Source organism: Saccoglossus kowalevskii, chromosome 10 (assembly GCF_978046115.1).
Source record: "Saccoglossus kowalevskii chromosome 10, keSacKowa6.1, whole genome shotgun sequence".
In the NCBI taxonomy this organism is placed as follows: Eukaryota; Metazoa; Hemichordata; class Enteropneusta; family Harrimaniidae; genus Saccoglossus; species Saccoglossus kowalevskii.
In genome coordinates, this window is record NC_140650.1 from 37,709,821 (window position 1) to 37,781,909 (window position 72,089).

General features: G+C 36.4%; 1 long non-coding RNA gene across 1 annotated transcript; it reads right to left on the minus strand.

Annotated features, from left to right (window-relative positions):
- Window positions 1-5,794: 5,794 nt before the first annotated feature.
- Window positions 5,795-51,929, minus strand: LOC102803469 (uncharacterized). The gene is made up of 3 exons (XR_438542.3): window positions 51,665-51,929; window positions 44,631-44,810; window positions 5,795-6,177 (listed from the first exon to the last, which is right to left on the minus strand). It is a non-coding gene; the product is annotated as an uncharacterized LOC102803469 (long non-coding RNA).
- Window positions 51,930-72,089: the final 20,160 nt, after the last annotated feature.

A 72,089-nucleotide genomic window follows, 5' to 3' on the forward strand; every position in this document is an offset into this window, starting at 1 on the left:
CAATGCGAGATGGTAAGTGTGTGACATATTGCCCACCATTTTCTCTGTGCAAATACAAAGTTTCCGCCTGCACTCAGTGTCGGCCTTGCCAAAAAAAAAGTTTACAAAGAACCTTGAAGTGGGGAAACAATATTAGGGGACGGTGACAAACTATAAAAGCTATAAAAATACTGGGATAAAGCAAATTGTTTATTACCAGTGCACGCCCTCTGAAAGACATTGCAGGGGCAAAACGCCTAAAAAACGCCTAAAACTCAATTTTTTCAACTTTTTGCTTTAATTCAGTCCAGTGTTTGTCTATGACTGTCTTAGCCCGTACAGGTCCACTTAATACCCAGGAGAGAGCTGTTGATGTTTCGCCAGCTGACAACCCATATTCCCTCTGACTTTTGAAAGTTGATTTTGGAATTCAATGTACTCTCATATATTTCCAACCAAGTCTTGTTTGCGTGTAATGAATATTTATATGTCGTCAGCATATGCTGTCAGTTTGCTGTGTATTTCGTTACTCTGGTGGATTACAATACCTGTGATGTTTTATCCTGTCTGATTTTATGGAGTAACGGCTCTGTGGCAATGACATATAAGGTGTGGAGAGTGAGCATCCTTGACGAATGCCTCTACTAATGATATTCCAAAATGTTCGAAAAAAAATCCAGGAGTGTGCCCACAGGAAAAAAACTTTAACTGTTTTCGTAACTTCTTCAAAAGAAAAGGTTTCATCAAGGTTTTCACGATCTGTTTCACAGAGATCTGGCATCCCTTCAAGAATAGTAAGTTGTGGATTCTCATCTATGTTATCGCGTGTGTAATGGGATGCATAAAATTTCGAGTGATACTAAGTATCTCACAAGTGTCTTCATTTAGACGGCCATTTCCCTGCTGAATATAAGCTATCGCTTTCCTTATGTCTATTTAGTTTCTCAAGTTTGAAAAAGTATGAACTGGGGGCATCAGACTCATTAAGATATTTGTGACGGGTTCGAATGGCAAAAGCACGGGAAAGAGAAGCAATGTTTGCCACTGCTCCATTTTATTGATTTCATTTTCTAAGGCGCGCTTTTTCTCTTTATTTTATTTTCTCTACTATTGAAATGACAGTAGTCTTGTAACAACATTTCGGATTTTGTGCTTCCCAATGTCCTTCCGTGTTTGCACATGTTTGAAAGTATTACGTTCAGTTTGCCACTGGACCCATAATTCTGTAAGGACATTACTATTCAAACACCAGACTGGATTTTGCTTCATGTTGTCAGTCAGTTTGATGGCACTATAGAATAGTCTGAAATGCATTGTGTATTTCAATAGCATTCAGACAGCTGCGCATGTGCTTGTAGATGTAAAACCTACCAAACCGTACGAGAGTGTTGCCACGCTCACATGTGAAGATTGTGTTGCTGCCATGGTGATGACGCCATGCATAGATTAACTTGAACCTTTAAAGCACAAAGACTGGTGCGTACGACGTGTGCATGTCTGGCTCCCTACCGCCATTACGGTCAATGTCAGGTTTACAATTAAAATCACCACCAACAATAACAGGATAATCATTCAAATTTTTGCTGCTGAAAACAGTGAAAACGCTCACGTCCGTCTATGGGTGAATACACATTATATAGCATGCCCGTAAGAAGGATTTTGCTTGGAGTGGGGTGGTTGTTCGGGTCTTTTTACTCACTGAAGCACCAACGAACACCGGCGCCAGCTTTCTAGGGGGACTGAGAGCATGTTTCCTCAAGATAAATTTTGAAAATTAAACTTTCTTATACGGTATTTCCTGCGTTTTTGAGACGATTTCAAAAGAAAAATCAGAGACCATAACAAAATTGCTTCAGGAAATATTTTATAGGATGAAAACGAAAGGATGAGTATATCTGGTATATAATAATAATATTTATTAAACACTAAAACAATCTACAGTGAGTTGTTTTTTCGTCGTATAAAATAAAATAAAATAAAATAAAATAAAATAAAATAAAATAAAATAAAATAAAATAAAATAAAATAAAATAAAATAAAATAAAATAAAATAAAGCTAAACAATATTGCACACTATCACATAAAGCACAGTACAATACAATACACTAACTACTATTGCTATTGCTAAGTAGTGAAAAATCACATTAAAATCATAACTATGGTGGAAAGAATAGTTTTTATTTTGGTGGAGCTGCTCACATCTCAATCGCATTTGTACATGTTGTGCAGTTCGGATTCCTGTACAATTTTTCAGAATTTTTCTAGTTCATTTAACTTGCTATTTTTTTATAATTTCATTACAGTACTTGAATAATGCAATTCGATAAGGAAATGTACCTCATATTCAATTTTCTCTTTATCACAGTATTTCCATACTCTTTTATTCCTTAGAGTTTATGATCACAGATTCTGAACTGACATAAGGCTTGTCTCAGTTTAACACTACTCATTGTTATTAAATATTTTTCCATTTGCCAATTTCTTTTTTCCACCATTTGAACTGTTGTCATCAATTAGAGCTTCTTTCCATTTTATCATATAATTCTCTCTCAGCAAAGCAGGTATAATCTTGGTTTGGAGCTGTTTTTCCTTTTTATTTGTTGTTTGATTACTTTATAAAGAATTTTATCACTGATAATTTTGTCAAAAGTTTTTGTCCACCCAGTCTTTATTATTTTGACCTCAACACAGGTGATTTTTTATTAACTTGGGCGTCTCTGAAAGTTTTGATCTGAACCAGAATTTAATTATCTGTGTATTATTTTTTATGGCGAAAACCTAACATTACATGCTTAGTAGCATTATTTTTAACCCCCAGGAGTAATATGCAGAAAGAATAGTTACCATTTTCAATAATATCTCTATTTTTAGTGACTTTCTCTCTCCATACTTCACACACATAGCTAATGATGGAAGCTATCAATTTATCAAATAAATTTAAAGCTGTGGTAGAGGTTTGAAACAGAATTGAGTGTTTGTTTTAGTACGAATATTGCCTTCATTGCTTTTTCATCTTTTCATCTTTTTCATCTAACTGCCTTACCAGTTTTAACTTATTATTCTTAACCTATTACCTAACAGCCTAACACGTCTGACTCGTGCCATGTCAATTCGGATTCTGAACATAGGGCATTTACAATATCTAGGGGGGGGGCTGGTCGTCAGACTATCTGGACCATTTTTTCAAGCCCCACGTAGGAACAGGGAACTTGCACTGCCACGCTGTTTACATTATTACAACATCCTTTAATAACCTCAATCAACTGTTGTTTTACACAGTTTGACCATGGGCGGCCCCCCTATTTTTACCAACCAACAGGGCTTCACGCCATGGGCGCTCACAAACTTGGCTTTCGGCCAACTTACCCCCCCCCCCCATTCAAGAATCCTAGATCTGCCCCTGTTGACACATCACAGTGAAAAGACTTTACAATACTTATGGTTATTTTAGACATGACCACTTTATAAATTATCCATTCCTTCTCCGAATGTTTTACTGGCTTTGATACCGCATTCAATTTGTATCCGACCGAAAACTGGATGCTTTGCAATGTTTTCCCTCTTAGAAATGGGTGAAACTACATCATGTCCCGCGGCTGGCCTTATATGACATTAGGGAAATGTGTCGGCGCTTGATCTGCGTCATTCACAAGACGTGAAGTCAGACTTTACTATAGCAACAGCCAGGCGTCACTTTTTTTTACTGGCGTGTCATGGCGTGATAGTTGTTTTAACGCGTGCCGCGCTTCACCCGAGTTTTTACCAGAATAGCGGACTCGGGAAGATCTTTACCAGTATAATACGGACTCTTTACCAGTATAATGCGGATGGATATGGCAAATTAGATCAATGCAGTATTTTGCTGTTATCTCTACCACTACTGTGTCGATTTTCTGCATTTATCTAATTTGCATATTTTTGGGAGGGTGTGGTCATTACTGCCAAAACCATATCTACTCGTTCCAAGGTGTGATCCTACCACATATGAACTAAATTGGTCCAATGGTTGCTGGGATAAGAGCAAATAATTACATTGATCTAATTTGCATATTTTGGAGGGCGTGGTCATTACTGTCAGAAGCACATCTTCTCGTGCCAAGATGTAATCCTACCAAATATGAACATAATCGGCTCAAAGGTTGCTGAGATCAAATGAAATAACTGGATTTAGCTATTTTGCATATTTTGGGGCTGGATGTGATCATATTAATAATAACCTAAAATATGACTTCCGATGATAAAGAAGCTATTTTGAAATTGGATTCTGAGGAGTTGGTTCTGAGGTTCTGAAAAGTTGGTTCTGAGGTTCTGAAAAGTTGGTTCTGAGGCTCTGAGTTCTGAAAAGTATACACTACCGCGACAGTAAATTGTAAAAATGGCGTCTTTGTCAGTTAATTTATTAATGATTTCTGTACTATTTTTGTTAGTTCCCGTTTGATTGTCTCTCGTTTCATTTAGTTTGTCCCGATTCACCGGCGATTTAGATCGAGTACGTTTCTTATTTGCATTATTTGTTCTCACAGCGAACAGCTAGGTTTCTGTACACCTCAGGTTTGGGTGTGGTCAAGGTCTTTGTTGGAACGGACGCCGCCATATTGGTTGCCGTTCACCGTGCCACACGCTAGTATAGTATAGCCAACGGATAATAAATATAACGTTTATAAATATTGTGTGTAGACTGGTTATAGCATCGTATCCATACACTATTTGTCTGAGCAGCATTTTATAAGTCCAACCTTTACGAAAAGCAACTTTAGAATGAGGTATTTTAAATGCGTCTCTTTAAAAGTGTAAAGAACGTGCAATCGGGTTGTAATAAATTTCGTACTGGCGCTAACGTGAACGTTCCCCCGTGCACATTTAATTATTATAATAGTGTAAGTTGTATAAATATCACCGAAATCATATGCTCCAATTACTTTATTTTGAAGATAAAAGTCAACATTAACAACAGATCAAATGTACAAAACGGTGTCTACTTTGTGTAATACTGCAAGTTTCAACCATAGGTACATTTATGCTTATTTTTATTCGCATTATAAATGTATTCTTCATAAATATGTAGCCTCATTAAACTGTTGACGAGATATAACTGCTCATACTGTTTAACCCATATACTGTTTCCTTGATATTGTTCCTTAACAATTCCAAAATCGATAATCGATATTTGTGTAATGAACGACCATTAACATGAATAATATATTTAAAATAAATGTGCCACTCGGTGTGTTAATGAAATGTCGGAAAGACGAGTGGTAGTGTCGAATGGTTACTATAACAACTGAAAATATTAACAGTATGGAAGGAGATTTAAACACTAAACGACGGAGACATGCACCAACATGTAATCTTTTAGATTGGGAAAACTAACGACGTACATGGGATTACTGCTCACAGGCACCTGGAACACTAAATGATATGATATGTGGTAGTAACAATTAGGATTATCAATATTAGTTTGTGGATGTTTCTTTAGTATATTGGCAAGATATATTTTGAAAACCCACGACTGTTTGGATAAGTTGTCATACTAGTTTACATGTATGTCAGCTAAAAACAATGACACTAAAACTGAAATCGATGGAGGTTAGACTGCGGAGCCGTTGTGTGTAAAATTTCTCATACTCATTCATCACTAATGCCGATATATCCAGAAGAAGGGCGTGCATGTCTTATCCAATATGGATGACATTTACAAAGTATAAAAATCATTAGAAATGTTGAACAAATATCCCCAGGTGACTCGCCAGGTGACCTGGTGCCATCACCACTGAATATGACAAAAAATTCAGTGGTGTATTCATTTACTGTATCATCATTTGAAAATAATCATTTATTTTTTTCTTCAAATCGCAATGACACTAGGCACAGGAAAATAAAAATATAGCAAATATGCTATTCCTTTAAATTGACATTATAAATGAGAGGGGGGGTAATATGACCTCATTCCACCTTTGAGTAAGAAGTTATTTGAACAAACGATACGGTACGGTACCACGTGGCGAGGCGATACATCCCAGGACAACTACTTGCCGTAAGAGGGCGCTAGGACATACTAATATTTAATGCGTGTTAATATTCTTCTTTGACCGCGTCATCTTCTGCAGAGTTGAACATATTGTCTATATCATTCAGTGCCATTCGTGTTCTGTAATCGCTGTTCAGCTGTTTTAATAACAAACTCAGGGTAGCGGGTAACTGCAAAATAAAAAAAAATATAAGTCATCATTACATGGCAGCATTATAAAAGGTAATAGAGTGATATTTTTTCAAAACTCATAAAAGGTTCTTTATTATTATTGATATATAGTCAGCATAAGACATGTACATGTACATATTAAATATTTTAAAACATCACAGAAGTCAATAACTGTGTGTTCAAATTTCGCGTTGAATACGTAACATTCAACATATTTTCACAATTTAACACGAATCACACGTTGATACATTCTCTTTATATACATAATGCAAAAAATCGAACACACATAAATGAGGCGAGCACATATTTAACATAGGCATACACCTCTTTACGAGGTTGTACGCTACTGGGAATGAGGGGTTAGTGAAATATTGTTTAGTGAGCAAAATATTAATGTCATAAATAATTCAATCTTTGAAACAGCAGAAACTAACACATAATAACGATAATCAAATTTGAGTTTAAAGATCGAAAGTACTTGCGTAATTTCAGGTTTACTCTAGTTATAAAATAAAACGTCCTTTAAAGCGATAAAAACGCTCGTTACTTATTGCAAATTTGCGCAATTTGGGCCCAGTTTTTTTCTTACAAGTTTTCTGAGTTTCATTTATCATTATTTAGTAACAGGTCCATGGCACGATTTAAAGGGCGGCAGTCGTCGCGCCGAGTCGTGTTCGATATGGGACTCATAGCGACGTATACAGCGCGTGTAAAATATATTGTTTATTTACTTGAAATTCGAACACGCGCTGCGCGACGACCACCGCGCTTTAATATTTCTGTAAAATACGTGCCAATCGACGACTGACTTTGAAACGTTCGAAGTTTCGAACAAACTACCGACACACCTTGCGCGATATGCTTCAGATCGGTGCAGAAGACGACGACCTGCAGCGTCAATGGGAGTTACACGGCATTAATAATGACGTTACACGTTATTACAACTGGCATGTTATGAAGGGATACACGCTATTGAGAATGACACTTTATGGGCCGTTGCCCACTAATAGGAATGTCATGTTATGAGGGATTACAAGCTATGAAGTTTGACATGTTTAAGGGGTTACACGCTATAAAGAATGACATGTAAGGATTGGTTATACATTATACGGAATGACAAATTATGCGGGTTTACAAACTGAAAATATTGGTATGTTATGAGGCTTTCAAACTTTTAAGAATAACAAGTTGTGCGTAACTACATGCTGTTGACATGTTATGAGGGATGCACACTTTTAGAATTTACATGTTACGAAGGTTTACTCACTATTGCGAATGACATGTTATGAGGGTTTACACACTATTACGAATGACATGTTATGTGAGTTTACTCACTATTACGAATGACATGTTATGAGTGTTTACTCACTATTAAGAATGACATGTTATGAGGGGTTACAAACTATTACGAATGATATGTTATGAGGGTTTACACACTATTACGAATGACATGTTATGTGAGTTTACTCACTATTACGAATGACATGTTATGAGTGTTTACTCACTATTACGAATGACATGTTATGAGGGGTTACAAACTATTACGAATGACATGTTATGAGGGTTTACACACTATTACGAATGACATGTTATGTGAGTTTACTCACTATTACGAATGACATGTTATGAGTGTTTACTCACTATTACGAATGACATGTTATGAGGGGTTACAAAATATTACAAATGACATGTTATGAGGGGTTACTAACTATTACGAATGACATGTTATGAGGGGTTACTAACTGTTAAGAATGACATGTTATAAGGGTTTACTCACTATTACGAATGACATGTTATGAGGGGTTACAAACTATTACGAATTACATGATATGTAAGTCTACTCACTATTACGAATGGCATGTTATGAGGGTTTACATAATATTACGAATGACATGTTATGAGTGTTTACTCACTATTACGAATGACATGTTATGAGGGGTTACAAACTATTACGAATTACATGATATGTGGGTAAACACACAATTACGAATTACATGTTATGAGGGTTTACACACTATTACGAATGACATATTATGAGGGGTTACTATTACGAATGACATGTTATGAACGTTTACTCACTATTACGAATGACATGTTATGAGGGGTTACTATTACGAATGACATGTTATAAGGGGTTAAGCACTAATACGAATGACATGTTATGAAAGTTTACACACTATTACGAATGACATGTTATGAGGGTTTACTCACTATTACGAATGACATGTTATGAGGGTTTACACACTATTACGAATTACATGTTATGAAAGTTTACACACTATTACGAATGACATATTATGAGGGGTTACACACTATTCCGAATGACATGTTATGAGGGTTTACTCACTATTACAAATGACATGTTATGAGGGGTTACTATTACGAATGACATGTTATGAGGGGTTAAACTCTATTACGAATGACATGTTATGAGGGTTTACTCACTATTACGCATGACATATTGTGAATATTTTTACTCACTATTACGAATTACATGATATGAGGGTAAACACACAATTACGAATGACATGTTATGAGGGTTTACACACTATCACGAATGACATGTTATGAGTGTTTACTCACTATTACGAATGACATGTTATGAGGGGCTACTAACTATTACGAATGACATGTTATGAGGTGTTACTAACTATTACGAATGACATGTTATAAGGGTTTACTCACTATTACGAATGACATGTTATGAGGGTTTACTCACTGTAAAGAATGGCATGCTATGAGGGGTACACACTACTAAGAATGAAATGTTATGAGATGCTACACGCTACTAAAAATTACATATTAGGGTCGGTTAGACACTGTCAAAAATTGCATATTACGACGGTTACACACTATTACTAATGGCATGTTATGAGGGTTATCCACTATTGTGAATGGCATGTTATGATGGGGTTACTCACTATTATGAATGACATGTTATGAGGGTTTACTCACTATTACGAATGACATGTCATGAAGGGTTACTATTACGAATCACATGTTATGAGGCGTTAAACACTATTACGAATTACATGTTATGAGGGTTTACATACTATTACGAATGACATGTTATGAGGGGTTACACACTATTACGAATGACATGTTATGAGGGTTTAATCACTATTACGAAAAACATGTTATGAGGATTAACTCACTATCACGAATGACATGCTATGAGGGTTTACACACTATTACGAATGACATGTTTTGATGGTTTACACACTACCTCGAATGACATGTTATGTGGGGTTACTATTACGAATGACATTTTATGAGGGTTTACTCACCATTACGAATGACATGTTATGAGGGTTTACTCACTATTACGAATTACATGATATGAGGGTAAACACACAATTACGAATTACATGTTATGAAGGTTTACACACGATTACGAATGACATGTTATAAGGGGTTACTCACTATTACGAATGACATGTTATGAGGGGTTACTATTATGAATGACATGTTATGAAGGGTTAAATACTATGCGAATGACATGTTATGAGGGTTGACTCACTATTACGAATGACATGTTATGATGGTTTACTCACTATTACGAATGACATGTTATGAGGGTTTACTCACTATTACGAATGACATGTTATTAGGGTTCACACACTATTACGAATGACTTGTTATGAGTGGTTACACACTATTACGAATGACATGTTATGAGGGGTTACTAACTATTACGAATGACATGTTATGAGGGGTTACTCACTATTACGAATGACATGTTATGAGGGGTTACACACTATTATGAATGACATGTTATGAAGGTTTACTCACTATTACGAATGACATGTTATAAGGGTTAACTCACTATCACGAATGACATGCTATGAGGGTTTACACACTATTACGAATGACATGTTTTGATGGTTTACTCACTACCTCGAATGACATGTTATGTGGGGTTACTATTACGAATGACATTTTATGAGGGTTTACTCACCATTACGAATGACTTGTTATGAGGGTTTACTCACTATTACGAATTACATGATATGAGGGTAAACACACAATTACGAATTACATGTTATGAAGGTTTACACACGATTACGAATGACATGTTATAAGGGGTTACTCACTATTACGAATGACATGTTATGAGGGGTTACTATTATGAATGACATGTTATGAAGGGTTAAATACTATGCGAATGACATGTTATGAGGGTTGACTCACTATTACGAATGACATGTTATGATGGTTTACTCACTATTACGAATGACATGTTATGAGGGTTTACTCACTATTACGAATGACATGTTATTAGGGTTTACACACTATTACGAATGACTTGTTATGAGTGGTTACACACTATTACGAATGACATGTTATGAGGGGTTACTAACTATTACGAATGACATGTTATGAGGGGTTACTCACTATTACGAATGACATGTTATGAGGGGTTACACACTATTATGAATGACATGTTATGAAGGTTTACTCACTATTACGAATGACATGTGATGTAAGTCTACTCACTATTACGAATGACATGTTACGAGGGTTTACTCACTATTACGAATGACATGTTATGAGGGTTTACACTATTACGAATGACATGTTATGAGGGTTTACATACTATTACGATTGACATGTTATGAGGGGTTACACACTATTACGAATAACATGTTATGAGGGTTTACACTATTACGAATGACATGCTATGAGGGTTTACACACTATTACGAATGACATGTTATGAAAGTTTACTCACTATTACGAATGACATGTTATGAAAGTTTACTCACTATTATGAATGACATGTTATGAGGGTTTACACACTATTACGAATGACATGTTATGAGGGTTTACTCGCTATGACGAATGACATGTTATGAGGGTTTACTCACTATTACGAATGACATGTTATGAAGGGTTACTATTACGAATGACATGTTATGAGGGTTTACACACCATTACGAATGGCATGTGATGAGGGTTTACTCAGTATTACGAATGACTTGTTATTAGGGTTTACACAATATTAGAAATGGTATGATATTAGGTGTTATACACTGTAAAGAATGGCATGCTATGAGGGGTACACACTACTAAGAATGAAATGTTATGAGATGCTACACGCTACTAAAAATTACATATTAGGGTCGGTTAGACACTGTCAAAAATTGCATATTACGACGGTTACACACTATTACTAATGGCATGTTATGAGGGTTATCCACTATTGTGAATGGCATGTTATGATGGGGTTACTCACTATTATGAATGACATGTTATGAGGGTTTACTCACTATTACGAATGACATGTCATGAAGGGTTACTATTACGAATCACATGTTATGAGGCGTTAAACACTATTACGAATTACATGTTATGAGGGTTTACATACTATTACGAATGACATGTTATGAGGGGTTACACACTATTACGAATGACATGTTATGAGGGTTTAATCACTATTACGAAAAACATGTTATGAGGATTAACTCACTATCACGAATGACATGCTATGAGGGTTTACACACTATTACGAATGACATGTTTTGATGGTTTACACACTACCTCGAATGACATGTTATGTGGGGTTACTATTACGAATGACATTTTATGAGGGTTTACTCACCATTACGAATGACATGTTATGAGGGTTTACTCACTATTACGAATTACATGATATGAGGGTAAACACACAATTACGAATTACATGTTATGAAGGTTTACACACGATTACGAATGACATGTTATAAGGGGTTACTCACTATTACGAATGACATGTTATGAGGGGTTACTATTATGAATGACATGTTATGAAGGGTTAAATACTATGCGAATGACATGTTATGAGGGTTGACTCACTATTACGAATGACATGTTATGATGGTTTACTCACTATTACGAATGACATGTTATGAGGGTTTACTCACTATTACGAATGACATGTTATTAGGGTTCACACACTATTACGAATGACTTGTTATGAGTGGTTACACACTATTACGAATGACATGTTATGAGGGGTTACTAACTATTACGAATGACATGTTATGAGGGGTTACTCACTATTACGAATGACATGTTATGAGGGGTTACACACTATTATGAATGACATGTTATGAAGGTTTACTCACTATTACGAATGACATGTTATAAGGGTTAACTCACTATCACGAATGACATGCTATGAGGGTTTACACACTATTACGAATGACATGTTTTGATGGTTTACTCACTACCTCGAATGACATGTTATGTGGGGTTACTATTACGAATGACATTTTATGAGGGTTTACTCACCATTACGAATGACTTGTTATGAGGGTTTACTCACTATTACGAATTACATGATATGAGGGTAAACACACAATTACGAATTACATGTTATGAAGGTTTACACACGATTACGAATGACATGTTATAAGGGGTTACTCACTATTACGAATGACATGTTATGAGGGGTTACTATTATGAATGACATGTTATGAAGGGTTAAATACTATGCGAATGACATGTTATGAGGGTTGACTCACTATTACGAATGACATGTTATGATGGTTTACTCACTATTACGAATGACATGTTATGAGGGTTTACTCACTATTACGAATGACATGTTATTAGGGTTTACACACTATTACGAATGACTTGTTATGAGTGGTTACACACTATTACGAATGACATGTTATGAGGGGTTACTAACTATTACGAATGACATGTTATGAGGGGTTACTCACTATTACGAATGACATGTTATGAGGGGTTACACACTATTATGAATGACATGTTATGAAGGTTTACTCACTATTACGAATGACATGTGATGTAAGTCTACTCACTATTACGAATGACATGTTACGAGGGTTTACTCACTATTACGAATGACATGTTATGAGGGTTTACACTATTACGAATGACATGTTATGAGGGTTTACATACTATTACGATTGACATGTTATGAGGGGTTACACACTATTACGAATAACATGTTATGAGGGTTTACACTATTACGAATGACATGCTATGAGGGTTTACACACTATTACGAATGACATGTTATGAAAGTTTACTCACTATTACGAATGACATGTTATGAAAGTTTACTCACTATTATGAATGACATGTTATGAGGGTTTACACACTATTACGAATGACATGTTATGAGGGTTTACTCGCTATGACGAATGACATGTTATGAGGGTTTACTCACTATTACGAATGACATGTTATGAAGGGTTACTATTACGAATGACATGTTATGAGGGTTTACACACCATTACGAATGGCATGTGATGAGGGTTTACTCAGTATTACGAATGACTTGTTATTAGGGTTTACACAATATTAGAAATGGTATGATATTAGGTGTTATACACTGTAAAGAATGGCATGCTATGAGGGGTACACACTACTAAGAATGAAATGTTATGAGATGCTACACGCTACTAAAAATGACATATTAGGGTCGGTTAGACACTGTCAAAAATGGCATATTACGACGGTTACACACTATTACTAATGGCATGTTATGAGGGTTATCCACTATTGTGAATGGCATGTTATGATGGGTTTACTCACTATTATGAATGACTTGTTATGAGGGTTTACTCACTATTACGAATGACATGTTATGAGGGTTTACTCACTATTACGAATGACATGTTATTAGGGTTTACACACTATTACGAATGACTTGTTATGAGTGGTTACACACTATTACGAATGACATGTTATGAGGTGTTACTAACTATTACGAATGACATGTTATAAGGGTTTACTCACTATTACGAATGACATGTTATGAGGGTTTACTCACTGTAAAGAATGGCATGCTATGAGGGGTACACACTACTAAGAATGAAATGTTATGAGATGCTACACGCTACTAAAAATTACATATTAGGGTCGGTTAGACACTGTCAAAAATTGCATATTACGACGGTTACACACTATTACTAATGGCATGTCATGAGGGTTATCCACTATTGTGAATGGCATGTTATGATGGGGTTACTCACTATTATGAATGACATGTTATGAGGGTTTACTCACTATTACGAATGACATGTCATGAACGGTTACTATTACGAATCACATGTTATGAGGCGTTAAACACTAGTACGAATTACATGTTATGAGGGTTTACATACTATTACGAATGACATGTTATGAGGGGTTACACACTATTACGAATGACATGTTATGAGGGTTTAATCACTATTACGAAAAACATGTTATGAGGATTAACTCACTATCACGAATGACATGCTATGAGGGTTTACACACTATTACGAATGACATGTTTTGATGGTTTACACACTACCTCGAATGACATGTTATGTGGGGTTACTATTACGAATGACATTTTATGAGGGTTTACTCACCATTACGAATGACATGTTATGAGGGTTTACTCACTATTACGAATTACATGATATGAGGGTAAACACACAATTACGAATTACATGTTATGAAGGTTTACACACGATTACGAATGACATGTTATAAGGGGTTACTCACTATTACGAATGACATGTTATGAGGGGTTACTATTATGAATGACATGTTATGAAGGGTTAAATACTATGCGAATGACATGTTATGAGGGTTGACTCACTATTACGAATGACATGTTATGATGGTTTACTCACTATTACGAATGACATGTTATGAGGGTTTACTCACTATTACGAATGACATGTTATTAGGGTTCACACACTATTACGAATGACTTGTTATGAGTGGTTACACACTATTACGAATGACATGTTATGAGGGGTTACTAACTATTACGAATGACATGTTATGAGGGGTTACTCACTATTACGAATGACATGTTATGAGGGGTTACACACTATTATGAATGACATGTTATGAAGGTTTACTCACTATTACGAATGACATGTTATAAGGGTTAACTCACTATCACGAATGACATGCTATGAGGGTTTACACACTATTACGAATGACATGTTTTGATGGTTTACTCACTACCTCGAATGACATGTTATGTGGGGTTACTATTACGAATGACATTTTATGAGGGTTTACTCACCATTACGAATGACATGTTATGAGGGTTTACTCACTATTACGAATTACATGATATGAGGGTAAACACACAATTACGAATTACATGTTATGAAGGTTTACACACGATTACGAATGACATGTTATAAGGGGTTACTCACTATTACGAATGACATGTTATGAGGGGTTACTATTATGAATGACATGTTATGAAGGGTTAAATACTATGCGAATGACATGTTATGAGGGTTGACTCACTATTACGAATGACATGTTATGATGGTTTACTCACTATTACGAATGACATGTTATGAGGGTTTACTCACTATTACGAATGACATGTTATTAGGGTTCACACACTATTACGAATGACTTGTTATGAGTGGTTACACACTATTACGAATGACATGTTATGAGGGGTTACTAACTATTACGAATGACATGTTATGAGGGGTTACTCACTATTACGAATGACATGTTATTAGGGGTTACACACTATTATGAATGACATGTTATGAAGGTTTACTCACTATTACGAATGACATGTTATAAGGGTTAACTCACTATCACGAATGACATGCTATGAGGGTTTACACACTATTACGAATGACATGTTTTGATGGTTTACTCACTACCTCGAATGACATGTTATGTGGGGTTACTATTACGAATGACATTTTATGAGGGTTTACTCACCATTACGAATGACATGTTATGAGGGTTTACTCACTATTACGAATTACATGATATGAGGGTAAACACACAATTACGAATTACATGTTATGAAGGTTTACACACGATTACGAATGACATGTTATAAGGGGTTACTCACTATTACGAATGACATGTTATGAGGGGTTACTATTATGAATGACATGTTATGAAGGGTTAAATAATATGCGAATGACATGGTATGAGGGTTGACTCACTATTACGAATGACATGTTATGATGGTTTACTCACTATTACGAATGACATGTTATGAGGGTTTACTCACTATTACGAATGACATGTTATTAGGCTTTACACACTATTACGAATGACTTGTTATGAGTGGTTACACACTATTACGAATGACATGTTATGAGGGGTTACTAACTATTACGAATGACATGTTATGAGGGGTTACTCACTATTACGAATGACATGTTATGAGGGGTTACACACTATTATGAATGACATGTTATGAAGGTTTACTCACTATTACGAATGACATGTGATGTAAGTCTACTCACTATTACGAATGACATGTTACGAGGGTTTACTCACTATTACGAATGACATGTTATGAGGGTTTACACTATTACGAATGACATGTTATGAGGGTTTACATACTATTACGATTGACATGTTATGAGGGGTTACACACTATTACGAATAACATGTTATGAGGGTTTACACTATTACGAATGACATGCTATGAGGGTTTACGCACTATTACGAATGACATGTTATGAAAGTTTACTCACTATTACGAATGACATGTTATGAAAGTTTACTCACTATTATGAATGACATGTTATGAGGGTTTACACACTATTACGAATGACATGTTATGAGGGTTTACTCGCTATGACGAATGACATGTTATGAGGGTTTACTCACTATTACGAATGACATGTTATGAAGGGTTACTATTACGAATGACATGTTATGAGGGTTTACACACCATTACGAATGGCATGTGATGAGGGTTTACTCAGTATTACGAATGACTTGTTATTAGGGTTTACACAATATTAGAAATGGTATGATATTAGGTGTTATACACTGTAAAGAATGGCATGCTATGAGGGGTACACACTACTAAGAATGAAATGTTATGAGATGCTACACGCTACTAAAAATTACATATTAGGGTCGGTTAGACACTGTCAAAAATTGCATATTACGACGGTTACACACTATTACTAATGGCATGTTATGAGGGTTATCCACTATTGTGAATGGCATGTTATGATGGGGTTACTCACTATTATGAATGACATGTTATGAGGGTTTACTCACTATTACGAATGACATGTCATGAAGGGTTACTATTACGAATCACATGTTATGAGGCGTTAAACACTATTACGAATTACATGTTATGAGGGTTTACATACTATTACGAATGACATGTTATGAGGGGTTACACACTATTACGAATGACATGTTATGAGGGTTTAATCACTATTACGAAAAACATGTTATGAGGATTAACTCACTATCACGAATGACATGCTATGAGGGTTTACACACTATTACGAATGACATGTTTTGATGGTTTACACACTACCTCGAATGACATGTTATGTGGGGTTACTATTACGAATGACATTTTATGAGGGTTTACTCACCATTACGAATGACATGTTATGAGGGTTTACTCACTATTACGAATTACATGATATGAGGGTAAACACACAATTACGAATTACATGTTATGAAGGTTTACACACGATTACGAATGACATGTTATAAGGGGTTACTCACTATTACGAATGACATGTTATGAGGGGTTACTATTATGAATGACATGTTATGAAGGGTTAAATACTATGCGAATGACATGTTATGAGGGTTGACTCACTATTACGAATGACATGTTATGATGGTTTACTCACTATTACGAATGACATGTTATGAGGGTTTACTCACTATTACGAATGACATGTTATTAGGGTTCACACACTATTACGAATGACTTGTTATGAGTGGTTACACACTATTACGAATGACATGTTATGAGGGGTTTACTAACTATTACGAATGACATGTTATGAGGGGTTACTCACTATTACGAATGACATGTTATGAGGGGTTACACACTATTATGAATGACATGTTATGAAGGTTTACTCACTATTACGAATGACATGTTATAAGGGTTAACTCACTATCACGAATGACATGCTATGAGGGTTTACACACTATTACGAATGACATGTTTTGATGGTTTACTCACTACCTCGAATGACATGTTATGTGGGGTTACTATTACGAATGACATTTTATGAGGGTTTACTCACCATTACGAATGACTTGTTATGAGGGTTTACTCACTATTACGAATTACATGATATGAGGGTAAACACACAATTACGAATTACATGTTATGAAGGTTTACACACGATTACGAATGACATGTTATAAGGGGTTACTCACTATTACGAATGACATGTTATGAGGGGTTACTATTATGAATGACATGTTATGAAGGGTTAAATACTATGCGAATGACATGTTATGAGGGTTGACTCACTATTACGAATGACATGTTATGATGGTTTACTCACTATTACGAATGACATGTTATGAGGGTTTACTCACTATTACGAATGACATGTTATTAGGGTTTACACACTATTACGAATGACTTGTTATGAGTGGTTACACACTATTACGAATGACATGTTATGAGGGGTTACTAACTATTACGAATGACATGTTATGAGGGGTTACTCACTATTACGAATGACATGTTATGAGGGGTTACACACTATTATGAATGACATGTTATGAAGGTTTACTCACTATTACGAATGACATGTGATGTAAGTCTACTCACTATTACGAATGACATGTTACGAGGGTTTTACTCACTATTACGAATGACATGTTATGAGGGTTTACACTATTACGAATGACATGTTATGAGGGTTTACATACTATTACGATTACATGTTATGAGGGGTTACACACTATTACGAATAACATGTTATGAGGGTTTACACTATTACGAATGACATGCTATGAGGGTTTACACACTATTACGAATGACATGTTATGAAAGTTTACTCACTATTACGAATGACATGTTATGAAAGTTTACTCACTATTATGAATGACATGTTATGAGGGTTTACACACTATTACGAATGACATGTTATGAGGGTTTACTCGCTATGACGAATGACATGTTATGAGGGTTTACTCACTATTACGAATGACATGTTATGAAGGGTTACTATTACGAATGACATGTTATGAGGGTTTACACACCATTACGAATGGCATGTGATGAGGGTTTACTCAGTATTACGAATGACTTGTTATTAGGGTTTACACAATATTAGAAATGGTATGATATTAGGTGTTATACACTGTAAAGAATGGCATGCTATGAGGGGTACACACTACTAAGAATGAAATGTTATGAGATGCTACACGCTACTAAAAATGACATATTAGGGTCGGTTAGACACTGTCAAAAATGGCATATTACGACGGTTACACACTATTACTAATGGCATGTTATGAGGGTTATCCACTATTGTGAATGGCATGTTATGATGGGTTTACTCACTATTATGAATGACTTGTTATGAGGGTTTACTCACTATTACGAATGACATGTTATGAGGGTTTACTCACTATTACGAATGACATGTTATTAGGGTTTACACACTATTACGAATGACTTGTTATGAGTGGTTACACACTATTACGAATGACATGTTATGAGGTGTTACTAACTATTACGAATGACATGTTATAAGGGTTTACTCACTATTACGAATGACATGTTATGAGGGTTTACTCACTGTAAAGAATGGCATGCTATGAGGGGTACACACTACTAAGAATGAAATGTTATGAGATGCTACACGCTACTAAAAATTACATATTAGGGTCGGTTAGACACTGTCAAAAATTGCATATTACGACGGTTACACACTATTACTAATGGCATGTCATGAGGGTTATCCACTATTGTGAATGGCATGTTATGATGGGGTTACTCACTATTATGAATGACATGTTATGAGGGTTTACTCACTATTACGAATGACATGTCATGAACGGTTACTATTACGAATCACATGTTATGAGGCGTTAAACACTAGTACGAATTACATGTTATGAGGGTTTACATACTATTACGAATGACATGTTATGAGGGGTTACACACTATTACGAATGACATGTTATGAGGGTTTAATCACTATTACGAAAAACATGTTATGAGGATTAACTCACTATCACGAATGACATGCTATGAGGGTTTACACACTATTACGAATGACATGTTTTGATGGTTTACACACTACCTCGAATGACATGTTATGTGGGGTTACTATTACGAATGACATTTTATGAGGGTTTACTCACCATTACGAATGACATGTTATGAGGGTTTACTCACTATTACGAATTACATGATATGAGGGTAAACACACAATTACGAATTACATGTTATGAAGGTTTACACACGATTACGAATGACATGTTATAAGGGGTTACTCACTATTACGAATGACATGTTATGAGGGGTTACTATTATGAATGACATGTTATGAAGGGTTAAATACTATGCGAATGACATGTTATGAGGGTTGACTCACTATTACGAATGACATGTTATGATGGTTTACTCACTATTACGAATGACATGTTATGAGGGTTTACTCACTATTACGAATGACATGTTATTAGGGTTCACACACTATTACGAATGACTTGTTATGAGTGGTTACACACTATTACGAATGACATGTTATGAGGGGTTACTAACTATTACGAATGACATGTTATGAGGGGTTACTCACTATTACGAATGACATGTTATGAGGGGTTACACACTATTATGAATGACATGTTATGAAGGTTTACTCACTATTACGAATGACATGTTATAAGGGTTAACTCACTATCACGAATGACATGCTATGAGGGTTTACACACTATTACGAATGACATGTTTTGATGGTTTACTCACTACCTCGAATGACATGTTATGTGGGGTTACTATTACGAATGACATTTTATGAGGGTTTACTCACCATTACGAATGACATGTTATGAGGGTTTACTCACTATTACGAATTACATGATATGAGGGTAAACACACAATTACGAATTACATGTTATGAAGGTTTACACACGATTACGAATGACATGTTATAAGGGGTTACTCACTATTACGAATGACATGTTATGAGGGGTTACTATTATGAATGACATGTTATGAAGGGTTAAATACTATGCGAATGACATGTTATGAGGGTTGACTCACTATTACGAATGACATGTTATGATGGTTTACTCACTATTACGAATGACATGTTATGAGGGTTTACTCACTATTACGAATGACATGTTATTAGGGTTCACACACTATTACGAATGACTTGTTATGAGTGGTTACACACTATTACGAATGACATGTTATGAGGGGTTACTAACTATTACGAATGACATGTTATGAGGGGTTACTCACTATTACGAATGACATGTTATTAGGGGTTACACACTATTATGAATGACATGTTATGAAGGTTTACTCACTATTACGAATGACATGTTATAAGGGTTAACTCACTATCACGAATGACATGCTATGAGGGTTTACACACTATTACGAATGACATGTTTTGATGGTTTACTCACTACCTCGAATGACATGTTATGTGGGGTTACTATTACGAATGACATTTTATGAGGGTTTACTCACCATTACGAATGACATGTTATGAGGGTTTACTCACTATTACGAATTACATGATATGAGGGTAAACACACAATTACGAATTACATGTTATGAAGGTTTACACACGATTACGAATGACATGTTATAAGGGGTTACTCACTATTACGAATGACATGTTATGAGGGGTTACTATTATGAATGACATGTTATGAAGGGTTAAATAATATGCGAATGACATGGTATGAGGGTTGACTCACTATTACGAATGACATGTTATGATGGTTTACTCACTATTACGAATGACATGTTATGAGGGTTTACTCACTATTACGAATGACATGTTATTAGGCTTTACACACTATTACGAATGACTTGTTATGAGTGGTTACACACTATTACGAATGACATGTTATGAGGGGTTACTAACTATTACGAATGACATGTTATGAGGGGTTACTCACTATTACGAATGACATGTTATGAGGGGTTACACACTATTATGAATGACATGTTATGAAGGTTTACTCACTATTACGAATGACATGTGATGTAAGTCTACTCACTATTACGAATGACATGTTACGAGGGTTTACTCACTATTACGAATGACATGTTATGAGGGTTTACACTATTACGAATGACATGTTATGAGGGTTTACATACTATTACGATTGACATGTTATGAGGGGTTACACACTATTACGAATAACATGTTATGAGGGTTTACACTATTACGAATGACATGCTATGAGGGTTTACACACTATTACGAATGACATGTTATGAAAGTTTACTCACTATTACGAATGACATGTTATGAAAGTTTACTCACTATTATGAATGACATGTTATGAGGGTTTACACACTATTACGAATGACATGTTATGAGGGTTTACTCGCTATGACGAATGACATGTTATGAGGGTTTACTCACTATTACGAATGACATGTTATGAAGGGTTACTATTACGAATGACATGTTATGAGGGTTTACACACCATTACGAATGGCATGTGATGAGGGTTTACTCAGTATTACGAATGACTTGTTATTAGGGTTTACACAATATTAGAAATGGTATGATATTAGGTGTTATACACTGTAAAGAATGGCATGCTATGAGGGGTACACACTACTAAGAATGAAATGTTATGAGATGCTACACGCTACTAAAAATGACATATTAGGGTCGGTTAGACACTGTCAAAAATGGCATATTACGACGGTTACACACTATTACTAATGGCATGTTATGAGGGTTATCCACTATTGTGAATGGCATGTTATGATGGGTTTACTCACTATTATGAATGACTTGTTATGAGGGTTTACTCACTATTACGAATGACATGTCATGAAGGGTTACTATTACGAATCACATGTTATGAGGGGTTAAACACTATTACGAATTACATGTTATGAGGGTTTACATACTATTACGAATGACATGTTATGAGGGTTTACACACTATTACGAATGACATGTTATGAGGGTTTAATCACTATTACGAAAAACATGTTACGAGGGTTAACTCACTATCACGAATGACATGCTATGAGGGTTTACACACTATTACGAATGGCATGCCATGATGGTTTACTCACTACCTCGAATGACATGTTATGAGGGGTTACTATTACGAATGACATTTTATGAGGGTTTACTCACTATTACGAATGACATGTTATGAGGGTTTACTCACTATTACGAATTACATGATATGAGGGTAAACACACAATTACGAATTACATGTTATGAGGGTTTACACACTATTACGAATGACATGTTATGAGAGGTTACTCACTATTACGAATGACATGTTATGAGGGTTACTATTATGAATGACATGTTATGAAGGGTTAAATACTATACGAATGACATGTTATGAGGGTTGACTCACTATTACGAATGATATGTTATGATGGTTTACTCACTATTACGAATGACATGTTATGAGGGTTTACTCACTATTACGAATGACATGTTATGAGGGTTTACACACTATTACGAATGACTTGTTATGAGGGTTACACACTATTACGAATGACATGTTATGTAAGTCTACTCACTATTACGAATGGCATGTTATGAGGGTTTACATAATATTACGAATGACATGTTATGAGGGTTTACTCACTATTAAGAATGACATGTTATGAGGGTTTACATAATATTACGAATGACATGTTATGAGGGTTTACTCACTATTACGAATGGCATGTTATGAGGGTTTACTCACTATTACGAATGACATGTTATGAGGGTTTACTCACTATTACGAATGACATGTTTTGAGGGTTTACACACCATTACGAATGACATTTTATGAGGGTTTACTCACTATTACGAATGACATGTTATGAGGGTTTACTCACTATTACGAATGACATGTCATGAAGGGTTACTATTACGAATGAAATGTTATGAGGCGTTAAACCCTATTACGAATGACATGTTATTAGGGGTTACACACTATTACGAATGACATGTTATGAGGGTTTACATACTATTACGAATGACATGTTATGAGGGTTTACACACTATTACGAATGACATGTTATGATGGTTTACTCACTTCCTCGAATGACATGTTATGAGGGGTTACTATTACGAATGACATTTTATGAGGGTTTACTCACTATTACGAATGACATGTTATGAGGGGTTACTCACTATTACGAATGACATGTTATGAGGGGTTACTATTATGAATGACATGTTATGAAGGGTTAAATACTATACGAATGACATTTTATAAGGGTTGACACACTATTACGAATGACTTGTTATGAGGGGTTACACACTATTACGAATGACATGTTATGACGGGTTAATAACTATTACGAATGACAGGTTTTGAGGGTTTACTCACTATTACGAATGACATGTTATGAGGGGTTACTAACTATTACGAATGACATGTTATGAGGGTTTACACACTATTACGAATGACATGTTATGAGGGGTTACTCACTATTACGAATGACATGTTATGAGGGGTTACACACTATTATGAATGACATGTTATGACGGTTTACTCACTATTACGAATGACATGTTATGTAAGTCTACTCACTATTACGAATGACATGTTATGAGGGTTTACATAATATTACGAATGACATGTTATGAGGGTTGACTCACTATTACGAATGACATGTTATGAGGGTTGACTCACTATTACGAATGACATGTTATGAGGGTTTACTCACAATTACGAATGACATGTTATGAGGGTTTACACTATTACGAATGACATGTTATGAGGGGTTGAACACTATTACGAATGAATATGTTATGAGGGGTTACTCAATATTACGAATGACATGTTATGAGGGGTTACACACTATTACGAATGGCATGCTATGATGGTTTACTCACTACCTCGAATTACATGTTATGAGGGGTTACTATTACGAATGACATTTTATGAGGGTTTACTCACTATTACGAATGACATGTTATGAGTGTTTACTCACTATTACGAATTACATTATATGAGGGTAAACACACAATTACGAATTACATGTTATGAGGGTTTACACACTATTACGAATGACATGTTATGAGGGTTTACTCACTATTACGAATGACATGTTATGAAGGGTTACTATTACGAATGACATGTTATGAGGGTTTACACACCATTACGAATGACATGTGATGAGGGTTTACTCAGTATTACGAATGACTTGTTATTAGGGTTTACACAATATTAGAAATGGTATGATATTAGGTGTTACACACTGTAAAGAATGGCATGCTATGAGGGGTACACACTACTAAGAATGAAATGTTATGAGATGCTACACGCTACTAAAAATGACATATTAGGGTCGGTTAGACACTGTCAAAAATGGCATATTACGACGGTTACACACTATTACTAATGGCATGTTATGAGGGTTATCCAATATTGTGAATGGCATGTTATGATGGGGTTACTCACTATTATGAATGACTTGTTATGAGGGTTTACTCACTATTACGAATGACATGTCATGAAGGGTTACTATTACGAATCACATGTTATGAGGGGTTAAACACTATTACGAATTACATGTTATGAGGGTTTACATACTATTACGAATGACATGTTATGAGGGTTTACACACTATTACGAATGACATGTTATGAGGGTTTAATCACTATTACGAAAACATTTTATGAGGGTTAACTCACTATCACGAATGACATGCTATGAGGGTTTACACACTATTACGAATGGCATGCCATGATGGTTTACTCACTACCTCGAATGACATGTTATGAGGGGTTACTATTACGAATGACATTTTATGAGGGTTTACTCACAATTACGAATGACATGTTATGAGGGTTTACTCACTATTACGAATTACTAGATATGAGGGTAAACACACAATTACGAATTACATGTTATGAGGGTTTACACACTATTACGAATGACATGTTATGAGAGGTTACTCACTATTACGAATGACATGTTATGAGGGTTACTATTATGAATGACATGTTATGAAGGGTTAAATGCTATACGAATGACATGTTATGAGGGTTGACTCACTATTACGAATGATATGTTATGATGGTTTACTCACTATTACGAATGACATGTTATGAGGGTTTACTCACTATTACGAATGACATGTTATGAGGGTTTACACGCTATTACGAATGACTTGTTATGAGGGTTACACACTATTACGAATGACATGTTATGAGGGGTTACTAACTATTAGGAATGACATGTTATGAGGGGTTACTCACTATTACGAATGACATGTTATGTGGGATTACACACAATTATGAATGACATGTTATGACGGTTTACTCACTATTACGAATGACATGTTATGTAAGTCTACTCACTATTACGAATGGCATGTTATGAGGGTTTACATAATATTACGAATGACATGTTATGAGGGTTTACTCACTATTACGAATGACATGTTATGAGGGTTTACATAATATTACGAATGACATGTTATGAGGGTTTACTCACTATTACGAATGACATGTTATGAGGGTTTACTCACTATTACGAATGACATGTTATGAGGGTTTACTCACTATTACGAATGACATGTTATGAGGGTGTAATCACTATTACGAAAAACATGTTATGAGGGTTAACTCACTATCACGAATGGCATGCTATGAGGGTTTACACACTACCTCGAATGACATGTTATGAGGGGTTACTATTACGAATGACATTTTATGAGGGTTTACTCACTATTACGAATGACATGATATGAGGGTAAACACACAATTACGAATTACATGTTATGAGGGTTTACACACTATTACTAATGGCATGTTATGAGGGTTATCCACTATTGTGAATGGCATGTTATGATGGGGTTACTCACTATTATGAATGACTTGTTATGAGGGTTTACTCACTATTACGAATGACATGTCATGAAGGGTTACTATTACGAATCACATGTTATGAGGGGTTAAACACTATTACGAATTACATGTTATGAGGGTTTACATACTATTACGAATGACATGTTATGAGGGTTTACACACTATTACGAATGACATGTTATGAGGGTTTAATCACTATTACGAAAAACATGTTAAGAGGGTTAACTCACTATCACGAATGGCATGCTATGAGGGTTTACACACTACCTCGAATGACAAGTTATGAGGGGTTACTATTACGAATGACATTTTATGAGGGTTTACTCACTATTACGAATGACATGATATGAGGGTAAACACACAATTACGAATTACATGTTATGAGGGTTTACACACTATTACGAATGACATGTTATGAGGGTTTACTCGCTATGACGAATGACATGTTATGAGGGTTTACTCACTATTACGAATGACATGTTATGAAGGGTTACTATTACGAATGACATGTTATGAGGGTTTACACACCATTACGAATGACATGTGATGAGGGTTTACTCAGTATTACGAATGACTTGTTAGTAGGGTTTACACAATATTAGAAATGGTATGATATTAGGTGTTATACACTGTAAAGAATGGCATGCTATGAGGGGTACACACTACTAAGAATGAAATGTTATGAGATGCTACACGCTACTAAAAATGACATATTAGGGTCGGTTAGACACTGTCAAAAATGGCATATTACGACGGTTACACACTATTACTAATGGCATGTTATGAGGGTTATCCACTATTGTGAATGGCATGTTATGATGGGGTTACTCACTATTATGAATGACTTGTTATGAGGGTTTACTCACTATTACGAATGACATGTCATGAAGGGTTACTATTACGAATCACATGTTATGAGGGGTTAAACACTATTACGAATTACATGTTATGAAGGTTTACATACTATTACGAATGACATGTTATGAGGGTTTACACACTATTACGAATGACATGTTATGAGGGTTTAATCACTATTACGAAAAACATGTTATGAGGGTTAACTCACTATCACGAATGACATGCTATGAGGGTTTACACACTATTACGAATGGCATGCTATGATGGTTTACTCACTACCTCGAATGACATGTTATGAGGGGTTACTATTACGAATGACATTTTATGAGGGTTTACTCACTATTACGAATGACATGTTATGAGGGTTTACTCACTATTACGAATTACATGATATGAGGGTAAACACACAATTACGAATTACATGTTATGAGTGTTTACACACTATTACGAATGACATGTTATGAGAGGTTACTCACTATTACGAATGACATGTTATGAGGGTTACTATTATGAATGACATGTTATGAAGGGTTAAATACTATACGAATGACATATTATGAGGGTTGACTCACTATTACGAATGCTATGTTATGATGGTTTACTCACTATTACGAATGACATGTTATGAGGGTTTACTCACTATTACGAATGACATGTTATGAGGGTTTACACACTATTACGAATGACTTGTTATGAGGGGTTACTAACTATTAGGAATGACATGTTATGAGGGGTTACTCACTATTACGAATGACATGTTATGTGGGATTACACACTATTATGAATGACATGTTATGACGGTTTACTCACTATTACGAATGACATGTTATGTAAGTCTACTCACTATTACGAATGGCATGTTATGAGGGTTTACATAATATTACGAATGACATGTTATGAGGGTTTACTCACTATTACGAATGAAATGTTATGAGGGTTTACTCACTATTACGAATGACATGTTATGAGGGTTTACTCACTATTACGAATGACATGTTATGAGGGTTTACACACCATTACGAATGACATTTTATGAGGGTTTACTCACTATTACGAATGACATGTTATGAGGGTTTACTCAGTATTACGAATGACATGTTATGAGGGTTTACTCACTATTACGAATGACATGTTATGAGGGTTTACTCACTATTACGAATGACATGTTATGAGGGTTTACACACCATTACGAATGACATTTTATGAGGGTTTACTCACTATTACGAATGACATGTTATGAGGGTTTTCTCAGTATTACGAATGACTTGTTATTAGGGTTTACACAATATTAGAAATGGTATGATATTAGGTGTTACACACTGTAAAGAATGGCATGCTATGAGGGGTACACACTACTAAGAATGAAATGTTATGAGATGCTACACGCTACTAAAAATGACATGTTAGGGTCGGTTAGACACTGTCAAAAATGGCATATTACGACGCTTACACACTATTACTAATGGCATGTTATGAGGGTTATCCACTATTGTGAATGGCATGTTATGATGGGGTTACTCACTATTATGAATGACTTGTTATTAGGGTTTACACACTATTAGAAATGGTATGATATTAGGTGTTATACACTGTAAAGAATGGCATGCTATGAGGGGTACACACTACTAAGAATGAAATGTTATGAGATGCTACACGCTACTAAAAATGACATATTAGGGTTGGTTAGACACTGTCAAAAATGGCATATTACGACGCTTACACACTATTACTAATGGCATGTTATGAGGGTTATCCACTATTGTGAATGGCATGTTATGATGGGGTTACTCACTATTATGAATGTCATGTTATGAGGGTTTACTCACTATTACGAATGACATGTCATGAAGGGTTACTATTACGAATGACATGTTATGAGACGTTAAACACTATTACGAATGACATGTTATTAGGGGTTACACACTATTACGAATGACATGTTATGAGGGTTTACATACTATTACGAATGACATGTTATGAGGGTTTACACACTATTACGAATGACATGTTATGATGGTTTACTCACTTCCTCGAATGACATGTTATGAGGGGTTACTATTACGAATGACATTTTATGAGGGTTTACTCACTATTACGAATGACATGTATGAGGGGTTACTCACTATTACGAATGACATGTTATGAGGGGTTACTATTATGAATGACATGTTATGAAGGGTTAAATACTATACGAATGACATTTTATGAGGATTGACTCACTATTACGAATGATATGTTATGATGGTTTACTCACTATTACGAATGACATGTTATGAGGGTTTACACACTATTACGAATGACTTGTTATGAGGGGTTACACACTATTACGAATGACATGTTATGACGGGTTAATAACTATTACGAATGACATGTTATGAGGGTTTACTCACTATTACGAATGACATGTTATGAGGGGTTACTAACTATTACGAATGACATGTTATGAGGGGTTACACACTATTACGAATGACATGTTATGAGGGGTTACTCACTATTACGAATGACATGTTATGAGGGGTTACAAACTATTATGAATGACATGTTATGACGGTTTACTCACTATTACGAATGACATGTTATGTAAGTCTACTCACTATTACGAATGACATGTTATGAGGGTTTACATAATATTACGAATGACATGTTATGGGGGTTGACTCACTATTACGAATGACATGTTATGAGGGTTGACTCACTATTACGAATGACATGTTATGAGGGTTTACACTATTACGAATGACATGTTATGAGGGGTTGAACACTATTACGAATGACATGTTATGAGGGTTTACACGCTATTACGAATGACTTGTTATGAGAGGTTACACACTATTACGAATGACATGTTATGAGGGTTTACTCACTATTACGAATGACATGTCATGAGGGTTTACACACTATTACTAATTACATCTTATGAGGGGTTACTATTACGAATGACATGTTATGAGGGGTTACACACTATTACGAATGACATGTTATGAGTGTTTACATACTATTACGAATGACATGTTATAAGGGTTTACATACTATTACGAATGACATGTTATGAGGGTTTACACACTATTACGAATGACATGTTATGAGGGTTTACTCACTATTACGAATGACATGTTATGAGGGTTTACATACTATTACGAATGACATGTTATGAGGGTTTACATACTATTACGAATGACATGTTCTGAGGGTTTACTCACTATTACGAATGACATGTTATGAGGGTTTACACACTATTACGAATGACATGTTATGAGGCTTTACACTGTATTACGAATGACATGTTATGAGATGCTACACGCTACTAAAAATGACATGTTAGGGTGGGTTAGACACTATTAAGAATGGCATGTTATGAGGGGTTACAATTAAAAATGACATGTTACGAAGGGTTATACGAACTTAGAAATTATATGTAATGAAGTGTCAATCGCTATTAATAATGACAAGCTTTGAGTGTTTACTCACTTGGGAATAGCATGTTATGAATTGTTAAACGCTATTAGGAATTACATGGTATGAGATGTCACATGCTACTACGAATGACATGTTATGAGGGGTTACTATTATGAATGACATGTTATGAGGATTTACACACTATTAGAAATGACATCTTATGAGATGCTACAATGAGATGCTACTAAAAATGACATGTTAGGGTGTGTTAGACACTGTCAATAATGGCACATTATGACGGATACACACTATTACTAATGGCATGTTATGAGGGTTATCCACTTTTGCGAATGGCATGTTATGAGGGGTATTATACCAACTGGAATCACATACTAATAGGGGTTACACGCTCTTAGAAATTACATGGTATTAAAAGATTACACGCTATTGAAAATGACATATTCTGGGGTGTATAGTTACTGTGTATATTTAAGTATTTGTATATAACTTAACCACACTTTGGACTCGTGGCAATACACTACCCACAAACTTTAGATTCACAATTTTAACCCCAATCCAACGTGTCCAATTATATATACTAAGTACAGTTAAAAATACGTATACTACTTGGTAATTGTTTTTCATGTAGCCGAAATGATTGGTCATGCTGCTATTTGACCTATATTATACACCAGCAACACGAAGAGAGATGTAAAGTAGATGATTGCCTTAGTGGTTAGAGTGGTAGACGTATTCATCATTCATCGGCTACCATGCGGTTTGCCATTATATGTCCAATCTTTATTTTTATAACATGGTACCTACGCACCAAATGCACTATACATTTGTTCGAATGCTAACATAAACAAAACATACAAAGCTCACAGATTTTCAAGTGGCGGGGTGTACTGTAATAAAAACAATAAATTACTTGTTTATAAACAGCGCAATAACTTTTGATCAATACAACTCGAGAATGTCGTAACATTAAGATTAGACTTCTGGCCAAGTCACTCATAATCAAATGAGCTTTTAGCCAACTTTAACAATCATTGTATTTGGTAGCATTCAATGTGACATATAGGCCATCCAACTTGGCATTGCATTTGGAAGTAAACATATACCAGTTTACTGTATTCAAGACTCCGCCGTTGAGAAAATATCACAAGCTGAATGTACGTGAAAAAAGACATGAAATCAATTAGAAAAGCGACCATCTTGAAAAAGATGATTATTTGGCTTGAACATGAAGATGTACACTACCAGCGCGTATGATTACTATCTTTTACCCCGTTCATGTTAATACCTTCTAAAGAGAAGGTATTTGATGGCAGCAGTACGGATCCCAGATTAACCTTAATCAAACTATCTTTGGAGATGGTATTTCTATGCCATTAAAATACTGAAAGGTGGTAATAACTTACTGATAGCAAGTAACAATACTACACTATCCTATTACACTACACTGCATAGTAAAATCAGTAAAATATGTGCATTATATTTTATATATTAAATGATGTCATGTGTTTTGAAATAAATAAGCAGATCGATGCTGGAATAACCGATGTGATCGACCAGGAGAGCAGTGACAGTATGAGGTGGAAAGCCATAACCATATGACAGTTCATGGTTCAGAGGAATTGTCTGACAATAGTCAATAACACATTCTTAATAAAAAAAGTTCATTTAAATATAACTACAAATACTACTAGATTATTGCATACACATGGCATTGAGAGGACCGCAGCTTTTATTCACATGGCAATGAGAGCTGGTGCCAGCTCTTGGTAGCATGACATTGAGGGGTGCCAGCTCTCATTCACATGACATTGAGGGGGTCCGAGCTCTGTTTCACATGGCATTGGGGTTCCAGCTCTCATTCGCATGGCAGTGACGAGGTCCCAGCTCTCATTCACATGGCATTGAGGAGGTCCCGGCTCTTATTCACATGACATTGAGCGGTGACAGTTCTCATTCACATGCATTGTGAGGGATGCAATCTTTCATTTGGATGGCATTGAGGAGGTCCCGGCTCGTATCCACATGGCATTGAGCGGGTGCCATATCTCTTTCGCATGGCAGTGTAGGGTTCAAACTCCCATTCACAGGGCATTAAGGGGGTCCAAGCTCTTATTCACATGCTATGGTATTGAGTGGTGCCAGTTCTCATTCAAATTTATTGTGAGGGATGCAAGTTCTCATTTGCATGGCATTGAGGGGTCCCGGATCTCACTCACATGGTCTTGAGGAGGTCCCAGCTTTTATTCACAAGGCATTGAGGGGTGCAAGCTCTCATTCACATGGCGTTGAGGGGTGACAGCTCTCATTCACATGGTGAGGTACCAGCACTCACTCAAATAGCATTCAGGGGTACCAGCTCTCATTCACATGGCATTGAGGGGTGCCAGCTCTCATTCACATGGCATTGAGGGGTTCCAGCTCTCATTCACATGCATTGAGGGGGTCCAAGCTCTCATTCACATGCATCGAGGGGGTCCAAGCTCTCATTCACATGGCATTAAGGTGTTTCAGCTCCCATTCACATGGTATTGCTAGGACCCCAGCTCTCATTCACATGGCATTGAAGGGTTCCAGCTCTCATTCACATGACATTGAGGGGTTCCAGCTCTCATTCACATGCATTGAGGGGCTCCAAGCTCTCATTCACATGGCATTAAGGTGTTTCAGCTCTCATTCACATGGCATTAATCTGTTTCAGCTCTCATTCACATGCATTGAGGGGGTCCAAGCTTTCATTCACATGCATTGAGGGAGTCCAAGCTCTCATTCACATGGCATTAAGGTGTTTCAGCTCTCATTCACATGGCATTACGGTGTTTCAGCTATCATTCACATAGCATTGAGGTGTTTCAGCCCTCATTCACATGCCATTAAGGTTATTCAGCTCTCATTCACATGGCATTAGGTGTTTCAGCTCTCATTCACATAGAATTGAGGTGTTTCAGCTCTCATTCACATGGTATTGAAGGATTGAAGCTCTCATTCACATGGCATTAAGGTGTTTCAGCTCTCATACACATGGTATTGAGGGAGTGCAGCTCTCATTCACATGGAATTGAAGTGTTTCAGCTCTCATTCACATGGCATTAAGGTGTTTCAGGTCTCATTCACATGGTATTGAGGGATTGCAGCTCTCACTCACATGGCTCTGAAGTGTTTCAGCTCTCACTCACATGGTATTGAGGGATTGCAGCTCTCATTCACATGGTATTAAGGTGTTTCAGCTCTCATTCACATGGCATTAATGTGTTGCAGCTCTCATTCACATGGTATTGAGGAATTGCAGCTCTCATTCACATGGCATTGAGAGGATCCCAGCTCTCATTCACATGACATTGAGGGGGTCCAACTCTCATTCACATGCATTGAGGGGGTCCAAGCTCTCATTCACATGGCATTAAGGTGTTTCAGTTCTCATTCACATGGCATTAAGTTGTTTCAGCTCTCATTCACATGGCATTAAGGTGTTTCAGTTCTCATTCACATGGCAATGAGAGGATCCCAGCTCTCATTCACATGACATTGAAGGTGTCCAAGCTCTCATTCACATGCATTGAGGGGGTCCAAGCTCTCATTCACATGCATTGAGGGGGTCCAAGCTCTCATTCACATGGCATTATGGTGTTTCAGCTCTCATTCATATGGCATTAATGTGTTTTAGCTCTCATTCACATGGCATTAAGGTGTTTCAGCTCTCATTCACTTGGCATTGATGTGTTTCAGCTCTAATTCACATGGCATTGAGAGGATCCCAGCTCTCATTCACATTACATTGAGGGAGTCCAAGCTCTCATTCACATGGCATTAAGGTGTTTCAGCTCTCATTCACATGGCATTGAAGTGTTTCCGCTCTCATTCACATGGCATTAAGGTGTTTCAGCTCTCATTCACATGGCATTGGGGTGTTTCAGCTCTCATTCACATGGCATTGACGGGGTCCTAGCTCTCATTCATATGGCATTAAGGTGTTCACCTCTCATTCACATGGCATTGAGGTGTTTCAGCTCTCATTCACATGGCATTGAGAGGATCCCCGCTCTCATTCACATGACATTGATGGGGTCCAAGCTCTCATTCACATGGCATTAAGGTGTTTCAGCTGTCATTCACATGACATTGAGGTTGTCCAAGCTCTCATTCAAATGGCATTAAGGTGTTTCAGCTCTCATTTACGTGGCATTATGGTGTTTAAGCTCATTCACATGGCATTAAGGTGTTTCAGCTCTCGTTCACATGGCATTAATGTGTTTCAGCTCTCATTCACATGGCATTAATGTGTTTCAGCTGTCATTCACATGACATTGAGGAGGTCCAAGCTCTCATTCAAATGCCATTAAGGTGTTTCGGCTCTCATTTACGTGGCATTAATGTGTTTAAGCTCTCATTCACATGGCATTAATGTGTTTCAGCTCTCGTTCACATGGCATTAATGTGTTTCAGCTCTCTTTCACATGGTATTAATGTGTTTCATCTCTCATTTACATGGCATTAAGGTGTTTCAGCTCTCATTCACATGGCATTAAGGTGTTTCAGCTCTCATTCACATGCATTGAGGGGGTCCAAGCTCTCATTCACATGGTATTAAAGTGTTTCAGCTCTCATTCGCATGGCATTAAGGTGTTTCAGCTCTCATTCACATGGCATTGAGAGGATCCCAGCTCTCATTCACATGACATTGAGGGGGTCCAAGCTCGCATTCACATGCATTGAGGGGGTCCAAGCTCTCGTTCACATGGCATTAAGGTGTTTCAGCTCTCATTCACGTGGAATTAAGGTGTTTCACCTCCAATTCACATGGCATTAAGGTGTTTCAGCTACCATTTACATGGCATTAAAGTGTTTCAGCACTCATTCGCATGGCATTAAGGTGTTTCAGCTCTCATTCACATGGCATTGAGGAAGTCCAAGCTCTCATTCACATGCATTGAAGGGGTCCAAGCTGTCATTCACATGTCATTAATCTGTTTCAGCTCTCATTCACATGGCATTAAGGTGTTTCAGCTCTCATTCACATGACATTGAGGGGGTCCAAGCTCTCATTCAAATGGCATTAAGGTGTTCCAGCTCTCATGTACGTGGCATTAAGGTGTTTAAGCTCTCATTCACATGGCATTAAGGTGTTTCAGCTCTCATTTACATGGCATTAAGGTGTTTCAGCTCTCATTAACATGGCATTAAGTTGTTTCAGCTCTCATTCACATGGTATTGAGGGATTGCAGGTCTAATTCATATGGTATTGAGAGGATCCCCGCTCTCATTCACATGACATTGAGGGGGTCCAAGCTCTCATTCACATGGCATTAAGGTGTTTCAACTCTCATTCACATGACATTGAGGGGGTCCAAGCTCTCATTCAAATGGCATTAAGGTGTTTCAGCTCTCATTTACGTGGCATTAAGGTGTTTAAACTCTCATTCACATGGCATTAAGGTGTTTCAGCTCTCGTTCACAAGGCTAATGTGTTTCAGCTCTCATTCACATGGCATTAATGTGATTCAGCTCTCATTTACATGGCATTAAGGTGTTTCAGCTCTCATTCACATGGCATTAAGGTGTTTCAGCTCTCATTCACATGGTATTGAGGGATTGCAGGTCTAATTCACATGGTATTGAGAGGATCCCCGCTCTCATTCACATGACATTGAGGGGGTCCAAGCTCTCATTCACATGGCATTAAGGTGTTTCAGCTCTCATTCACATGACATTGAGGGGGTCCAAGCTCTCATTCAAATGATATTGATGGGGTCCACGCTCTCATTCAAATGGCATTAAGGTGTTTCAGCTCTCATTTACGTGGCATTAAGGTGTTTAAGCTCATTCACATGGCATTAATGTGTTTCAGCTCTCGTTCACATGGCATTAATGTGTTTCAGCTGTCATTTACGTGGCATTAAGGTGTTTAAGCTCTCATTCACATGGCATTAAGGTGTTTCAGCTCTCGTTCACATGGCATTAATGTGTTTCAGCTCTCATTTTCATGGCATTAAGCTGTTTCAGCTCTCATTCACATGGCATTGAGGGATTGCAGCTCTCATTCACATGACATTGAGGGGTTCCAGCTCTCATTCACATGCATTGAGGGGGTCCAAGCTCTCATTCACATGGTATTAAAGTGTTTCAGCTCTCATTCACATGGCATTAAGGTGTTTCAGCTCTCATTCACATGGCATTGAGAGCATCCCAGCTCTCATTCACATGACATTGAGGGGGTCCAAGCTCTCATTCACAAGCATTGAGGGGGTCCAAGCTCTCATTTACATGGCATTAAGGTGTTTCAGCTCTCATTCACATGGCAGTAAGGTGTTTCAGCTCCAATTCACATGGCATTAAGGTGTTTCACCTCCCATTTACATGGCATTAAAGTGTTTCAGCTCTCATTCGCATGGCATTAAGGTGTTTCAGCTCTCATTCACATGGCATTGAGGGGGTCCAAGCTCTCATTCACATGCATTGAGGGGGTCCAAGCTGTCATTCACATGTCATTAATCTGTTTCAGCTCTCATTCACATGGCATTAAGGTGTTTCAGCTCTCATTCACATGACATTGAGGGGGTCCAAGCTCTCATTCAAATGGCATTAAGGTGTTTCAGCTCTCATTTACGTGGCATTAATGTGTTTAAGCTCTCATTCACCTGGCATTAATTTGTTTCAGCTCTCATTTACATGGCATTAAGGTGTTTCAGCTCTCATTCACATGGCATTAAGGTGTTTCAGCTCTCATTCACATGGTATTGAGGGATTGCAGCTCTAATTCACATGGTATTGAGAGGATCCCCGCTCTCATTCACATGACATTGAGGGGGTCCAAGCTCTCATTCACATGGCATTAAGGTGTTTCAGCTCTCATTCACACGACATTGAGGGGGTCCAAGCTCTCATTCAAATGGCATTAAGGTGTTTCAGCTCTCATTTACGTGGCATTAAGGTGTTTAATCTCTCATTCACATGGCATTAAGGTGTTTCAGCTCTCGTTCACATGGCATTAATGTGTTTCAGCTCTCATTCACATGGCATTAATGTGTTTCAGCTCTCATTTACATGGCATTAAGGTGTTTAAGCTCATTCACATGGCATTAATGTGTTTCAGCTCTCGTTCACATGGCATTAATGTGTTTCAGCTCTCGTTCACATGGCATTAATGTGTTTCAGCTGTCATTTACGTGGCATTAAGGTGTTTAAGCTCTCATTCACATGGCATTAAGGTGTTTCAGCTCTCGTTCACATGGCATTAATGTGTTTCAGCTCTCATTTTCATGGCATTAAGCTGTTTCAGCTCTCATTCACATGGCATTGAGGGATTGCAGCTCTCATTCACATGACATTGAGGGGTTCCAGCTCTCATTCACATGCATTGAGGGGGTCCAAGCTCTCATTCACATGGTATTAAAGTGTTTCAGCTCTCATTCACATGGCATTAAGGTGTTTCAGCTCTCATTCACATGGCATTGAGAGCATCCCAGCTCTCATTCACATGACATTGAGGGGGTCCAAGCTCTCATTCACAAGCATTGAGGGGGTCCAAGCTCTCATTTACATGGCATTAAGGTGTTTCAGCTCTCATTCACATGGCAGTAAGGTGTTTCAGCTCCAATTCACATGGCATTAAGGTGTTTCACCTCCCATTTACATGGCATTAAAGTGTTTCAGCTCTCATTCGCATGGCATTAAGGTGTTTCAGCTCTCATTCACATGGCATTGAGGGGGTCCAAGCTCTCATTCACATGCATTGAGGGGGTCCAAGCTGTCATTCACATGTCATTAATCTGTTTCAGCTCTCATTCACATGGCATTAAGGTGTTTCAGCTCTCATTCACATGACATTGAGGGGGTCCAAGCTCTCATTCAAATGGCATTAAGGTGTTTCAGCTCTCATTTACGTGGCATTAAGGTGTTTAAGCTCTCATTCACCTGGCATTAATTTGTTTCAGCTCTCATTTACATGGCATTAAGGTGTTTAAGCTCATTCACATGGCATTAATGTGTTTCAGCTCTCGTTCACATGGCATTAATGTGTTTCAGCTCTCGTTCACATGGCATTAATGTGTTTCAGCTGTCATTTACGTGGCATTAAGGTGTTTAAGCTCTCATTCACATGGCATTAAGGTGTTTCAGCTCTCGTTCACATGGCATTAATGTGTTTCAGCTCTCATTTTCATGGCATTAAGCTGTTTCAGCTCTCATTCACATGGCATTGAGGGATTGCAGCTCTCATTCACATGACATTGAGGGGTTCCAGCTCTCATTCACATGCATTGAGGGGGTCCAAGCTCTCATTCACATGGTATTAAAGTGTTTCAGCTCTCATTCACATGGCATTAAGGTGTTTCAGCTCTCATTCACATGGCATTGAGAGCATCCCAGCTCTCATTCACATGACATTGAGGGGGTCCAAGCTCTCATTCACAAGCATTGAGGGGGTCCAAGCTCTCATTTACATGGCATTAAGGTGTTTCAGCTCTCATTCACATGGCAGTAAGGTGTTTCAGCTCCAATTCACATGGCATTAAGGTGTTTCACCTCCCATTTACATGGCATTAAAGTGTTTCAGCTCTCATTCGCATGGCATTAAGGTGTTTCAGCTCTCATTCACATGGCATTGAGGGGGTCCAAGCTCTCATTCACATGCATTGAGGGGGTCCAAGCTGTCATTCACATGTCATTAATCTGTTTCAGCTCTCAATCACATGGCATTAAGGTGTTTCAGCTCTCATTCACATGACATTGAGGGGGTCCAAGCTCTCATTCAAATGGCATTAAGGTGTTTCAGCTCTCATTTACGTGGCATTAAGGTGTTTAAGCTCTCATTCACCTGGCATTAATTTGTTTCAGCTCTCATTTACATGGCATTAAGGTGTTTCAGCTCTCATTCACATGGCATTAAGGTGTTTCAGCTCTCATTCACATGGTATTGAGGGATTGCAGCTCTAATTCACATGGTATTGAGAGGATCCCCGCTCTCATTCACATGACATTGAGGGGGTCCAAGCTCTCATTTACGTGGCATTAAGGTGTTTAATCTCTCATTCACATGGCATTAAGGTGTTTCAGCTCTCGTTCACATGGCATTAATGTGTTTCAGCTCTCATTCACATGGCATTAATGTGTTTCAGCTCTCATTTACATGGCATTAAGGTGTTTCTGCTCTCATTCACATGGCATTAAGGTGTTTCAGCTCTCATTCACATGGTAGTGATGGATTGCAGCTCTCATTCACATGGCATTGAGAGTATCCCAGCTCTCATTCACATGACATTGAGGGGGTCCAAGCTCTCATTCACATGCATTGAGGGGGTCCAAGCTCTCATTCACATGTCATTAAGGTGTTTCAGCTCTCATTCACATGGCATTAAAGTGTTTCAGCTCTCATCCATTCTGAAAAGTGAGGGGACATTGTTGTGTCCGCGTAAGCGGCCAGTGTCCGCGCCTGTGCGAACAGGGGGGGGGGTGTCTGAGAAAGGGGGACTGCCCTATGTTCCGACACCACTATGTTCCGACACACATTATACTTGTGTCAAACTTAATCTGACTAGCCGTGCGTGACATTTTACTACCTTAATATAGCCAGGATGTCCTGTGGGTTAATACTGGAAATCCAGCTGTAGTGTAGTCCGGCCATAATGCTCGAAAGTCCGTGAAGGTGGGATCTTGCATTATGTTATTGGATAATTATCAGAGAATTATCAAACAATGTTGCCCATTGTATCATTCTACTACTTCGACAATTATTTGACAATATCCGTGTCTGTTGGATGTGGTTCCAACCTTAAATCCTCCGATTGCCTAACTATCGAAGTTTTAGATCGATAATTATCGGAGAAATATTTTACCTTTTTTATGAAAGTTGTACTTCTATATTCATCAGTCTCTGAATTGCAAGGTTGCCGTTTACATCCGGTAGCACATTTCCAAGTTTATCTACATATTAATTAAAATAATTTATTTATTTATTTATTATGCGAGAGATGAATAGGCACTGCATTTAGCATTCCGTAGTGTTTGCATACGTTTTTGAGATTGCCAAAATACAAAGGTTTCACACTATCTCTTTCCATTCCTATATTGTGTGTTTTTGACCAACATTCCTTGTTTACCTTCACACGTTATACGTTTTCCTATCAATCTAAGACATTGATAGATCTCAGAGAATTCCATGTTTAAAACAATTAAACCACCACCCAGCTGTAGACCCTGTCTAATATCAATCTAAAACATCGAGAATTATCCGATAATTCAAATGTAATTCTAATGCGCGGATATTGCACAAGTTTATACTACCTGCAAATTTGATGCATAATTCATCGTTCAAGGTTAAGGTCCATATTAGACAGATTTCCTTAAGAAAGTCAGAAAGCACTATTCTATTCTATTCTTCGTTGTTCCATTGCATTGTTCTGATATTCCCCTTTATTCTGAAAATATTCCCATATGTTACACTCATAAATTACAGTTGGTATAATACACAATTTAAATACTTATCCGTATATCTGCCAAACATGTATATCCCGTATTTATACTTAATAGCGTAATAGCGTTCTCTTAAATAAATAAATAAATAAATAAATAAATAAATAAATAAAATATTTAGAAAACATAAAAAGACTTATTTTCAAATACATGAATATGTCATGACTAATTCATTTTATCATAGACAGGATTTGCCCAGATAATGCCATTTGATGATTTCGAATAACGTATAATAAAGTTAATGAATTCATAGTATCAATAAGTAATGGATTATACGATGTAATATCCAATGTAATACTTGTACGCTACACCAATAAAGCTTTAATTTGATATATATCATGATGGTGTTTGTCTGAGGTAGTCCTATTTAATATGTGACAGGCTATTACGTAATTATATATTTGTATAAGGTTGATCCCATAAAATTCCCTTTTTATTTAACGCTGTGTATACTTTTTTAAAGCTAACATATTTACCCTGATTTTCGGGGGCAAAACGGCTCAGATTCTACAGCCAAAATTGACCAAATTAATTCCCATGTTTCTGTCTACTTTATTGCATGTAAATTTGACAGCCTTGTCTTAATTTTAATTGTACAGTCATTATTCTGTAACTAGACTGATCGCGCTGAACAGAGAAAAAACATGTTGCTTTGTTCTACCAAGGGGAGCGGTATTTATCCAATTTTGGCTTCCGACCACTAGCGTACATATTTCCATGCAAAATATGGCACATTCTGGCCGGCTCAGAATGTATTGGATGATCGTCGAACATAAAATTACTAAACAAGTTGTCAGGGGCCCACATGAAGACTGTCAGGTACATAGTTTATTGTCGATCTGAACGTTTGGCAATAATTAAAAAAAATATGTTGCGTCTGAAGCTTGATAGGATACATCGCGTCTGAGAATATTGCCGACGATGATCACAAAAACACCTCCATGAAAGCCCTTGACCAGAAAAGTGGCAAGTATTATAATCCGGCATAGTTATTTTTTAATGTAAAGAAATGTAACATTGTGTTACAAAAGGTGAGCGTAGAATAATATTTGAAGAAGAATAATGATATTTTTTCTTATAGTCAAGAGATAAAAACGCAGTCATATGTCAAAACCGTTTCTGAAATTTCGTAGGTGTCAGAACATCTCAACATAGGGTTCATTCTCATGGCATTGAGGGGGTCCCAGCTCTCATTTGTATGGCATTCGGGGGGTAGCAGCTTAAATTCACATGGCATTGAGGGGATCCCAGTTCTCATACACATTCAGCGTGTGTCAGCTCTTTTTCGCGTGACAGTGAGCTGGTCCCGGCTCTCATCCACATGACATTGAGAAGGTCCCGGATCTCATTCACATGGCATTGGGCGGGTGCCAGCTCTCATTCACATGGCATGCAGAAGGTCTCAGCTCTCATTCACATGGCATTGGGGCGCCAGCTCTCATTCATAAAATTCACTGCCTGTCACTATATCAGTGTGTGTTTACTCATCATAATTATTGGCACTGTTATGTACATGGTGCCACTGGCTTTGATTTACGCTATCAACACCAAACTGTATTCTATATCAAATTGCACCTACTACAACATGATTACAATAGCGTTTTACTTGTCAACTGTTGTAATCATGAAATCAAATGAAGTCTGTTAATTTTTATACATATATGTTTATTCATATAGTTTTATTGCATTAAATGTTATTATTCGGTAATTCCCATGTGTCAGTGTTTATGGCATCACTTAATTCACTGATTATGCAAATGTTTGGAATCATATAAATACATTCTTAGTTGCTGTACGCCTAGTACAGGGGGTGTAAAATTGTTAGTGTTCTCAATAGAACATTAGAAGGTAATAAACCTGTAGCTGATTGTGACATTTCCCTCAAACTAATGGAAAAACGTACTCAATGCGCGAATGTTGTGAAATCCGAATTGAGTGCATAACCCAATTTAATTCATGTGTCAACACAATATGGTTTGTATAGCTTTTCTAGATTGAAATTCACAATGTAGAATCTTCGTCGATACGAACAACACGCAATTGAATTGCACATTTCTAAAGCGCCTCGGCAAACGCACAGTTTGTGATCAACATTCATGTGAACAAACAAATGCGTTTCGATACGACGCAACGAACGTGGCGCTTTAATAAGTCACCATCTGATCATTTGACAACGATTTGGGTGGGCGCAAAGTATTACTAGTAATTAGTGCTTTTGAACTATATAGGTTTGATTGCAGTAGTATCAGTTTATGCTAACCTCGAGATGTATTATTGTTCTATGTAACTGTAAACGTGCATTGATATGGTATGACTTAGACGAAGATATCCGACTAAATCACAACTAACTATAACTTAAATTATCATTCAAGTCTCTTCAATTAGCTTTCGCTAACAGCTGAAAATATTGTTTAATATGATGTAGTATCTGCTCAAACGAAACTTTAATGTATAAATTGCTTAAATGGCCATCGGCAAATCTGTTATTAAGTCACCCGACATGATTACAATTCAAACACATACGTCAAATGCAATGAATAATGTCTCAACAAGGTTAATTGCATATAGCGTCTTTGTCAGCTTCTACTGTGATTGCTAGAATCAAAACTTAATCAACATTTATCTGTTTTTCATAGGATTCACCATAGCAAATAGCATCAGTTTATAAAGCGTGGTCAATTTAGAGTTATTCATATCTCATTTAAAGAGGTTTAACGAATACTGCAAAAAGCCGTGGATTTATTGCCTTCGGGGACCACCTTCATCAAGTGTACAGAAACATCCAATCTGATGTTATCTTTTTAAGCATAAAAATCAGATTAGAGACGACGAAAAACATGTCGTCGTTTTCATTCTGTGACAAGATTTGAATTTATATGTTTTAACTACCACTTGTAGATACATAACACTGAGCGATAAATATAAGGAAATCTTACTTACCCGAAGACCAGCATTTGCACGTTTTCCGGGTTTCCATCGGTATCTGTCTTTCAGAGAAAAGTGTGGCTGTGCCTGACCGTGACTTAACAGTTGTAACAAGACAAACAGTGCCAATATTAGACATGTTGTCTTTGCCGTGCTTCTGTTCATTGTCGTTGTGTTGGTGATGTATATATCAGCCTGTAATATAATTACAATATCTTTGTCAACTTAACACTGCACATCACTATTGAGTCGATTATGAATGACGGGTCTACTGACAGTGCTACCCAGATTATTTTGCTGTAGTAATTTAAATTTCTTCAATTTTTTTTTTAATCTAGTGACTAGTGTGGCAATTACGCTAAACAGCGAATGTGAACATTAGCGTTGTACATCTCCTATTCCTCTCACAGACGTCTCATTTGCCGACCCCTGTGTGCAAATTCGACCATTTGAGCTTAACATCTTCCTGGCCAATATGTACTTAAGGTAAAATAAAGTATTAGTGTAAAGTGATGATAATTGGCATCAGGTATACCGATTGATGTACCTGTGCATGCACCGTGTATGAACTCACCAAGTGGCGGAATAAATGGCATTTGCTTTGTCCGTACCACCCTCAGTACACAACGCCACCGCCTGTTTTACGACCAAGCCAACCTTTACGTCGCTAACTCGTTAAGAGATTTCAAGTCTTCGCTTTTGAAGGGATTCAGTGATAATACCGGATTCGGAAAGGCTATCAACTTGTAATTGCCCCGTCTTTACAATCTCGTTTATAAACGCGGATTGCGTTTTAGAATGCAATATTTATCCCTGTGATTATGGACAAAACCGGGAGGCAATACGCAGTAACATGCTGTTTGTACATCGGTTCAGTTGGAGATTAATATTATAGTATTTACCGAGGTAGTGATAATTAGCATTGGTAACTTAACTACGGGTATTTTTTAAAACCAGCTCCGAAAACTAATAAAGAAAAAAAAAAAAAAAACAAGAAACTTATTCAATAATTAGACTACCATGTTACATACGTACAAACTTACCCGCGATACTCTGTTAACAGTTGCATATACAATTGTTGCGTGTCATATATTAACAAGACATGTCTCCCAAAATCACCCTGTGGCAGGTTTGATGTCTCCCAATATGCAATGAATTTATACATGATATATATATATATTGGAATGTAAGTTAAAATCTGACATGTATAAGCCATTCGTTACCGTGAAATGCGCGTCACATGTGCACGAAAGGGATTGTCTGTAGGGCGGATATCACTTTAATTGTAACTGACTATTTCAATCATTTTCACCTGAACTTTCAAGGAAGAAATTACAAAATTCATCGAATTGCCTCCGTCAAATGGGTCCACACAATAAGGAAGCAATTGATCACAGACTACTGAATCGAAATGACTGCCTAAGACGACTCTTAAAATCATCGTTTATGGCACGATAGTTATCGAATAGCAGCCAGTGATCATGTGACATATTTATCAAACAGTACCGTGAAACTTTATAGAAAATGTTGTGGGGTTACGGAGAGATCGCAGGAAAGTTTAAGGTGGGTCACGTGACAATGTGATTAGAAACATTGGATGACAAGTTTCTTCTTATCTTATATTATATGCGTTCCTCAGTGACACGCACGGTCACCGTTTTGTGAATAAAATTAAATGAACCAAACAGGTGATTTTTTCATGATTTTGCCTTGTTCTAAATCAAACATTCACCATCTATTCAGTGGTGTTATATCTGAGAAACTATGACTAGTGATTTCTGCTCGACTGCTGCGAACGAGACAGTTGGCGTACTAGTCGCCTATTCAGTCTTTCTTTGCTGACGTATGTCGTGAAAAGGGTTCTCGGACCCGCAGAATCACTTGATCATTGATCGCAGTACAAGACAAGAACATGTGGTACATGTGTTATATGATGACCTACCTACACTTCTTCTCCGATGCTAAATCTAGTTTGTTCCAACAACTAATGAGGATTTGTATCACTTTCATTCTGTTCTCGATTTCAAGATAAATGACAGACTATTAATGGATGCTCACCACGGTTTAAATTTATTAACTTGAGTAATATTTATAAAGTTAATAACAGGTACGGGTCAGACGTATATATATTGATAAAATATTACATAATCACGCGAGTAGAATGCGTTCATCTCTTAATAATTGTTCTATGTAGTGTGTGGTGAGAGTATTTGTTTTAAAGACTATAGTTCATGTGGGCAAATAAAAATGAGCAAGTCAACTGTTTATACATGTTTTTATATTATATACATTGAAATTAACGACAAGCAAATGGTTTATTATTTATACGCACGAATTTGCTCTTTTGAAATTAGAAAACATGGCGCATACTACTTAATATTTGTGAGCACGAACCCAGTCTTTTAAGTTTAGCACGCTGAAACCTTTCGACTATACCTGAACCTGCTTCAAAAATATACGGATATATGCACACTATTAAGTATCAGCATATGTTCTTTTTGCGGCCCCCAGGTTTCATATCTGGTAATGGTATAGATATAAACTATAATAATGGATAATTCAAGAAATCGTACAGCAAACAAATATTAACGTTGGGAGATGTGAGCATTGCGTGGCTAGTGTTGCATCTACTACTATATGCGTCATGATATATCAACATATCTGATTCGTGATTATACCACGACTACTTAGACACAATTAAACGGACAGAGAGGTGGTTGTGGACACTGGTAGTTCGTCATTATCGGCGATAATTTATTGAAGTTGTGTGTTATTCGTTGTATACGTAGTTCCTACAAAGTGGACACTGTGTATGGCTACACTAACTGTGTTTCTCGAAGTAAGTATTCTATAGTGAAGGGAATTCAGTTTTAGAGCGCTATACATGGCGGACGCTGCTAGATTTACCAACCATGCCATTGCTCGTTACTCAGATACGTTTAAATTGTTGTGGCGATGCGTTATTAAGTGTGTAAAATGGATGGTAATAGACGTATTATTGCTATTGTGTTTCAGAGATGCATGTTTGGGTGTGTTTCTTTCACAAATGTTGTGGCGACATAAAAATGCCAATTATTTTAGGTCAGTAAATTCTTGTTCTATGATAAAAATACTTGATCCTGGCCTTTAAAAATAATAGATTTATTGCATCGTTTATTGGTTGATCATTTTTTTTATCCCTATATCACATTGCCAACACAATACGCACACATTATCGTATGAGGTGGAATTTCTATTAATTATATATGACGTTGTAGCTAGGATAATTATTGGCGTCGTCATGGTGTCTGCAAGTGAACATTGAACATTGAGTAGGCACATTGACGTTAATTAACAAATATTTCAACCGGGGGAATGACATCACTGAAGACGTATATATGCGCTACATGACATCCTTGAATTCTGTAAGCGTGGTGTGATGAGCAAATTAAGACATCACATTTAATTGATTATAAAAAAATGTAAACACAATCTATCGTAGTTATCATTTCGAATACGCTTTTTAGGGATCAAAAAGGGATGCAACACTTTGGGGGTAATTTAGGAAAAGACATTATGTCTGAATAACAGAATGGTCAGCAATTAGCAGTAGAACATTGTTAGGCTTTCCTTGTATGTGTCCTTATATGGAATTACCCTTATAGATATTATAGTCATGTAACGAATATAAGTTCTCAAATACACGAGTTCAGTATAGCTATGATGACGATACTCGATGTGACTAAACGCGATGAGTACACTTAATTCGTCCCCTTACACTTGATAGTTTATATGACATTTGGCTATGCCCTTTTAATACGGAGCCAGACATCATTTAAGAAGCGAGATATTCTTCAATTCCCTCACATGTGCTAAGCATCATTGACTTCAATGACGCTTCAGAATGCATTCATATTCGACAAGTTAGTGAATGCATTAAGCGCGATTTGCATGTCGACAGTATGAATTATTGCTATAAGAAGCGCTGCTCAGTTTGTAAACCCTGCTTGCGGCAGCATTAACATTCATAGTGTCGCTGTATTTGATGTAGGTACATCCAAAATGATGTCCTGTAGAGAGAAGTTCATATATTTTGATTTTTATGACCGGAAAATGAATCCAATAGCTTTGCCCTGTAATGAGAATATCACGTTTTGACACGTATGCCGGACCCACACTAATGAAAAGACGCATTTTGCATTGATAACAATATGGTTTAATACACATAAACAATGGCTACATATATACCCAGCCGAGATTTTATGAATGACGATTATAATTAACCTTCACAAAATTAGCAATTTCACGAATACTTGTATTGTACGCTTATTTCCATTCGATATTATTAACAGGTCGTGGTGTTATTGTTCTCAGCATCACTGATCACTGATCACTCAATTACTAATACTAACAAGACTATCTAGAATTGTGTGTGGATTTTGTCTTCTATAAATGTCCTGTGTTGTTCAACGGTTACAATGCCTATCCGTTGCTTTAAAGAATATACATAAACTTAAAATAATGTAATTACATGACATATGTGTATTTATTATGTTAATACACCTCTTTGGTTTTCATACAGAAAATTAGAACAGCCTATTATGACCTTGTACATAACTCGCTATCATGTCGTAAACGTTCTTCGTAATTATTAGTATGACATTCTTTTAGCTGTTACTCTTCGGGAGTACAGTTATACCATCGAGATGATAAAACCATATATGAAAGACATACGCTCATAACCAAAAAGGTTAATTGCTTGCCGGGAAATGGAGCATTTAAAATAACCCAAGTTGTTTCTTCCTCAACACACGGTAGAACACAATATTGTTAACCGATCCGGATAAAATAAATATGTTAGCTATAAATAACGCATCATATAACATAGCAGCATTTTAATGACAACTTACTTTGTATTTAACATGGCTTTAAATGGAGGGCAATATTTAAAATGCTGGTCCCAGAATGTTACGTGTCGTATCTAAGTATATGAGTCTATAATCGAATCGCAGTGATAACACTGAACACAATATAGATAACATCGTCGTTTACAGCATTTACTAATGTAGTAAAGCAAAGTAATTTAAAAGAAGACAAGATCACAGAGAGCATTCGATATATTCGTTATCCAGAGCGGAAGTATGTTTTATCTTCTGATGCAGGCTATTAGAAACACCACTTTGCGTATTTGCAGACTCTATTAGAAAACTCGGTAATGACCCTTTGAGCCTACCTTTAAATCCTTTTTATGTCCATACTAATCCTACGCATCGTGAATGTACTAATAAAACTACGCGACGTGTGAAAACGTCTTTCATAGTTTTATTTCTTTTAATGCACGTACAGAAGTCCATACGAGTTGAAATGGAGATGAAATTAATATTTCCTTTTAATTTCAAATAAAGTAATTACATATGTTACACGGCAATGTATAGGTGAGCACTGAGGCAATACATGTTCTCTTAGACAATACACCACCAATTTGTATCATAGGAATTGAACTAAGCTTCCTCAAAAATGAATTGAGTATACCGCTTTAATGTTGATGGTAATACTGATCACCAATGTTCAATACGTGTAACTGTTAGCTGTATACAAACTACAGCAGCAAGTACTAGCTATTAACGATTTAGAGATAATAACCATTTTTTTTTAGCACTGTTGTATTTGATTGAAATAATTAAAATATATACTGTAAATGTATCATTGCTTGCGAATTGCATCACACGGCTAGAAATACTAATGTTATCTTAATAAAAGCCACAGCATATTAAAATTATGCGCAATGCTCTTTGTCCGTTTACATTTACTATGCACAGTGCACGTTGCGATTTAAAACAATAGATAAATTGAAAAAGTGTTTATCTCTTTTAACGTTTGACGAAATTGTTAGGAAGAAGTGTTTTAATTTTCTTTCACAATAATAATAATAATAATAATAATAATAATAATATGTATCTTGGATTTGCGGAGCAGTACATGTAAAGGAGTAATATGATGTGTTGAATTAAAATAAAGACAAAAACAAAACAAAACAAAAAAATAAACTATTTTATATCTATGTAGATTATCGGTATATTTCCACGACCTGTAGACCTGTGTTGTGAAAATTCGTTGCCGTGTGTTCACTATTGCAATTAACCTCGTAACTTACACAGAGCGATAGTTAAAATCATTCTCGTTTTCACACATGCAGGGACAATAATCTTATATAATTTATTTTAGCAGCAGCTAGGCAAATGTCTATTTATACATATAAAATTAATTCACAAATAATAAACTGAACGAAGAGCGTGTTTATTTTAGCCAGTTTTACCCAAAAAATTTTAATTTGCTAATACTCAATATTAGACAGAACAGAACGTAATGTATATGCATAATAACATATAATGCATCGTAGTACGGATTAATCACATCAACAGAAAGTGAATTAATAAAGAATGAGGATTCCCAAGTAGCGAACCAGTGCTTCTTTAATCTTGTCTTTTTTTCTGAAAGGAATCCCTAACGTATGCGATCAACTCAGGGTCATGGAACCACTATTATTGCAATTGATTAGGGGAAAGTCTGATATTAGGCAGAGGGGAGTTTATGCATACGAATCACATAGGGAGGCTCGATCTTTTTTCATGAATCAATTTCGTTCTACATTCATTGAGTAATTTTACGCCGATGTGTTAATTGTGATGGAATCAATCCGAGAACATTTCCCCATGTAATCAATACGGGGCCACGAAGCTCTTCGTTTACTTAATCCTTTTTATACTTGCAAAATAGTCGAATTGAGTTGAAAGTAGTATAGTGTTTTCAAAGACCATTTACACAGAGAAATAGAGCAATCAGACCCCCGGGATATAATATGTACGGATGTGAAAGACCCATGAGAGACAATTACACACGCGCGTTACGTGGCTCGTTAAAATTCGTTTAACACAAACAGAATAACACATGGTGTTTTACGTGCAACATTAAAAATTTCAGTAATATTAATTATATTATGTGTTTTGGTTTTGGAATATGACGGCTTAGTTGTGTAGGGTAACCTATCTATAGTATTAACATGGACGTACCTTAATGAACACTTGTAAAGCAACGCGTCTAATAAGCACAGGTGCTGTGGAGATGTTTCTCAAGAGCCGACTGGGACGGAATCAGCGCAAATAATGTTATGTCTGCCTTTTATCTTACTTCATGAAGCTTCTTGGTTATCAATAACTTGACGAAGGAAGCGCTGTCCTATTTTGTGAAGATGCTCGCCTCTTGATCGATGGAGTCTACTTGCTAAGCTTCAGAATGGGGAGGTAAGGTGTGAGCTCTGGACACCTTCTTTTTATGCACGTTTCGGAGATACAATACTGAAAACGCTAATCTCTAACTTGTGACGTTTCCCGTTAGATCCGCCCACGCCTGCCAGACTTTCACAGCGTTGGCTATGATGTCAGATGTAGTCCAATTTGGGAAAGGATATATAACGACAGGGTAGATCAAACATAAATCTTTCATTGTTCGTGAGATCTTCAGAGAATACTATCAATCAGTTTGAGTTAAATGTAATTTATGCAGCTGGGTTTGCACCTGTCACTGAATCGCCCTGTATCTATTGGCTATTGTGCATGTGTGTGTCACTGGAGTGTTCTTTACCCATTGGCTGGTGCGTATGTACGTGACCAATATGCATTGGAAATTAAGTGTGTTCGTGCCACAAGAGTGTTTTAGGACCATTGGCTGCCAGTTCATCTTCGTCACTGTCCTATAATGCTTCTTTGAAACAGTTGTGAAAAAGCAGAACGATTTTTCGATGCATGGTACACGTGCAGGCTTACTTGAAAAAAATACATACTTAGAGTGGGTCGATTTCCAATAGTATGGCATACGGTAATTGTAGTCACATGGAATACCTCATCACTCTTACACACCTAACGGACTAGTTTGTATTACCTGTAACACATTCTATAAACGACAGTGTAAAATGCACATTTGCCTCCAGATGGTGTCTCGTATCTGCTCAATCGGTGCGAGGTGAGGTCTTTGAAAAGGTTAGACCAGCTTTGACACCTTACGACCATGTTGAGTATCACATTTGCAACGTAGATAGAGTATAGTACGGCTGGTCAAGTGAGAAATGATGAATTTAAGTAAACCACCGACAACATATTTCACTTGACCTTTATGATTTTAATTCATCATTCGGCAAAAAGATGGTATGTGTCAAATGCACATCTCTTTCCTTACTTCAACACTTATGTTTACACATATTAAAGTTGTAAAATGATTTACTATTCCAGTATGTATTAAATGATTATTTTTTTTGCGTTCGTAATCTAAATAGTGTTATAGCTTAATTATTCAAGATGCTATGCTGAGTAGTGTTTCGATGCTCCAATATTTGTAGTATTTTGATTATATGGGAGTACAATTAACAATAATATACTTATTAGTGAGTAAATTCCTAGATTATTGGTGTATTGAATGTGTATTGAATGTGCGTGATAAATACAATACAAATCCTACATGAACTAAGTGTTAAGAAAAACTTCCTGAAAGCTTGTCATTATTGTCAACAATTGGCATTTTACCTCACAACACAGTGTAAGTTTGGACCAAAGATGAAACAACATTACGGCTAATTGATCAATTTGGGTACAGATGGCGTTAACGATTTAAAACCTTTTTGGCAAGAGGGTGTTTTTGCTTATTTACACTGCTTTTTTGAATGACAAAAATAAGGCATGATCGAAATTGCGCCGAACGATATCATGCGTTATGTTTCAATTGTAAAACAGGGACACAATATGGAGAGATAACTCCTCGTGTAAGCCTGAAACGCTTTAGTTTTCGTTACATTTACTTCCCTCACGATGTTCATAGTGCAATGGGTTGTACTTTACTGACACGTGGTTGACAGAAGGTGAATTATATTTTTCCTGGTGTTTTAGCTTAATCTAGAATTTTTTTTTAATGTTTTTTTGATAGACATCTGACTACTTTTTTCAGATTAATTTAAGATTACTTTAACCATTTTATTCATTTCTGGTTTTAGCCTACTTCCCTCTCCAATATACATTTTAGAGCTTCCATATAAAATGTACAAGAGATTAATGGTTCACTTTTATATGTGGGTATGATAAATTAGTTGGGGAAAAGCATCAGTAAATCATTGGTAATCCAGCAGGCTGACGGGGGATCTTAACGTGCAATGACCACAGATATGCAACACACTGTTATTTGTGTGACATATTGATTAAACTGCACAGCCCGCTACCAGTCAGCTAACAGGCACTTCTATTCATTTTTTTTTACCTCTGTGTATAATTAAGCTTGAAAAAGTAGTACTTTTTATAATAGTCTGTGGATTGGAATCCAGATCCGGAAAACTGATTTAAACAGAAATTGGCTGTCAAATCATGTGAAGACGCAAAACTAAAAATAACGATTATGCGAATCAATACACTGATAATTGCACATTTGATATTTGATATTACACTGATGATATTTCCTTCCATACGGCATCATAATATTTAAGAAACGTGCATTGTGTCGCATGGTAAAATATTGAGTTCGTGTAAGTGAGTGATTTCACTGTAAGTAATCCAATTCTATTGCAAAAGAGTAACATCGTTAAATGGCCCTTCAATATAACCGTAATCTTTAATTGAGTAAAACGAACTACGTCATTGTTACGTCATAACAAACATAAATTGTGTTTTGTTTGGTTGTTATATGTCCCGTTGTTCGATTAAAAACGGCATCATGTCTTCCAAATGTTGTTACTTATGTTGTATATGACCCGTATTATTGGGGTTATATGTTTAAGTAACGAAGCATATGCGTGTTCTAACTCATTTAGTATTAAGCATCACTTCACATCACAACCAATCTACAAGCAATTGGGAATATATACCGTCGTCGACTAATCGCCATATAGTCTAGCGGTGAACTAAAGTGCTTGAGCAGGCACGGCTCGTGTTAACTCGGGTAAAATGTATGCCAGGCTTACTATTATTTCTTTGGGCTTGTGTTCGGTATACCACATTTTTAGAGAAACAAACAATATTATTCTATTTATTTTGGCTGTACACTGAAACAAAGTTGTTAAAAAGGTCTGTGGCATGGGTAACATGTTGACGTTACAGATTAACATAACCTTAATATAGTGCTGCTCAGTGTTTTCAGTGTGGTGTGTTGTATACATAGCTGCCTACATTCCATCACCTAAAGCGTCGACATGATATTCATTATCCTCGAAAATCACTGTGTGAAAAATTATTAATAAATATTATACGCAAACATTTTGCTAAACTACAAATATCTCATGAAAACGAATTCAAACCTTCCCTGACTGAATGTCTGTTTGTTTGAATATTCGGCACCAAGTATGTATATATAATTGTTCGGGATTAAGAAAGTTTAAAATGTTAAACCTCGCAGTTTTGGACATAAATATCCGCTTTATGATTCATATACGGACTTGTGCTAACAAAACCTATACGCATTACACACACGTTTATTTATGTGTCATTATTTTGTTCAGGTTATTGCAGAGACGACTGTGCTCAGGTTTGACGAACGACCTATAAAGGAACGTACAATAAATAGGACGGGGGAAGATGAGAAAAGAAATTTACTTCTCGACAGAAAGTGGTCTATGATGACTACCAAACCATGTAAACTTTCGATGAGCCGTCAAAAAGCGCATGAAAACGGATATCAATCTAAACTACAAAAAAAAACTCAAAATGAAATTAATGCCATTTTGTAATGTTTGCAAATTGAAATTGTTCATATTAAAGCAGGTGCAATTTGCATGAAATAATTTGTGTATATTTTGCATATTAATGATGTATTCATCCATATCCGTATGCATATTTGTAGACTCACAATTACATTGATATTGAAATCAGTAAACTTTACAGTACAGTTGCTAGTTATGGGTATAGATCAAGTCAAATACAATGAAACGACAAAGGACACCATGACTGTCGTGTGTACAATTGGAAAGCGAATTACATCAGTTGATGATAGCAGAGCACGATAATCCGATAAGAATAAATGTAGTCATTCGTCGCTTACTTTATTGAGTGCTCTGCAATCAGCCTTGTGTGATAAAAATGATAAAATCACATAACTTAGAAACCATAAATTGTAGGCAAGGCTTTTATTAGTAATTATGTTATCATAAACGTCAATGTATGCATCTAACTAGAAGTCAATACAGGGATGAAAACCTTTACCACAGTTGCCAAGTAATTATATCTGGCAATGAAGCAATCCAACATGATTCCTGTCTACATGAGTACCGGATTCTGGCACTTTCAAAACTCTAATCGATTGGACATTATAAAAAATTGTTTAAAAAAAACTTATTATAACTTATCCTCTCATATACGAACAACAAGTAAGAAACAAACAAATGTCACAATCTCCTTGACGGAATTAACTATCATTGTAATTGCAAATGTACGTAGAAGTATACTATAGCTTACAAGTGTGTTTGGCTCAATGCTGAATGAATCAATGTACATACGCTTCAAAGTCTGCAATATTTTTTTTTCAGCCTTCATGACGTTGGTAAATGCTTGTGTGTTTGTGTTCCAGTAGCAAGATGTCATAAACGAACCATATCTATATAATGCGTTAGAGTGTTCAATAAAGCTGATATCTTAACATAATTACTCCCGTGACTGAAATATAGAAATCATATAATATCTCCTGCTGTCCAATGCCTGAACACGTCCTTGCGATTTGGTCAGATTCTGTTTTAATTATGCGAGCTGTGATGAAATAAACGTTTCATAATTACATTTAATATGAAGTTGTTTGAATATGATGGATAAACTCCACAGCCATGTCGCTGGCTTATTCTGTATTGTATGGTATACATTTCTGTTCTGTATATATGTTAACTGATGTACCAAAGCCATATCTTCATTCGTTCCGAAACGTATCTGCACTAGCTTGAACTTTCGCATGTCCCCTTATTTTAATTAAATTACGTCAGCAAAATTGACGCGTTCAAGATTATTGATGTCACATTCGAAAACTGTTCTTTGTTTACATTGGATAGTGAATTATTTCTACGAGTAGAAAATATATAACTGGTTTGGCGTTTAACAACTGAACAATGGACTTTTTACCTGGAAGTTTATTATTCTGATGATTACAATTTTGATATGAGCAATACTGTAATATCGTTGGACCTACTTAAGCATGCTTACGCTACTGGCTGGGTTACCTGTCATTTCTAGCTAGTTTACTATGATTCATATTGGAGTGGATTCTATGTTGATGGAAGATGATTCCTCCGAAATGGTAAAAAGTCATACAGAGAGGCAGTATATATCATTCAATTCCATAAATATCGCTGGGGCTTTATCGGGGTTTCCCAGGCAACCATGTCCTAAAATTCACAAATGAAAACTTTGAATTATTCGATATAATATACGAATTAGTTAAGCATACAAACTCATAATAGAAAAATGCTGAAAAACAAGTATCGCCTAGCAAAATTAAAGGTTCTCAACAAGAACAGCAACCTAATTGTAGTATCTCTAGCTGATTGTGTTATGAAAGCTTGACATATTGACAGCTTGGCAGTAAAATAATGTTCAGGTAAGAACACAAATTAGATATATAAATAGTAAACGCCCAAAAAGTAAACAAAAATAGAAAATTAGAAATTAGCTAAAAATCTGTATTAATTCTATGCCAGTTCTTTCCCAGTGCTATCGATATTATCCATTGTGTTGTCGATAGAGATAACATCTATACGAATGATATAGGGTAAAATAATGCGTCGAAAAAATCACCTCAAGCTTGCGTGACCATCTTAGCAGATTGATAGTTTTCTGAGAGGGCGCCCTGGCATAAGAGTCATACTGTCAATCGCGCCGAGTTGAATTTCACACAGTGATTTTCCTAGAAGCATGTAAGATTGTCCAGACCTTTTTGATCGTAAATTATTTGAAAATGAGTATACAATAGAGATCAACATAAACACCAAAAACAAAAGACTGTATGCAAGTCTATTGCTAGATTTAGCCCTGTGGCAAAACAAAGGACATGAATTACTTAGAATATAAATTCGTGATCCTACAATCTAATATCTATTAAATTCGTGTATTAATTTTCTTTTCTTCCTCAGCAATGAAAAATAACCATCTGGTAGTTTAGGGTCACTCGGCGCAGGTTACTGGTTGTAGGTTCAGATTACTAGTGATTTAATAATGAGTATTCGCAATGATTCGGTTAAACTCAGTTCAGTTGCCTTATAAACCCATTATCAAGCAAAATATGACGGGAATGTAATGAACTCTGCATACCCGGCAATACTTAAAATACTGATGACATCATTATTAGCGTTTATTTATTATGTTTATTTATTATATTATATTATATGATGCTTTTGGTTCACGGGTAAAATAAAATAAAAGGCGATTACGTAACAGTACAAAAAAACACCTTGGAACCCCGTAGGCAGGCCGGTGACACCGGTTCGCACTGAAGGGGGTATCAACCCTTCTGCCAAATTCCAAGGGAAAATCAAAACATTTAAAACACAGAACAACTAAGATAAAACATATATGCGCTGCTACAAGTGTGACATGACAAGGCAACTTCCTGTTTGAAAATGGATCATACCTGCCACAATTGCAGTAGAATGCGAAGTGTGTTATCCTCGATTTTACAAAGTGCATTCTCTACCGTCCACATAATTTAAAATTCAGGTAGTAGACCCGGGATCATTCATATTCTATATTTCAAGCCTCGTATTAATATTTTGAATACAAATTTCTAGAGGCTCACACGAGCCTATGTTTTGACTTTTATTACGACGGCTGACATGAATTTCAACCTTAGAAACAACGCTAAGAAACAAAATATACCTTGTGCCTTGCTAGACATAAAGTGTTTTGAGCGATGGGACGGTAAAATGGCGAACCACCAAATAGAAATGCAAAAGTCTGGTTGAAGCAGTCGCGACGTGATGTTATTAAAATAATGGAGTAAGGCGCTATTTGATGGTCAACCATAAAAAATGCGTTGAAGTGTGTATTATATTATATAAGATACATTGCTATATTATTGAGTAAACATATTTATAATTTGAAATTTGGCGTTATTATATAACTGTTAAAGTTGTAAAATTGAAGCATTTTGGAACACTGATCAATTCATAACATCATTATGTTGGAGTTTTTCTAGTCTGTTTGAACAGTTTTTGAAATGGCGGCAAGCGATGATGGCTATGGTTATCAAGGAAACCTCCCAGGCATTACGAAATGTAACGAATATTTTAAAACGAGTCGCTGCAACTCGTGGGGTGACTATCACAATAGTCTCATGTCTATCTTTGGATGGTGCTAGTGTTCATATTTAAAAAAAATCTTCTGCAATAAAATGCGGGCGGAATTTGGTAGACAGTGAGAGAGACCAAGTTGGCGCCTGCAATCAAGGAACTGAACGGCACTGTCCATGCCAGAACCACCAGAACACCAGCAATGTTACAATTTGCCCCCACATTATCCCATACGTGGCTGGCCCTGGTACATAGTGATCAAACCTGGACCAAAATTCGTGCATCAAAAGAATATTAATAGTGGAGTGATTTATCAATACTTGGCATGCAATTATATCTCCTTGGTGACAAACTTGCGTATTTATAGCATCGATATCTGAAGTTGTACAAACTCTTACGAACAAAATCCCGGGCTACCATCAGCTACCAATCCTCGTATCCAAATAAATTTCTTTTAGTGTAATGCTTAAACATTGCAATCCTTTTATGCCAACCCCTAGTCATGATTCATGTATAAAGAGAGGAGAAGAGATAGTCAGAGAGGATAGGTATATTTCCTGTCCATGGTGACAAATAAATGGTTTGTTTAGCACACTGTAATGTTACAAAATGTTAACTAGTGACTACATGTTTCAGTGAGTAGGCTAGATTAAAGTTTACGGAAATGATAACAATATCGTCTTGATTACAGATTAGTAGAGGGGAAAATGGAAACAAAAATATTTTTCTACACAACAAAAAGTTGAACTACATAAGCAGAGGAACAAAAAAAAACACTCACAGATTTTCAATCTTTAAATCACTCCGATCCATTGCCGTATTTCACTTATCCACAACCTTGATATTATGAACCACAACGATCAGGTGTCTATTGGGAAAAAAATAGTACCACGCAACTGTATTTATTGTATTTGATGTTAACTTGTTCTAGTGAGCATGCACTGGCATCATCCAAAGACTGATATGGGACTGTTACAGCGGTGGTAACGTGTCTACAGCATGTCCTTACACTGTGTGCTACGACAGCGCGTCATGTAAAGACTCAACGCAGCGACTCCGTCTAAGATACTACATTCTCGCTTGCTGTCATTTTCAAATAGACTAGAAGACCCCTAACTAATCGTGTTGCGCCTTCGTGGAAGGATACTTGTCAATCGATCAGAGAATGTTTCATTTTCGCTACACGTAGTATACAATAACACTAAATTTCAATTATGAATACGTTTACTTTACCCGCAACACGGCAATGGATCGGAGTAATTTAAAGATTGACAATTAATACTACATTGTTTATCATTATTATATTATATTAAACGCGTATCTATTATTATAATAGCATATTTCTATTTATTCGAAAACACTGGATTTGAACATTGCAGAATTACGTGTTGTCACACAAAGCAAATAGACCCAGTGCTCTTGCAAATAACATAATCAACGACGATTTTTGCGTTCAAAACAGGCACACTTTTCCTTATATTATTCTGAAAAGCTACTTTTAAAGTCATGTTAGTATCTGTTGAAGGAATATAACTTTAACAACGTTGGGTGATCACTTAGTTAACTCGCTATGCATTCACGATTCCAATTTTGCATGGAGGAATTGGATGATTGTAATCAGAGATTGATTAACGATGACAGTAAATACGTTTTAGCTGCACCGTTAATGGTAAAATAAGTCCATGTATCAGATATAAATCATTACATTTTCAGTAAAACACCATTAATCAGGAATAAGTTGATCATTCGATCTTCGGTCAACTTCACACTTGTCGGTTTCCGATGTTGAGATTGTGATTGCGTCCGTTCAGACAGTCGTCTTTTCGGTTTCCAATGTATATATAGGGACACCATTACTTCAGTTCAGACAATCGTCTTTTCGTTTTTCAATGCAAATATATGGACACTATTGCTTCAGTTCAGACAGTCGTATTTTCGTTTTCCAATAAACTGTATGTATATACAGGGACATCATTGCTTCAGTTCAGACAGTCGTAAATTCGTTTTCCACAGACTGTATATACAGGGACATCAATGCTGCAGTTCAGACAGTTCTGTATTGGTGTCCAATGTATATATAGGGACACCATTGCTTCCGTTCAGACAGTCGTAAATTCGTTTTCCAGTGTATATTTAGGGACACCATTGCTTCAGTTCAGATAGTCGTATTTTGGTTTCCAATGTATATATATGAACACCATTGTTTCAGTTCAGGCACTAGTCTTTTCGTTATCCAGTGTATATTTAGGGACAGCATTGCTTCCATTCAGACAATCGTAAATTCGTTTTCCAATGTATATATATAGGGACACCATTGCTTCAGTTCAGACAGTCGTATTTTGGTTTCCAATGTATATATAGGGACACGATTGCTTCAGTTCAGACAATCGTCTTTTCGGTTTCCAATGTATATATAGGGACACCATTGCTTCCCTTCAGACAGTCGTAAATTCGTTTTCCAATGTATATATATAGGGACACCATTGCTTCAGTTCAGACAGTCGTATTTTGGTTTCCAATGTATATTTAGGGACAACATTGCTTCAGTTCAGACAGTCGTATTTTGGTTACCATTGTATATTTAGAGACACCATTGCTTCAGTTCAGACAGTCGTATTTTGGCTTCCATTGTATATTTAGAGACACCATTGCTTCCGTTCAGACACTAGTCTTTTCGTTATCCAGTGTATATTTAGGGACAGCATTGCTTCAGTTCAGACAATCGTCTTTTCGGTTTCCAATATAAATATGTGGACACCATTGCTTCAGTTCAGACAGTCGTCATCGTCGGTTTCCAATGTATATATATATAGGGACACCATTGCTTCAGTTCCGACAATCGTCTTTTTGTTTTCAATGTAAATATTTGGATACCATTGCTTCCGTTCAGAGAGTTGTCTTTTCGTTTTCAACTGTATATACAGGGACACCATTGCTTCCGTTCAGACAGTCCTATTTTGGTTTCCAATGTATATATATAGGGACACCATTGCTTCAGTTAGGACAGTCGTATTTTGGTTTCCAATGTACATTTAGGGACAACATTGCTTCAGTTCAGACAGTCGTAAATTCGTTTTCCAATGTATATTTGGAGACACCATTGCTTCAAAATACAGAACAATAGTTAGTCGAACAACACAATTGCATTCGAAATACACAACAATAGGCAGTCGAACGTTGAGTGGAAACCCCGGAAAACACTAAACCTGTCGAAAAACACTAAACCTGTCGGAAAACACTAAACCTGACAATAAAAACACTAAACCCGAGGTAAAGGGTGTATTATGGGTGTACCATAATCGTCCAGTGAATATTTGATTAAAAGAAAGCGAAAACATGAAACAGAACCCACGACGGCTTAGTCTTTTTCAACAGGTTTAGTCTTTTTCAATAGGTTTAGTGTTTTTCAACTGGTTTAGTGTTTTCCGGGGTTTCCACTCAACGGCAGTCGAACAACACAATTGCAGTCTAATTACACAACAATAGTCAGTTGAACAACACAATTGCAGTCGAAAGGCACAAAAATAGTCTGTCAAACACCACAATTACAGACGAAACACACAATTCTAGTCAGTCGAACACAATTACAGTCGAAATACACAAAATCAGTCAGTCAGTAGAACAACACAATTGCAGTCGAAATACACGACAATAATCAGTTGAACAGCACAACTGCAGTCAAAATGCATAAACATAGTCAGTCGAACAACAAAATTACAGTCGGAATACACAACAATAGTCAGTCGAACAACACAATTGCAGTTAAATGCACAAAAATAGTCAGTCGAACAACACAATTGCAGTTGAAATGCACACAAATAGTCAGTCGAACATTACAACTGCAGTCGAAATACACAATAATATTCAATCGAACAACACACTTGCAGTCAAAATGCACAAAAATAGTCAGTCGAACAACACAGTTTCAATCAAAGTGCACAAAGGTAGTCAGTCGAACAACACAATTACAGTCAAAATGCACAAACATAGTCAGTCAAACATTACAATTCCAGTTGAAATGCACAAAAATAGTCAGTCGAACATCACAATTGCAGTCGAAATACACAATAATATTCAATCGAACAACACAATTGCAGTCAAAATGCACACAAATAGTCAGTTGAACTACACAATTGCAGTCGAAATGCACAAAAATAGTCAGTCAAACATTACAATTCCAGTTGAAATGCACAAAAATAGTCAGCCTAACTAAACAATTGCAGCCAAAATGCACAAAAAAAGTCAGTCGAACAACACAATTGCAGTCAAAATAGGCAGTTAAAATATAGTCAGTCGAACAACACAAGTCGAAATGCACAAAAATAGTCAGTCGAACAAAACAATTACAGTCAAAATACACAACAATAGTTAGTCGAACAATACAATTGAATTCGAAATACACACTGATCAGTCGAACAACACAATTGCAGTCTAATTACACAACAATAGTCAGTTGAACTGAACAACACAATTGCAGTCGAAATGCACAGAAATAGTCTGTCAAACAACACAATTACAGTCGAAATACAACAACAATAGTCAGTCGAACACAATAGCAGTCGAAATGCACAAAATCAGTCAGTCAGTAGAACAACACAATTGCATTCAAAATACACAACAAAAGTCAGCCAAACAACAAATTGCAGTTGAAATGCACAAAAATAGTCAGTCGAACAGCACAATTTCATTCGAAATACACAATAGTCAGTCGAACAACACAATTGCAGTCTAATTACACGACAATAGTCAATCGAACAGCACAATAGCAGTCGAAATGCACACAAATATTCCGTCGAACAACACTATTGCAGTAGAAATGCATAAAAATAGTCAATCGAACAACACAATTACAGTCAAAATGCACAAGAATAGTCAGTCGAACAACGCAATTGCAGTCGAAATGCACAAAAATAGTCACTTGAACAACACAATTACGTCGGAATACACAACAATAGTCAGTCGAACAACACAATTGCAGTTAAATGCACAAAAATAGTCAGTTGAACAACACAATTGCAGTCAAAATGCACAAAAATAGTCAGTCGAACAACACAATTGCAGTCAAAATGCACAAAAATAGTCAGTCGAACAACACAATTGCATTCAAAATACACAACAATAGTCACTCGAACAAAAAATTGCAGTCGAAATGCAGAAAAATAGTCAGTCGAACACAATTACAGTCAAAATACACTACAATAGTTAGTCAAACAGCACAATTTCATTCGAAATACAAAATAGTTAGTCGAACAACACAATTGCAGTCTAATTACACGACAATAGTCAATCGAACAGCACAATAGCAGTCGAAATGAACACAAATATTCAGTCGAACAACACAATTACAGTCAAAATGCACAAGAATAGTCAGTCGAACAACACAATTGCAGTCGAAATGCACAAAAATAGTCACTTGAACAACACAATTACAGTCGGAATACACAACAATAGTCAGTCGAACAACACAATTGCAGTTAAATGCACAAAAATAGTCAGTCGAACAACACAATTGCAGTCAAAATGCACAAAAATAGTCAGTCGAACAACACACTTGTAGTCAAAAAGCACAAAAATAGTCAGTCTAACAATACAATTGCAGTCAAAATGCACAAAAATAGTCAGTCGAACAACACAATTTCAGTCAAAATGCACAAAGATAGTCAGTCGAACGCTACAATTAAAGTCGAAATACACAATAATAATCAATCGAATAACACGAATGCAGTTAAAATGCACAAAAATAGTCAGTCGAACAACACAATTGCAGTCGAAATGCATAAAAATAGTCAATCGAACAACACAATTTCAGTCAAAATGCACAAATCTAGTCAGTCGAACGCTACAATTGAAGTCGAAATACACAATAATAATCAATCGAATAACACAAATGCAGTTAAAATGCACAAAAATAGTCAGTCGAACAACACAATTACAGTCGGAATACACAACAAGAGTCAGTCGAACAACACATATGCAGTTAAATGCACAAAAATAGTCAGTCGAACAACACGATTGCTGTCAAAACGCACAAAAATAGTCAGTAGAACAACACACTTGCAGTCAAAATGCACAAGAATAGTCAGTCGAACACAATTGCAGTTGAAATGCACAAAAATAGTCTGTCGAACATTCCAATTGCAGTCGAAATACACAATAATAATCAATCGAACACGATTGCAGTCAAAATGCACAAAAATAGTCAGTGAACAACACAGTTGCAGTCAAAATGAACAAAGATAGTCAGTCGAACAACACAATTGCAGTCGAAATGCATAAAAATAGTCAATCGAACAACACAATTACAGTCAAAATGCACAAGAATAGTCAGTCGAACAACACAATTGCAGTCGAAATGCACAAAAATAGTCACTTGAACAACACAATTACAGTCGGAATACACAACAATAGTCAGTCGAACAACACAATTGCAGTTAAATGCACAAAAATAGTCAGTCGAGCAACACAATTGCAGTCAAAATGCACAACAATAGTCAGTCGAACAAAGCACTTGCAGTCAAAATGCACAAAAATAGTCAGTCTAACAACACAATTGCAGTCAAAATGCACACAAATAGTCAGTCGAACAACACAATTGCATTCAAAATACACAACAATAGTCACCCGAACAAAAAATTGTAGTCGAAATGCACAAAAATAGTCAGTCGAACAACACAATTACAGTCAAAATACACTACAATAGTTAGTCAAACAGCACAATTTCATTCGAAATACAAAATAGTCAGTCGAACAACACAATTGCAGTCTAATTACACGACAATAGTCAATCGAACAGCACAATAGCAGTCAAAATGCACACAAATATTCAGTCGAACAACACAATTGCAGTCGAAATGCATGAAAATAGTCAGTCGAACAACACAATTACAGTCAAAATGCACAAGAATAGTCAGTCGAACAACACAATTGCAGTCGAAATGCACAAAAATAGTCACTTGAACAACGCAATTACAGTCGGAATACACAACAATAGTCAGTCGAACAACACAATTGCAGTCAAAATGCACAAAAATAGTCAGTCGAACAACACACTTGTAGTCAAAAAGCACAAAAATAGTCAGTCTAACAACACAATTTCAGTCAAAATGCACAAAAATAGTCAGTCGAACAACACAATTTCAGTCAAAATGCACAAAGATAGTCAGTCGAACGCTACAATTGCAGTCGAAATACACAATAATAATCAATCGAATAACACGAATGCAGTTAAAATGCACAAAAATAGTCAGTCGAACAACACAATTACAGTCGGAATACACAACAATAGTCAGTCGAACAACACAATTGCAGTCGAAATGCACAAAAATAGTCACTTGAACAACACAATTACAGTCGGAATACACAACAATAGTCAGTCGAACAACACAATTGCAGTTAAATGCACAAAAATAGTCAGTCGAACAACACAATTGCAGTCAAAATGCACAAAAATAGTCAGTCGAACAACACACTTGTAGTCAAAAAGCACAAAAATAGTCAGTCTAACAATACAATTGCAGTCAAAATGCACAAAAATAGTCAGTCGAACAACACAATTTCAGTCAAAATGCACAAAGATAGTCAGTCGAACGCTACAATTGAAGTCGAAATACACAATAATAATCAATCGAATAACACGAATGCAGTTAAAATGCACAAAAATAGTCAGTCGAACAACACAATTACAGTCGGAATACACAACAATAGTCAGTCGAACAACACATATGCAGTTAAATGCACAAAAATAGTCAGTCGAACAACACGATTGCTGTCAAAACGCACAAAAATAGTCAGTAGAACAACACACTTGCAGTCAAAATGCACAAGAATAGTCAGTCGAACACAATTGCAGTTGAAATGCACAAAAATAGTCTGTCGAACATTCCAATTGCAGTCGAAATACACAATAATAATCAATCGAACAACACGATTGCAGTCAAAATGCACAAAAATAGTCAGTGAACAACACAGTTGCAGTCAAAATGAACAAAGATAGTCAGTCGAACAACACAATTACAGTCGAAATGCATAAAAATAGTCAATCGAACAACACAATTACAGTCAAAATGCACAAGAATAGTCAGTCGAACAACACAATTGCAGTCGAAATGCACAAAAATAGTCACTTGAACAACACAATTACAGTCGGAATACACAACAATAGTCAGTCGAACAACACAATTGCAGTTAAATGCACAAAAATAGTCAGTCGAGCAACACAATTGCAGTCAAAATGCACAACAATAGTCAGTCGAACAAAGCACTTGCAGTCAAAATGCACAAAAATAGTCAGTCTAACAACACAATTGCAGTCAAAATGCACACAAATAGTCAGTCGAACAACACAATTGCATTCAAAATACACAACAATAGTCACCCGAACAAAAAATTGTAGTCGAAATGCACAAAAATAGTCAGTCGAACAACACAATTACAGTCAAAATACACTACAATAGTTAGTCAAACAGCACAATTTCATTCGAAATACAAAATAGTCAGTCGAACAACACAATTGCAGTCTAATTACACGACAATAGTCAATCGAACAGCACAATAGCAGTCGAAATGCACACAAATATTCAGTCGAACAACACAATTGCAGTCGAAATGCATGAAAATAGTCAGTCGAACAATACAATTACAGTCCAAATGCACAAGAATAGTCAGTCGAACAACACAATTGCAGTCGAAATGCACAAAAATAGTCACTTGAACAACGCAATTACAGTCGGAATACACAACAATAGTCAGTCGAACAACACAATTGCAGTCAAAATGCACAAAAATAGTCAGTCGAACAACACACTTGTAGTCAAAAAGCACAAAAATAGTCAGTCTAACAACACAATTTCAGTCAAAATGCACAAAAATAGTCAGTAGAGCAACACAATTTCAGTCAAAATGCACAAAGATAGTCAGTCGAACGCTATAATTGCAGTCGAAATACACAATAATAATCAATCGAATAACACGAATGCAGTTAAAATGCACAAAAATAGTCAGTCGAACAACACAATTGCAGTTAAATGCACAAAAATAGTCAGTCGAACAAGACGATTGCTATCAAAATGCACAAAAATAGTCAGTAGAACAACACACTTGCAGTCAAAATGCACAAGAATAGTCTGTCGAACAACACAATTACAGTCAAAATGCACAAAAATAGTCATTCGAACAACACAAGTGCAGTCAAAATGCACAAAAATATTCAGTTGATCAACACAATTGCAGTCAAAATGCACAAAGATAGTTAGCCTAACAACACAATTGGAGTCAAAATACACAATAATATTCAATCGAACAACACGATTGCAGTCAAAATGCACAAAAATAGTCAGTCGAACAACACAATTAGTCAAAATTCACAAAAAATAGTCAGTCGAACAACGCAATTGCAGTCAAAATGCCCAAAACAAGTCAGTCGAACATTACAATTGCAGTTGAAATGCACAAAAATAGTCAGTCGAACAATACAATTGCAGTCGAAATACACAATAATATTCAATCGAACAACACGATTGCAGTCAAAATGCACAAAAATAGTCAGTTGAATAACACAATTGCAGTCAAAATGCACACAGATAGTCAGCCTAACAACACAATTGGAGTCAAAATACACAATAATATTCAATCGAACAACACGATTGCAGTCAAAATGCACAAAAATAGTCAGTCGAACAACACAATTAGTCAAAATTCACAAAAAATAGTCAGTCGAACAACGCAATTGCAGTCAAAATGCCCAAAACAAGTCAGTCGAACATTACAATTGCAGTTGAAATGCACAAAAATAGTCAGTCGAACAATACAATTGCAGTCGAAATACACAATAATATTCAATCGAACAACACGATTGCAGTCAAAATGCACAAAAATAGTCAGTTGAATAACACAATTGCAGTCAAAATGCACACAGATAGTCAGCCTAACAACACAATTGCAGTCAAAATGCGCAGTCGAAATATAGTTAGTCGAACAACACAAGTCGAAACGCACAAAAACAGTCAGTAGAACAACACAATTACAGTCGAAATATACACAACAATAGCTCTGTATTTGTATAGTAAAGTATGTATTTTTATATTACAAATGTGAGAGAGACGAACGCCGTATATCACTATAACATAGTTACAATTGATGACGTACTCAGCTGATTGGGTTGAGTGCGAACATTTCGAATATTCTTTCTCGTATCCCCGTGAGGTTTTATAAACCCGTCTGCACTTTACTTATTTTGCGGTTACTGTCTTTGTAATAAAGGTATTCTGACTATTGTCAAGTTCATAATGCTAATATACGCATCAACGGATGAACAAAGTATATAATAGACAGTTTACCCGGGGAACTAAATATATTGTGTCAACATGTACGTATTGATAATGACGTTGATGTTTCTGAAAACTTACGAGAATGTCACGATCTCTTATTAATGAGATGAAAATCATTAAAGTATTCGCCTTGCTTACCAAAATATCATTACCATGGCCTTTTAAAACATATGTAATGTAAAAATATTATCGGTATGACAAAATTGTAATTTTTGCATGAGGAATAAGTTGAGTAATTAGCATGAAATGATAATACATAAATGGCCACACGTGCACATAATGGTGTGTGGTTACAGTGGTGGCTGCACATGGGGACAGGGGAAATAGTCCTGCGGCATAGCTGAAAAAAATTGCACAATTTGATACTAGCATGAAACTTCGCACATGTGTAGAATTCATCATTGCGGTTAATATTTGATGTAGGACCACCTTGAACTTGAGCTTAGAGGTCAACTAGAGGTCACCAAAGGTCATTAGAGGTCATACATTTTAAAATTGTTATTTGATCGTATTATGATTTTTTATATTCATCATATTATCACATAATCCATTTTAAACAGACAAGTATTTGTATACTGTAACAAAGCTTGAATTTTTTTGACAAGAACAATATTTATGAAATTTAATTGATTAAATTACCGCACATAAACAAAAGTCGGGAATTAACGTTGTATCAAAGCATTTCATTTAAATATGGTTTGTAATACTATAATAGATTAAGTTGTTGTCATTGTAGTTTATAACACATTCACCTTAAGAAGAATAGCGACTGCCCCTCAACAAATGTTGGGGTGGTTTCGTCCCTCCTAAATCAAGCTGAAACTCTTTGTGTCAGCAAAATTTGCCCCACAAAATGCAGGAATGTTTAAGGGGTGCATGCTCTTGGACCCCTAGTAAAATCGCGCCATCGGCGCGAGGTTGGTGAGCAGATCTCGCCCCTCCATGTAAAATATTGTGCCGCCGCCTATGGGATATTGCTGACACAGACAAGCACTACAGCGTGGCGTCCAACAGTCTCAGAAGTGTACTGTACAAGTTGACTTTCAACATGTATATTCACAAGACTTACCTGCCAATCCACTTTTGCCCGGTTTGCGCGTTTGTTTACGTAATTAAAAAGAAAATGTCGATGCGGTTTTCTGCACTGGATTGAAAATATTGTTTTTCAGTAGTTTTAGTAGTAACAAATTGCAAAACCTGTCCTTATCTAGACATTAAACATTGTCTGTTTCGATATCTAAATTTGCTTCAAATATTGAAGCCAGCACGGTGTTATTGCCTGGTTTGACCCACGTGCAGACGCCACATCATTTGAACGTCGGCGTGATTTGCATAAACTTTTTTTTTTCCATTCTACGTTACCCTCCGCGAATCCATTAATAAACGCTGCTCGGACTGATAAATGTGAAAAAATATATTACCCTCTAATCAGCTTAGCACACAAGAATTTGAGAGACAACAATTTGATTTATTCCATTTCACTGAAAGATCTTTTTCACTGGGATATGTGCGATGACAACATGTTTTCTCAAAAATACGTCCTCTCTAATGAATATGAAAAAAGGTTGCCCGCGTTTACACTAACATGGCCCAAGAACAAGAATATTTCAGATCTCGGATTTCACAATTTTATATCTGCACACCAACAGTTGCCTTGCTACTATGGCACGTCACCGACAGATACATTACAGTGTTTCAAGTACGTGTTATATATTATTTAAACAAATGTTAAATAGTGATGTGTTAATTTCAAAATTAGTGTTTGTGTAAAGCACATTAAATAATAATCATTGCACGTGTCTATCCCTCCAGCCTACATGAAATTACGTTTATAAATTGCACTTGTAATACATTCTCGTGAATGATGGATATTTAATTACAGGATATGTTGTCGCAGGCACCTAGTACAAGAAAACATTGCCAACATCCACACGTTGTTCTTGTTGCACTTATTCATGTACATGGTGCAACAATATGGCTTCAATGATATAGTCACATATGATTGTCAATTTCCCAGTACCGGCTTCACAGTAACTTGAAATTCATTCTCAAAACTGTCAAATTAACGTAGACTACTTCAAACCTGATATGCAAGTTTCAAGTTTCCAGTTTGTTATCAAAACTGGTGAATATAGCGCAATCGACATAAATTTCAGAGCAGAGCCTGACTTTCTGAAGCACGAATAGATGTTTATTTAACTGTGATCGCACGTGTTCCCCTGCTTCTTTTTTACACACTTCTCTAAGTTCATCTACGTTCAACGTTAAATTGTATATACTCTGCTGAACTTGTCAAGGTAGTCACATACTGCACAGGGCCCTCTTGCAGGGTGTGTGAAATTACTTTGTTTTTTTCCGATTAACCTAAAAAGCGTGCTTTGGCTGGAATATTCTTCTTTGCCTTTTACGAACTGTCCGACGATTGCAACGGACTGTCCGACGCGGGCAATGGACGATTATGTTGGATGTTGCCTGCTAGCGATTACGTGGAAGTCAATGGCTGACATCGATGCCATGTTCGGAAACATGTACTCCCACGGATTTGGCTACTTGGATGACTAAGTCGTCGGTGATTACATCTTCTTTCTCTGGTACTCCTTAGATTATTAGGTTGTTACGTCTGGTGTACTGTTGTAGTGATTCAATTTCATTCAGAGCAGCGTTGAGCTTCTAATTACAGGAGAATATCCTGATATTTGTACACGTGCTTTATAGACAGGAAATGTTCTTTAAACTGCTCGAAAATGGGATTAATTTAAATCTGTATAAAATTATGAAAACATATCATATATATATATAAAGGTTGATAGAGCAAATCCAGGCATTTCTGTATCAAGCTACATTGGAACAGCCTTCTGTATTATCTTAAATAAC